The sequence below is a fragment of the Mesoplodon densirostris genome, chromosome 12, assembly GCF_025265405.1.
Source record: "Mesoplodon densirostris isolate mMesDen1 chromosome 12, mMesDen1 primary haplotype, whole genome shotgun sequence".
Taxonomy (NCBI): Eukaryota; Metazoa; Chordata; class Mammalia; order Artiodactyla; family Ziphiidae; genus Mesoplodon; species Mesoplodon densirostris.
In genome coordinates, this window is record NC_082672.1 from 69,800,636 (window position 1) to 69,855,463 (window position 54,828).

The 54,828-nt window shown below is 41.5% G+C and overlaps 2 protein-coding genes and 1 pseudogene across 3 annotated transcripts; all 3 read right to left on the reverse strand.

Moving 5' to 3' along the window:
• Positions 1 to 797: 797 nt before the first annotated feature.
• On the reverse strand, positions 798 to 45,696 carry C12H6orf163 (chromosome 12 C6orf163 homolog). The gene is made up of 7 exons (XM_060114552.1): positions 45,655 to 45,696; positions 44,779 to 44,848; positions 41,869 to 42,057; positions 21,793 to 21,887; positions 20,226 to 20,333; positions 15,508 to 15,710; positions 798 to 2,421 (listed from the first exon to the last, which is right to left on the reverse strand). The coding sequence occupies exons 1-7, from the start codon at positions 45,694 to 45,696 to the stop codon at positions 1,986 to 1,988; spliced, it is 1,143 nt and encodes a 380-aa protein (XP_059970535.1). The 3' UTR covers positions 798 to 1,985.
• LOC132500310 (density-regulated protein-like) lies at positions 25,520 to 26,630 on the reverse strand (annotated as a pseudogene).
• Positions 31,566 to 41,933, reverse strand: SMIM8 (small integral membrane protein 8). 2 transcript variants are annotated; one of them, XM_060115098.1, is made up of 4 exons: positions 41,869 to 41,933; positions 36,417 to 36,545; positions 34,733 to 34,890; positions 31,566 to 32,334 (listed from the first exon to the last, which is right to left on the reverse strand). In XM_060115098.1, the coding sequence occupies exons 3-4, from the start codon at positions 34,865 to 34,867 to the stop codon at positions 32,176 to 32,178; spliced, it is 294 nt and encodes a 97-aa protein (XP_059971081.1). In that variant the 5' UTR covers positions 34,868 to 34,890; positions 36,417 to 36,545; positions 41,869 to 41,933; the 3' UTR covers positions 31,566 to 32,175. The 2 variants fall into 2 exon arrangements, with proteins under 2 accessions (XP_059971081.1, XP_059971082.1); XM_060115099.1 differs by lacking the exon at positions 36,417 to 36,545 and having other exon boundaries at positions 41,869 to 41,929.
• Positions 45,697 to 54,828: the final 9,132 nt, after the last annotated feature.

A 54,828-nucleotide genomic window follows, 5' to 3' on the forward strand; every position in this document is an offset into this window, starting at 1 on the left:
ATTTGAAAAGATACATGCATCCCAATGTTCACTGCAGCACTATTTACAATAGCCAAGACATGGAAACAACCCAAGTGCCCATCAACAGACAGTGGGTTTAAGAAGATGTGGTATATACACAATGGAATATTACTCAGCCATAAAAAGAATGAAATATTGCCATTTGCAGCAACATGGATGGACCTAGAGAATATCACACTGAGTGAAGTAAGTCAGATAGAGAAAGACAAATAGTATATGATATCACTTATATGTGGAATCTAAAAAATAATACAAATGAAGCTATATACAAAACAGAAACAGACTTACATAGAAAACAAACTTATGGTTACCAAAGGGGAAAGAGGTGGGGGGAGGGATAAATTAGGAGTATGGGATTAACATATACACACTACTGTATATAAAATAAACAATAAGGATTTACCATATAGCTCAGGGAACTATATTCAATAACTTGTAATAACCTATAATGGAAAATAATCTGAAAAAATATATATATAACTGAATCACTTTGCTGTATACCTAAAACTAACACAATATTGTAAATCAACTATACTTCAACTTAAAAAAAGTGCTTCACGGGCTTCCCTGGTGGCGCAGTGGTTGAGAGTCCACCTGCCGATGCAGGGGACACGGGTTCGTGCCCCGGTCCGGGAAGATCCCACATGCCGCAGAACGGCTGGGCCCGTGAGCCATGGCCGCTGAGCCTGCGTGTCCGGAGCCTGTGCTCCGCAACGGGAGAGGCCACAACAGTGAGAGGCCCGCGTACCACAAAAAAAAAAAAAAAAAAAAGTGCTTCACTCATGTAAATACATACATAGTAGTTTTCATGTTATCATTTGTCAAAATGGGATAACAACCACCCCGTCCTGCCTATCCCATTGACTGCTATGAGAAGAACGTGCTGGAAAAAGCAGTGTACAGTACTGTATAAATGTTCTGACTTCCAGCCCCTAGGCAATTGATTAGTATGGACCACAGTAGTCCTGCAGAATCAGGAAGCTAAACACTAGGAGAGTGCAGTCCATTATGCAGGTTGTAAACAAATCACTACTTTTATCATTAGGAAATCCCAGACTGGTCAATGTAAACAAATCCACCTAAGGCCTGCTTGACAATAGCACTTTTTAATTTACTGAAAATAGCCTTCCAGGTATTTAATTTTAAAGCCACCAATATAAGTTGGTGATTAATAATTTAAGGATGCTACATTAAAGTGGATAGATTTTTTTGGAGCAGTCTTTATGGCTTGGGTTTTCTTCCATTTTAATTCAGTAAATGTTGACACTTGTTGGTCCTGAGCATTGCAGTACAGAATGCTTTTCTGCATTTTGACCTAAAGGAGATGAGTTCCAAGCACTCCTGGGCTTGGGTATAAACATAAGGGGACTCCCCATCCCTGAGGCAAGGAATCTGACCTCTAAAGACATGTTTTTCTTTCACAAATGGCAAATATAAGAGAGTCCTTTCTGAATTATTTTATATAGGCTTCCCAGAATTTCAGTTTTATCCTATTGAATCTCAGAAACATTGCTTTTTTTTCCTACAAAGCTATTGCAGTTCACTAAATAATAATCTTTAGACTAGATTACTAGACATACTGGATTACTAGACACACCTCTCCACAACGGAAACCATCTAAGAACATGTCCCTTTACTGTTTTTTAACTGCAACAAATACTAAAATAGTTAGATGTCTGATGTAAACGTGAGTAAAGCCAGATACAGAAGTATGTTTAGACTTCTTCCAAGAAATTTTTTTCCCTCCTAGTCAGTTTTGACCCCTCTCACTGTTATCTCTCCTCTATTAGACTTAGAACCTCATCGTAGCCTGGAATGTGCTTTTGAATACTTTGGTTTTCCATCCAAATGCTCACAGCTCACTAGTCCCCTGCACATAACTGGGGATCAATAAATGGTTTTTGAGTCAATTTATTTAGTCTTTAGAACAATGTCTTTTGTAGTGCCATTTCAGATGAAGACTTCTAATCAAGAGTTGCTTGGTTCTCCTGAGTAATAAGACTGGAAGGTGTTTTCTTTCTTTCTGGCAGAATAAAATCTGCATGTCCCGGTGAGAGCTTTGGAAACGTATAATTGATGCATTTTTGAAACGCTACCCTGGTTTCCTGTAACTCCTCCTCCAGGAAATCTTTCCAATTTGTCATGATGCCCAGTTGCTTCGCCATGGACAGCAGCTCTCCCTGAGTGTTAAGCGGTTTGGCCATCACATTTCCAAGCGTGGCCTGATGTGTTTTCTCTGCTTCTTGAAGCACTTCCTGAACCTCTTCTTGCTTCTGTCTCTGAGCCACACGATAGGAGATGTTCATTTCACGTTCTTTTTCCTTTATCAGCTGGCTCACACTCTTCTTTTGATCCTTCATAACTGTGACACCAGCTCTCAAAAGTTCCTCCATAGCCTTTCTACAGAAAGGAATAAGGGTTGAATATTAATAGTTAGATGGATTAGCCACCAAAAAAAAAAAAAAAAAGATTTTGTCTTTCACCGCAGATGTAGGAGAAATGGTTTCATGGTTTAGATGAGTCACCAGTCTGAGACAGGCTGGTAGAGATGAGCTTTAATTAGATGTTAATACTAAAAAAATATTTTTCAGAGCAGGGAAGGAGCACACTGATTTCCCCACTGTGGGCTAGGGCGAGGCCACTAGTCTAGTGTCTAATGCTAACTTTAGGGACTCGAGTCCACTGTGGTCAGAAAAATATGAATGCAGAGTTCTAAAAAAAAAAAATGAAGAAATAGGCTCAGATTTCCAAACCCCTAGAGAAGGTATTTCTATATATCAACCCAGCTACTCACCTTTAGCCAGAGGGGAGGAAACTGTCTCACAGGGTGAGTTTAGCCCTATTCTTGATTCTGAGCAATACTCTAAGACAGCAGTCTCAAACTTTTTGGTCTCAGTATCACTTTTCACTCTTAAAATGACCAAGAAACCCAAAGAACTTTTGTTCATATGGGTTATATCTAGTGAGCCTGACAGTTTTAAAAGTTAAAAGTCAGACATTTAACAAACATTTATAAATTCATGTGAAGTATCGATAAATCCATTAAACATTAACATAAAACACTTACCTCATAGGAAAAATACTTTTTCTAAATCAAAAAACTTTTGGTGAGAAAAGTGGCATTATTTTACATTTGTGGAAAAACTCTTTACTGTCTGGCTTAATAGAAAAAAAAGCTAGATTTTTGTTTCTTTTCAATCTGTTGAGATATCACACATCATAAAACCCTGGAAAACACCACTACATACTCATGAGATAGAGTGAAAAGGCAAATCACATCTTAGTATTATTAAGAAAATAGCTTTGACCTTGGGGACCTGCTGAAAGGGTCTGGGACCATACTTTGAGAACCACTGCTGAATGAATTCATAGGCCTCTGGTTATAATGTATATAATTATATAGAATTTATAGCAGCCAACTATAAACTCAATAGTAACTGAATGATTAATATATTAACTCAATGATTACTCAAACAAGTCTATGAGGCAGTTCAGTCTATGAGTCCTATTTTATAGATGAGGAACTGTGGCTCAGAGAGGTCAAGCAACTTGCCCAGTTTCACTTAATTAGAAAAAGTGGCAAAACAAGTGCTACAACCCAGGCGGCCTGGGCTCAGGGCAAATCTCTTAGCCACTGAGATAAACTTCTGGTGGATATCTCCTGATTCCTAGTTGGAATAGAACCTCTAAAGATTTGAGGATTAAAAAACCTACAAATGTTGAATTCGAGTATTTATGGTTGTTAATAAAAACCCTCCCCTCTCTGCCTCCTAGTCTAGTACAGTCCTTCCAAGACTTACCCCAGCTTCTACCCTCCAAGATGCAGTTCTCTCATTGTCTATGATGCTTTCAACTTGACTTTCAAACCTGACAGACTTTCCCAGTCTGGAGGTAAACATCATGTGTCCTGAGCCTCTCCAGCTGCTATGCTATTTTTCTCATTCCCTCTCCCACCAACTAGGCTATATCCATTATTAATAACAAGGGTCACCACTTATTGAGTACTTACTGTGTCCCAGGGACTGTGCTAAGCAATTTACATGCACTATATCTCATTTAATTTTCACCCACTGAAGCCGGTTCTATTTGGATTTATTACCTCTTATTATTCCCGCGTAACAGGTAAAGAAAGTGAGGCTTGGGGAAACAGTTATTGTTCAATGTCACACAATGGAGCAAATCAGAGAGTTCCTGCCCTTCGGCAGAAAACATTGCCTGCTTCAGTAGCATAAGAGATCACTATACATTTCTTATCAGGAGGGCAACACACTGAAAATAACCTTTTAGAATTGCTATTCTGATAATATCAAGTAAACTGAATCTGAGTTGGGTGAAGTAGAGAGACCACTTCGTACTAGTCTGTAACAATCTCAGTGTACAATGATCTAAATTAATGATGAAAGAGAAAGGGATAGGAAGAGGGAGAGAAAGGGGGAAATCCAAGAAATATTACAAAGTCACACGGGCCAGAATTCGTTATTGCTAGGATTTAGGGGCTACAGAAAGAAGAGGAATCAAAACCAACTTCCTGGGCTTCCCTGGTGGTGCAGTGGTTGGGAGTCCGCCTGTCAATGCAGGGGACGCGGGTTCGGGCCCTGGTCCAGGAAGATCCCACATGCCGCAGAACAACTGGGCCCATGCGCCACAGCTACTGAGCCTGCACTCTAGAGCCCGCGAGCCACAACTACTGAGCCCGCGTGCCACAGCTATTGAAGCCCACGCGCCTGGAGCCCGTGCTCCGCAACAAGAGAGGCTACTGCACTGAGAGGCCTGCGTACCGCAACAGAGAGTGGCCCCCGCTCGCCGCAGCTAGAGAAAGCCTGCGCGCAGCAACAAACACCCAACGCAGCCAAAATAAATTAAAAAAAAAAAAAAAAACCAACTTCTGGATTCTCAGCCCAGGTCACAGGACAATACAGGCAAAGATCTTGTTCAGAAGGTGCGTCTACACACAACCTTAGGATTCAGGCTGACGATTTATAAAATCTTTAGGATGTTGGTGAGATTGTGGAGATGATGATCAGAGCCCATGGGGCTTAGGTCAGAAGGAACTGGAAGGCATTTCCTTGAGCCAGCCCCAAATCCCCAAGGAGGAAGTTACACCCCTTCTCCAGAACCACGGTTCCATCACAAGCAGGTATGAGCTTCCTACTAGGTCAGCCTGGCTTTCTCTGGACCCACACAGAGGAGGTGTCCATCTAAGGGGCTGACTATAAAGCTCCACCAGAGCTGGTCTCAGGTACATCTGCTCAAAGTGTACCTTAGATGACACCAGCTCCCACCCTCCATGACAGCCCCCTTTAAACTCCTTACTACCAAAATCTGTTCTCGCTTAAAAGGATCTGATATTTTTTTGAAATGTCCTTTCCAACTTTCGCCAGTTATTTTCCCAGTGTTGGTACAGTAAAAACCAACACTTCATTTCTCCATAGGCAATTCCTAAGTTATGCAGGGATCTGTTTCCAAAATTCATTTGTGCATCCAATGTTTGGAGAAACACTGAATGTAGCAGATCATTTGCCAGGTGAGCCCACAATGAGCTATTTCACTTGAACTACAGGGCTCTTAGCACTATTTTAATTAGCTATAACCAATGTGCTTATAAGGAAAATATATTCTGATGTTCCACCTGAGACGCTGGGAACCTATTGCACCTGGTCTGCGGGAGGATTAGTGATACCTAAGCTGGGGCGGTAGACATCAGGTGGGGCGGGGAGGAGAGGAGGCATCTCCAGAGTCCAACCTTCAGCAGCGCGTTTATATCTCTGGGGTATTAATGCTCCCACTTCCCTTGGCTCTGCCTCATTAAACTCCCCACCTTCCCCTCCATGTGTTTGCTCATGCTGTCCCCACTCTTTTCAGTCCTTCACACATGGGACCTCCTCTCTTCTCTCTAGGGCCCAAACCAAGACTAACTTCCTCCAAGAAACCCACCTCACCACACAGCCCACACACTCTTTGCTTGATCTTTCCAGGACCGAGAACTCCTCCAGCACCCATGTGTTCTTTGCACAAGTCCCTCCAGCCTTGCTCAAAGGGGACAGCTATGCTTTAGCTACTTCACATAATGTTGTGGCAAGAGCCTTATTCCTCAGTGCCCAAGCTCAGAACCACATCCCCAGAAGGCACTTGATGAACTCTGGTGAAGTGAGCAGGGTGGCGTAAGGGAAGGTCACAAGCTTTGGTATCATACCCACCAGGGTTTGTATCTTCTCCAGGTGACCTTGGGCAGTTGCTTAGTCTCTCTCTGAGACTCAGCATGTTCATCTGAAGATACGAAGGATGACTGAATCCCCCAGGAAGGGATATGAGGATTCAGTGAGAAGCATACAAAGGGCCCTGCATGTTCTAGTGTGGAAGAATAAAGGGTAGCTGTCACCAGGAATTACAGCCATGACCACACACATTCCTGAGCAGTCACTTCAGTCACGCCTTTGCCTTGGGGGGGAAAATACTCAGAACCTTTCCAAGCAAGATGTTTATTTCTTTTTTTTTTTTTTTACCTTTAAGAGAAAGAGTACAGTGTCTCCTAGATAATCTGTTTAGAACTCAATCACCTCAACCCACAAAGAAAGTTTTCTGAGCATTTAACAAATTTGTCACAATATGAAAGTATTCTGAATCCTGAAGTCTTGAGTGAAGGTTTATAGCCAAGTAAGAGATCCACAGTGGAATTCTCAACAGTGGCCCTTCTCCATATATGAATTTCTGCAAATGCTCTAAAGAACGCTGGAAGCGACTTCCGGGTAAGATGGCGGAAGAGTAAGACGCGGAGATCACCTTCCTCCCCACGGATACACCAGAAATACAGCTACACGTGGAACAACTCCTACAGAACACCTACTGAACGCTGGCAGAAGACCCCAGACCTCCCAAAAGGCAAGAAACTCCCCACGTACCTGGGTAGGGCAAAGCGGAGAGATTCCCGCACAGAGGAGCGGTGCCGAGCGGCACTCACCAGCCCGAGAGGCTTGTCTGCTCCCCCGCCAGGGCGGGCGGCGCTGGAGCTGAGGCTCGGGCTTCGGTCAGAGCGCAGGGAGAGGACTGGGGCTGGCGGCGAGAACTCAGCCTGAAGGGGGCTAATGTGCCACAGCTAGCCGGGAGGGAGTCCGGGAAAACTCTGGAGCTGCCAAAGAGGCAGGAGACTTTTTCTTCCCTCTTGGTTTCCTGGCGCGCGTGGAGAGGGGATTAAGAGCGCCGCGTAAAGGAGCTCCAGAGACGGGCGCGAGTCGCGGCTGAAAGCACGGAGCCCATAGACGGGCGTGGGACGCTGGGGCTGCTGCTGCCGCCGCCAAGAAGCCTGTGTGCGAGCGCAGGTCACTGTCCACACCACCCTTCCGGGAGCCTGTGCAGCCTGCCACTGCCGGGGTCCCGGGATCCAGGGGCGGCTTCCCTGGGAGAACGCATGGTGCGCCTCGGGCTGGTGCAACGTCACGCCGACCTCTGCCGCTGCAGGCTCGCCCCGCACTCCGTGCCACTCCCTCCTGCCCGGCCTGAGTGAGCCAGAGTCCCCGAAGAGGCTGCTCCTTTAACCCTGTCCTGTCTGAGCGAAGAACAGACGCCCTCCGGCGACCTACATGCAGAGGCGGGGCCAAATCCAAAGCTGAGACCCAGGAGCTGTGAGAACAAAGAAGAGAAAGGGAAACCTCTCCCAGCAGCCTCAGAGGCAGCGGATTAAAGCTCCACAATCAACTTGATGTACCCTGCATCTGTGGAATACATGAATAGACAACACATCATCCCAAATCGAGGAGCCAGGAGTCAGTGCTGTGCCTCTGAGGTGGGAGAGCCAACTTCAGGACACTGGTCCACAAGAGACCTCCCAGCTCCACATAATATCAAACGGCGAAAATCTTCCAGAGATCTCCATCTCAACACCAGCACTCAGCTTCACTCAACGACCAGCAAGCTACAGTGCTGGACACCCTATGCCAAACAACTAGCAAGACAGGAACACAACGCCACCCATTAGCAGAGAGGTGGCCTAAAATCATAAAAAGTCCGCAGACACCCCAAAACACACCACCAGACGTGGACCTGCCCACCAGAAAGACAAGATCCAGCCTCATCCACCAGAACACAGGCAGTAGTCCCCTCCACCAAGAAGCCTACACAACCCACTAAACCAACCTTAGCCACTGGGGACAGACACCAAAAACAACGGGAACTACGAACCTGCAGCCTGCAAAAAGGAGACCCCAAACACAGTAACATAAGCAAAATGAGAAGACAGAAAAACACACAGCAGAAGGAGCAAGATAAAAACCCACCAGACCTAACAAATGAAGAGGTAATAGGCAGTCTACCTGAAAAACAATTCAGAATAATGATGGTAAAGATGATCCAAAATCTTGGAAATAGAATAGACAAAATGCAAGAAACAGTTAACAAGGACCTAGAAGAACTAAAGATGAATCAAGCATCGATTAAAAACACAATAAATGAAATAAAAAATACTCTAGATGGGATCAATAGCAGAATAACTGAGGCAGAAGAACGGATAAGTGAGGTGGAAGATAAAATAGTGGAAATAACTGCTGCAGAGCAAAATAAAGAAAAAAGAATGAAAAGAACAGAGGACAGTCTCAGAGACCTCTGGGACAACATTAAACGCACCAACATTCGAATTATAGGGGTTCCAGAAGAAGAAGAGAAAAAGAAAGGGACTGAGAAAATATTTGAAGAGATTATAGTTGAAAACTTCCCTAATATGGGAAAGGAAATAGTTAATCAAGTCCAGGAGGCACAGAGAGTCCCATACAGAATAAATCCAAGGAGAAATACACCAAGACACATATTAATCAAACTGTCAAAAATTAAACACAAAGAAATCATATTAAAAGCAGCAAGGCAAAAACAACAAATAACACACAAGGGAATCCCCATCAGGATAACAGCTGATCTCTCAGCAGAAACTCTACAAGCCAGAAGGGAGTGGCAGGACATAATTAAAGTGATGAAGGAGAAAAACCTGCAACCAAGATTATTCTACCCAGCAAGGCTCTCATTCAGATTGGATGGAGAAATTAAAACGTTTACAGAGAAGCAAAAGCTGAGAGAGTTCAGCACCACCAAACCAGCTTTACAACAAATGCTAAAGGAACTTCTCTAGGCAAGAAACACAACAGAAGGAAAAGAACTACAATAACGAACCCAAAACAATTAAGAAAATGGGAATAGGAACATACATATCAATAATTACCTTAAATGTAAATGGACTAAATGCTCCCACCAAAAGACACAGACTGGCTGAATGGATACAAAAACAAGACCCATATATATGCTGTCTACAAGAGACCCACTTCAGACCTAGAGACACATACAGACTGAAAGTAAGGGGATGGAAAAAGATATTCCATGCACATGGAAACCAAAAGAAAGCTGGAGTAGCAATTCTCATATCAGACAAAATACACTTTAAAATAAAGACTACTAGAAGAGACAAAGAAGGACACTACATAATGATCAAGGGATCAATCCAAGAAGAAGATATAACAATTGTAAATATTTATGCACCAAACATAGGAGCACCTCAATACATAAGGGAAATATTAACAGCCATAAAAGGAGAAATCGACAGTAACACAATCATAGTAGGGGACTTTAACACCCCACTTTCACCAATGGACAGGTCATCCAAAATGAAAATAAATAAGGAAACACAAGCTTTAAATGATACATTAAACAAGATGGACTTAATTGATATTTATATGACATTCCATCCAAAAACAACAGAATACACATTTTTCTCAAGTGCTCATGGAACATTCTCCAGGATAGATCATATCTTGGGTCAAAAATCAAGCCTTGGTAAATTTAAGAAAATTGAAATTGTATCAAGTATCTTTTCTGACCACAATGCTATGAGACTAGATATCAATTACAGGAAAAGAGCTGTAAAACATACAAACACATGGAGGCTAAACAATACACTACTTAATAATGAAGTGATCACTGAAGAAATCAAAGAGGAAATAAAAAAATACCTAGAAATAAATGACAATGGAGACACGACGACCCAAAACCTATGGGATGCAGCAAAAGCAGTTCTAAGAGGGAAGTTTATGGCAATACAATCCCACCTTAAGAAACAGGAAACATCTCGAATAAACAACCTAACCTTGCACCTAAAGCAATTAGAGAAAGAAGAACAAAAACATCCCAAAGTTAGCAGAAGGAAAGAAATCATAAAAATCAGATCAGAAATAAATGAAAAAGAAATGAAGGCAACGATAGCAAAGATCAGTAAAACTAAAAGCTGGTTCTTTGAGAAGATAAACAAAATTGACAAACCATTAGCCAGACTCATCAAGAAAAAAAGGGAGAAGACTCAAATCAATAGAATTAGAAATGAAAAAGGAGAAGTAACAACTGACACTGCAGAAATACAAAAGATCATGAGAGATTACTATAAGCAACTCTATGCCAATAAAATGGACAACCTGGAAGAAATGGACAAATTCTTAGAAATGCACAACCTGCCAAGACTGAATCAGGAAGAAATAGAAAATATGAACAGACCAATCACAAGCACTGAAATTGAAACTGTGATAAAAAATCTTCCAACAAACAAAAGCCCAGGACCAGATGGCTTCACAGGCGAATTCTATCAAGCATTTAGAGAAGAGCTAACACCTATCCTTCTCAAACTCTTCCAAAATATAGCAGAGGGAGGAACACTCCCAAACTCATTCTACGAGGCCACCATCACCTTGATACCAAAACCAGACAAGGATGTCACAAAGAAAGAAAACTACAGGCCAATATCACTGATGAACATAGATGCAAAAATCCTCAACAAAATACTAGCAAACAGAATCCAACAGCACATTAAAAGGATCATACACCATGATCAAGTGGGGTTTATTCCAGGAATGCAAGGATTCTTCAATATACGCAAATCAATCAACGTGATACACCATATTAACAAACTGAAGGAGAAAAACCATATGATCATCTCAATAGATGCAGAGAAAGCTTTCGACAAAATTCAACACCCATTTATGATAAAAACCCTGCAGAAAGTAGGCATAGAGGGAACTTTCCTCAACATAATAAAGGCCATATATGACAAACCCACAGCCAGCATCGTCCTCAATGGTGAAAAACTGAAACCATTTCCACTAAGATCAGGAACAAGACAAGGTTGCCCACTCTCACCACTCTTATTCAACATAGTTTTGGAAGTTTTAGCCACAGCCATCAGAGAAGAAAAGGAAATAAAAGGAATCCAAATGGGAAAAGAAGAAGTAAAGCTGTCACTGTTTGCAGATGACATGATACTATACATAGAGAATCCTAAAGATGCTACCAGAAAACTACTAGAGCTAATCAATGAATTTGGTAAAGTTGCAGGATACAAAATTAATGCACAGAAATCTCTGGCATTCCTATATACTAATGATGAAAAATCTGAAAGTGAAATCAAGGAAACACTCCCATTTACCACTGCAACAAAAAGAATAAAATATCTAGGAATAAACCTACCTAAGGAGACAAAAGACCTGTATGCAGAAAATTATAAGACACTGATGAAAGAAATTAAAGATGATACAAATAGATGGAGAGATGTACCATGTTCTTGGATTGGAAGAATCAACATTGTGAAAATGACTCTACTACCCAAAGCAATCTACAGATTCAATGCAATCCCTATCAAACTACCACTGGCATTTTTCACAGAACTAGAACAAAAAATTTCACAATTTGTATGGAAACACAAAAGACCCCGAATAGCCAAAGCAATCTTGAGAACGAAAAATGGAGCTGGAGGAATCAGGCTCCCTGACTTCAGACTATACTACAAAGCTACAGTAATCAAGACAGTACGGTACTGGCACAAAAACAGAAAGATAGATCAATGGAACAGGATAGAAAGCCCAGAGTTAAACCCACGGACATATGGTCACCTTATCTTTGATAAAGGAGGCAGGAATGTACAGTGGAGAAAGGACAGTCTCTTCAATAAGTGGTGCTGGGAAAACTGGACAGGGACATGTAAAAGTATGAGATTAGATCACTCCCTAACACCATACACAAAAATAAGCTCAAAATGGATTAAAGACCTAAATGTAAGGCCAGACACTATCAGACTCTTAGAGGAAAACATAGGCAGAACACTCTATGACATAAATCACAGCAAGATCCTTTTTGACCCACCTCCTAGAGAAATGGAAATAAAGACAAAAATAAACACATGGGACCTAATGAAACTTAAAAGCTTTTGCACAGCAAAGGAAACCATAAACAAGACCAAAAGACAACCCTCAGAATGGGAGAAAATATTTGCAAATGAAGCAACTGACAAAGGATTAATCTCCAAAATTTATAAGCAGCTCATGCAGCTCAATAGCAAAAAAACAAACAACCCAATCCAAAAATGGGCAGAAGACCTAAATAGACATTTCTCCACAGAAGATATACAGACTGCCAACAAACACATGAAAGGATGCTCAACATCTTTACTCATTAGAGAAATGCAAATCAAAACTATAATGAGATATCATCTCACACCAGTCAGAATGGCCATCATCAAAAAATCTAGAAACAATAAATGCTGGAGAGGGTGTGGAAAAAAGGGAACACTCTTGCACTGCTGGTGGGAATGTGAATTGGTACAGCCACTATGGAGAACGGTATGGAGGTTCCTTAAAAAACTACAAATAGAACTACCATATGACCCAGCAATCCCACTACTGGGCATATACCCTGAGAAAACCATAATTCAAAAAGAGACATGGGGCCTCCCTGGTGGCGCAGTGGTTGAGAGTCTGCCTGCCGATGCAGGGGATACGGGTTCGTGCCCCGATCTGGGAGGATCCCATATGCCGCGGAGCGGCTGGGCCCATGAGCCATGGCCGCTGCGCCTGCGCATCCGGAGCCTGTGCTCCGCAACGGGAGAGGCCACGACAGTGAGAGGCCCGCATACCGCAAAAAGAAAAAAAAAAAAAAAAAAAAAAGAGACATGTACCAAAATGTTCATAGCAGCCCTATTTACAATAGCCCGGAGATGGAAACAACCTAAGTGTCCATCATCGGATGAATGGGTAAAGAAGATGTGGCACATATATACAATGGAATATTACTCAGCCATAAAAAGAAATGAAATTGAGCTATTTGTAATGAGGTGGATGGACCTAGAGTCTGTCATACAGAGTGAAGTAAGTCAGAAAGAGAAAAAGTACTGTATGCTGACGCATATATATGGAATTTAAGAAAAAAAAATGTCATCAAGAACATAGGGGTAAGACAGGAATAAAGACACAGACCTACTAGAGCATGGACTTGAGGATATGGGGAGGGGGAAGGGTAAGCTGTGACAAAGTGAAAGAGCGGCATGGACATATATACACTACCAAACGTAAGGTAGATAGCTAGTGGGAAGCAGCCGCATAGCAGAGGGAGATCAGCTCGGTTCTTTGTGACCGCCTGGAGGGGTGGGATAGGGAGGGTGGGAGGGAGACACAAAAGGGAGGGGATATGGGAACATATGTATATGTATAACTGATTAAATTTGTAAAATTAAAAAAAAAAAGGAAAAAAAAAAAAAAAAAAAGAACGCTGGAAGCTAGCAATGTCTCGAAATAAGACCTGGTGTGCTGCAAAGTGGGTTCAGCTGACTGCAACAAGCTTGAACCTTTGATAAGTATTTAAAGAACACCCATGCGCAAGGTTCTCCACCAGGTACTTGGAACACATCAATAACAAAATGGACACTCTAGATGGATATACTTAAATAACAGGCATGGCAGTTCCCTAATCTTAGTCAACTGGCTTAATGAAAGGTGGCTGTGAACCTCACAGAGGAAAGGGCCAAAGAGGGACAAAAAAAAGCGGAAGAGCGAAGGAGGAAGCAGGAGGCTGCCGGTGTGTGTGAGGAGAGGACCCAGAGGCTTCTTCAGGATGGACACAGCTCCTGCAGATGGAGGGTGGGAAGCAGAGGGAGACGAGAGCCACCTTCCACTGCTTTGGACCACAACTCACTCAGGAGTTACCGCCTTCTCCAACTTTCTCCTGAAAGCCTCTTTCCTCTTCTTCCTCTGCCTCCCAGTGACTCACAGCCTGTGCAAGAAGGGGGGACCACCAAAGTAGCCACGGCTGCAGCCTTCATTCCTATTTATCTGCACTCCCTACAGAATTTTACCTTTGGCCCTATTCTAAACAGTTCTAACAAGGACGACTTTACCCATTAATTATATACAAATAGATTTGTTCACTCAAGCAGCAAAGCAAGAGACAAGTCCTAGTCCAGGAGATGGAATACAAAGGTTTTCAGTTTGGGTCCTGCTGCTTCAGCTACATGAGCTTGGTCAGGTCGCTGAACACCCGGAAACCGAGGTTCTCTCTTGGCCACTAGGGCTCCTGACTGCTGTCCTGTTAAAACTGGCCAATTCCATCAAATGTTCATTACATATTATAAAATGGTTCCTTTGGTATTTTTCACACATATATATATGATCCAATTTATGTAAAAATTATTTCAGATTATGCACATATATAAGGCTGTAAATACATCAAAAGGGCACAGAAGGATACAGACCCCATTCTTTAATATGATTGTCTCTGGGAGACAGGGACAGGGTAGGAAGCAGTGAGTTGGGACTTCGCAATTTTTGCTCTCTGTTTCCATAAGGTCAACTTCATTTACAGCATTATGACTTGTGTAATAAGAAAAAGACCAAAAGTAACCCATCCACAGTAGTGTATGGTATGCGCTAGAGAATGTGAAGACTGACTTATATGTGTCTGTGGAAAAGTATTTCTTGATTCCTCTCCTCCCCTAAAACTGGAGATACAGAATGAAAAACAATTTTTAGAACAGTAGTTATCTCGCGAGACGGGGGAAAGGAAGGAAATGTGGTTGAGGAAGAACATGGGACTTTTTAATCCCTTCAGATGGCTGGTAGGCCCTTGAGTATTCGTGTTATTTTTCTTTAAACCACACACACACGCACACATACACACACACACACATATTCTACAATACACTATACATTGTTCTCTATGTTTGATATATTCCATAATAAAAATGTAAAAACAGGGCTTCCTTGGTGGTGCAGTGGTTAAGAATCCGCCTGACAACGCAGGGGACACGGGTTCGATCCCTGGCCTGGGAACAGCCCACATGCCGCGGAGCAACTAAGCCCGTGAGCCACAACTACTGAGCCTGCACTCTAGAGTCCGTGAACCACAACAACTGAAGCCCATGCACCTAGAGCCTGTGCTCCACAAGAGAAGCCACTGCAATGAGAAGCCCACGTGCCGCATTAAAGAGTAGCTCCTGCTCACCGCAACCAGAGAAAGCCCGTGCACAGCAACAGAGACCTAATGCAGCCAAAAATAAAAATAAAAAATAAGTAAATTTTTAAAAAATGTAAAAACACAAAAGCCGGGAAATATCCACCTATGTGCTTCAACCTTATCCCTTTCTCCAAGTTGATTCTGACAGAGTAAGACACTGATTTGCAGGGGTGCCCCCTGGAGTACCTTCTCTGGGCCTGGATCTCCTCCTGGACTATGTGCCTCTCTTGGGCCTGGGCTTCCTCCACAGCCTGGACTTTCTCCCGGTGGCACTCCATCATGATCCTCTGGATCCTGTGGACCATGCGTTGCTCGGCAGCCAGGTGTTCTCGCTGCAGTTCTTCTAAAATGTTTTGATGCAACTCGATCTTGGTCTTATATACCATTTCCTTAAGCAACAGAAAAACTAGGTTTAGGTGTTACAGCTTTGATGTTTAAAAACGTTATTCAGGGCTTCCCTGGTGGTGCAGTGGTTGAGAGTCCGCCTGCCGATGCAGGGGACACGGGTTCGTGTCCTGGTCCGGGAAGATCCCACATGCCGCGGAGCGGCTGGGCCCATGAGCCATGGCCGCTGGGCCTGCGCGTCTGGAGCCTGTGCTCCGCAACAGGAGAGGCCACAACAGTGAGAGGCCCGCGTACCGCAAAAAAAAAAAAAAAAAAAATATATATATATATATATATATATTTTTTTTTTTTTTTAAATAGTAAAGGAATACAGAAAAAAATGGAAAAAGAAAAGAACTGGAATGGTATATCCATACCATGGAATATTACATGGCTCTTAAAAGGAAAAAATAAAGAAAAGTGTATACTATATGGAAAAGTTTCATTTATAATGATGTTAAGTAAAATCAGAAATGCACAAACTATTTAGCATAAAATACATATATAGATAATATTGGAAAGGAATTGCGAAAAGAAAAGTAGTTGGGTCACAGGTATTTTTTCTTGATTGTCCAAATATTCTATAGTGTCCTATTACCTTTATCCATGATTAGAAATACAGAATATGATACTGTTTTAGGAAGTCAGTCCTGGAAAATGGCAGAAATAATGACTATGAGAGTCTCCCGGGCAGGAGGACACCTGAGGCCCAGGCAGCAAGCACCGCACACGACCGCAGTCACAGGAAGCTGCCTGCCAGTCCCCACTGTCGTTCTGGAGCGTTCCAGCTCATTCGAGTTGAGGGGCTCTTCCTCGTTCACAAAGGGGATGGGAGCAAGGGCTCCACTGCGCCAAGGTAGAAGGACCCGTGGAGCCTTCAGCCGAGTAAAAAGAGGCACTTGCCAAACCAGGACCTGAGGGAAACAGGCTCCCAAGGAAAACCCTGTATCCCTAGAAATGTCCACTGACAGCACAGTGTGACAGGCACAGTGCTAGGGGCCGATGCTACAGACAGAAGGAGGGTGGAATCCTCCTCGGGACTCGCTGCCTAGCAGAGGAGACCCAGACCCCATCCTGCACCCAGTGGTTTAACAGAAACACATGCCAGAAAGGAGGGGCAATTTATTCCATCCAGGAGTTTCAAAACTTTCATTTAAAGGTCAGTTTGTATCTGTTTCAGGGATAAGAGAGAACATAAAGAAACAAAGGTGCTCAATATTCTGTGATAACCTAAATGGGAAAAGGATTTGATAAAGTATAGAAACATGTATATGTATAACTGAATCACTTTGTATAGAAACATGTATATATATAACTGAATCACTTTGTTGTACACCTGAAACTAACACAACATTGTCAATCAACTCTGCTCCAATATTAAACAAAATTTTTTTTAAAAAAAAGAATAAAAACAAAAGAAACTAAGTTATTTCACAGAGTGAGTCAGTGGAAGAACTAGGAACAAAAGCAGATTCTCGCCCACCAGCTTCTCGCTTCATTGTTGGCTGTGATGCTGGGGTCTTTCCAGAGATTCAACAGTTTATTTTCCTTCCAGAAACGCCGTCCAGGCTTATAAGACAGTGAGGTTCCTCCCTCCCTCCTCCTCCCTGTCTCCCAGAGACAATCACTGAGCAGGGAATGGAAGGTTCTGCTACAGGTAATAAGCCTGAGTCTCTATCTTGTAGTCAGAGGCCATTGTTTAACGTCTTAGGGGCTATTTTAACTTCTTAGGGATTATTTCTGGGTTTTCAAGTACATTTTCAGTAACTGAGATTGCTGAATGGTTGAGCCTTAGATAGATGAAGTATTATCATAATACGTTTCTATTTGAATCATAGAATTTAAAAATGACACACCAGCCCTTTCTTTTGACCGGGTTCTGAACAAGGATTCAGAGAATTGAACCCTGTCCCTCTTTTATGTAATGGTTTAGTAAAACCAAAATCATTTTACTGCCTCACACAGCATGTCCAATACCTACTTAAAGCTACGAAAAAAGAATTCAATGACCTACTGTTTGGCGGTGTTCTTACTCAATGGAAAGCCTTCCAGTTAAATGACTTTTACTGAAATGCATTTTGAGTGAATCAGCCTCTATCTGGAGATAAGAGACAGCCTCATGAAATCCATCCTCTTTACTGTGCAGATGTTTAACAGACCTTCCTTTATTACACAATGCCTCCCTCATGAGAAGTTTCTCTCAGGTATCACATGGAGGAAGATCTGGGCCATCTGAGTACCGGATTTGTTTTTACCTCATGGACATGGTGATTCATAGCACTTTCCTCTGTGCACTGACTGTCAGAAAACTCAAGGGCCAGCTATGACAGGACCTGCACAGGACCTCGTGGCATACAGACATTTCTGCGTTTCGGATTCACACCTGACTTCATTCTATTTCCTACTCTCATTTTCCCTTAGCTTCCATTTTATTATTTACTTTTTAATATTATTGTATTTGAATAAGATAATATGAGCACCTTTTCAAAATCCTATCTGTCCATTGGACAAGACCTGGAAATTTTATTTAACAGCAAGCATCTGACACCCAAATTCTTAACATCACAGAAGAGCAATACCTGGTGATTTCTACGTCTCAGAGTGTAATGCTGTTTGGTTCTAGAAGAACTTGGTTTTCTGCTCTCTATACGGGTAATCTCAAACTTTAATATGAGAGAATACGTGTGACTTTATATGTGTTTATATCAAACTTTAATATACGTGAGAATCACATGGGCTGCTGGTTAAATAGGCTGCCAATGACTCTGTAGGTCAGGTGGAGCCCAGGAATCTGCAGGTAAGTAGGCTCTAAGGAGGTGGTTCAGAGACACCCCCGGGGAGCAACAGCGATGTCTGTCTGGGAACCCTACAGCTGAAACAACCCTCTACATCCCTCTTAGACAAATCACTCATTCCTAATAATAATAATAATAAAAAGTCCCTGAGACTTTTTTAGAATACTTTGGAAAGGTCAACCTCCCTCTTTAAACTTTCTTAGGACTTCTTCTGTTTTAACACTAAGTGCATCAACTCAACCCAAAGACTATATGGGGTACCATCAAATTACCTAGAGCAAGACTAGGAGGCAAGCTCCTTGAAACAGGCATTACATCTAAGCTATCCTTGCATCATCACAACCTGTTAGGGGCCCGGGGAGTGGGGATTTATCAATTCATAGAGGAGTATTTCACTCTTCAAGAACCAGTGTGGCCGTTCCGGTCCCAGCTAGCTGAGCAGCAGGCCTATCTGGACATGCTATAAACGCTCCTCCCGTTTCGAAGTGAAACAGGGATGGCCATTGGAGTCAAACAGGGAGGGTCAACCGTCCCTTAGGAGCCCTGGGGTGGAGCTCCCTTTCATGCCAGGAAGTTTTCTGAGGACAGTCTATTTAATCTCACCTGGTACAGAGCTGATACACGGCAGGTGCTCACGGCCAAAACGAGAGACAAAAGGGCCCACGGTCCCCGAACTGTTTATTCGTTATGTTCTAATTGAATTAGGCCAAACCTGGGCCCACACTTCTGCCACTTTCCCTCCACCCTCTGCCCAGGAATCATCACACCTGCATCGTGCCCTGTCCTGTCCCTCCCGTGACCCACGTGTGAAAATAGTTCTGTCTGTTTTTTCCTTTGAGCAGAGTTTGGGACTGAACTGTGTAAGGAACCCCTGGGTCTCTGCCTGCACAGTTTACTAACTACCCAGGGTCGTGTACTGGAACAAGTTACAGGCTGGAAAGAGTCCCCCTCATTGTGTGACCTCTGGCCCTGCAGGAAATACCTGAGAAGCAGAGGGCCCTCTTGGCATCGCGGTAAATGCAAACTTAGGAAAAAGGACGCAATCAGAGAGCTCAGGAGAAGGGAGAGAAGCGCCTGCTTCCTCTGTTCAGCCCGTTTTCACACTTGGAGTCAAGGCACTGTGCTGGCACCAGGACAAGGGTGGTAGCGAGGCGGACACACCCTTATGAAGGCTGCAGGCAGATGGCGATCAGATATTCAACAAGTAATCAATCCTCCAATCTATTTACTTACACCAGTGCTAGGTGGTGATGCCGTTAAAGAGGGCGGGGTGACAAGGACAGTGTATGGGTAGCAGGACAGAGCTGATCAGGTAAGGTCTCCCTTGACCAGTGATGTCTGATGTCTGATGAAGTGCAGGAAGAACATTCTGGCAAAGTCCCCAAGGTGGGAAAGAGTGTGGTGCATACAGGCTTGAGGGTCCAGAGGAAGGGCACCGAGAGGAGGAAAGGGAGCCAGTGGCAAGGGAGGTGGGGTCCGGCAGGCAGGGGTGCCTCCTTCATACCTCAACCCCATAAAGGTTTGGGTTCATTATATCAAAGGCCATTCATTATGCTTCATTATGTCAAAGGGATTCTCTTGCACCCATGCATCACTGTTGCCATGGAGTCCAGCATATCTTCTGTGAAAATCCTGGGCCTCCCAACCAACCTCCACGGAACACGCCACCCAGAGCTTTTTACTAAAGTACCGCTAAAAAGACAACAAACAAGCCACTATAAAAACCTGTAAACCTTTTTCATGTTCCTCTTTCAGAATCTGGATTTTCATTTTGTGCATGTCATTTGCTTCTTCAAGGGCTTTCTTCACTGCTTCTCTTTGGCGTTCATCAGCCTTTGAAAGAGTTCATTTATTTATTAATATATATCAGGTTTTCATGTTTAATGAAAACTAGCAACCACCCTGGGGCCCCTGACTGCTGGCTCTGTTCCCATCTCAAACCTCCCATAGCAAACTAGGCCTCAGCCAGAGATGCCCTAACATGTCCTAACAGAGATGCCCTAACACAGAGAGGCCCAAACTATGGCTAAAATCACTGTTTCAGGAATTGCTAAGGAGAGCTTTACTGCAGGCTGCTGGGCTGTCTTTTTTCTTTGGCACTTTATTTCTTGCTTGATTGACTATCAAAGTCATGTATGCTCATCGCAGAAAATCTGGAAAATACAGAGAAGTGGAAAAATGCACAAAGCCTGAAATTACTGAGAAGGGAGGCTGAGTACCATCCCAGATCCCCTGCATCAGGGTCTTCAGGAAGAGGTTTCATTATTTTATTTCAAGAGAATGCCCAGAACATTAGTTATATTTAAATTGTATATTGTTATATTTAAATTGTACATTATTCACAAAAGCATTCTCTTGTGTTAGGGTAGTTAATTAATGGCTCACAATCAATTTAAATTTTATTATTGATAAGGATACATGTCTAGTAAGATTTTTATTTCTATTACCCTTTGCACTGGAGCATTTTATACTTTCGAAGTACTTTAATACCAAGCTTTTGTTGGGACTAATGCTGGGCAATCCCAACAGTCTTTGCTATGATGTTTACTTTATAGAGAAACCGAGAAACAATGTCCTAGCACTGTGGGTTGTCCTGCTCTCAAGAAGCGCTAATTTTCTTTAGGAAGTCACGTATGGCATTTTCTCTCTAACTGGAAGAGTGGGAGCTGGAGGATTGAGATTCTGCTTCGCTGAAGTGTCTGGGACCTGACCGTGAGCCCCAAGACCCTCAAAGTGCCTCCACGGCCCTCGGCAGTCACACGGACAAGGTGTCCAGGACTTTGGAGCGAAGGGGCGCTGGGAGAGGGGGTGAAAAGGAGAGTCAGCTGTGACGCAGCATTTGGAAAAAACAGGCACTTAGGGGCATTACACACTGCACAAACGAATGGTCTACTGTATATTAAATATTAAGCAATAATAAACAAGTACAACAAGAATGTCTTTTTAAAAAGCTTTTAATCCCATGAGAATAAAGGGAGCAGGCAGGAGTCCTCCACACAGAGGGGCAATTTAGACAGAAGGAAGCTCCTGATGATTTCTACTTCTTACTTAGCACCTACTGTGTGCCGGGCACGCTATTTCATTGAACTCTCTCAATAATCCTACAGAGTGAGTATTACTGTTCCTCTCTTACATTGGAAGACGCCAAGACTATGGAGTTGAAGAACTTGCTACCCTGGTCCCACAGACGCCAGCATTCAAGTCAGTTCTGCCTGACTCCACTCTTTCATACAAATCCAAAACGTGAAAGAACCACAAAGATGCATTCAGGTTGATTTCCAACCTCTTTTACCTCAGCCCATACGTCAGCCTCTACTCTGGCAATACGTCCTTTGAGTACAGCTTCTTGAAACTGCTCTTCTTTATTCAGAATATGTGTTCCAATATCTGTGTTTTAAGAGAAAAAAAATCACAAATATCCACAGACTGTTTCTTGGCTTTCCTTTTCACTGTTATCGAGTTATTTATTAGAGTTATCTAAGAAATATATCCTTGCAGGAAATGTCAGTCTTTAAAGATACCCATGAAAGGGGTAACTTCTTCCCTAACTGATTAAGAAGGAACTCACAGCACCGTGCATCAGACCCGGTCCACAAGGAGGCAACCGGGGAAGGAAAATAGCAGGAGGAACACATTCTGCAGCTCAGAGTTGAACGGTGAGTGAATATTCAAGAGACATTAGCACACTGTCCAGCTCCTCTCTGGGTGCTGGTGTTAGTTACCTCCACTGGGAAAGTGGTAGCAGAATGCTTTCTTTAATACGCCATAGGCCCTTGTAACATGTCGGTCCTCATGGGTTTAGCTGCTTTAGCTGTGGGCAGGAGTTTAGCACTTCTCTGTCAATGACCTTATTTCCAAATAACAATATTCCCATAATACTTCCCTCTCCACCCAGACAGGAGGGTTCGAGGACCACACAATATCAGAGAGCTGGGGACAGAGCTCTGAGTGCACGGAGCTGGGCCGAGGGATTTCTCCATCTTCTCCTGCCGGAGTGGGTTGTCAGAGGTGACTCACAGCCTGCAGGAGGATGCTGAAACCACAACACACACACACACACACACACACACACACACACACACACTCTTTCTCTCCAATTTAAACTATTACAGTACTTATTTATTCCATTTATTGCTCACATCTTAGATGTGTCAAATTATTAACCATTCTGGCGATTAGGTCTTGATCGGCTCCCTAAAATTACAAGGCGCATCTCAAACTGCAGTGTATCTCTCGTGGTGCCTTGCTGGCCGTAAATACAGATAAGACATTGGGGACATATGTTTTGTCTGACCAACACCTCTTTTCTCCCTCTGGTAACAGGACCCATTTTGCTCAAGAACTTACCCCTCTCACCTGTTCTGGGACTGCCAATCACAGCAGCCAACCTGCTTGGCCCATCACATGATCCCCATTAACTGGCCCCATTAATGGGCCTGGGATTGGACACATGCTCAAGTCTAGCCAGTCACATTCTTCTCCAGGATTTTATATAAAGCTGTAAGGAGCACAGAGCTCTTTTTCCTCTAAGGTTTTTAAACCGGAGGTGTTTGGTGATTAGGAGGCATTAAGAGGTAACATGAGGGGGACTTCCCTGGTGGCACAGTGGTTTAGACTCTGTGCTCCCAATGCAGGGGGCCTGGGTTCGATCCCTGGTCAGGGAACTAGATCCCACATGCATGCAGCAACTAAGAGTTCGCATGCCGCAACTAAGGAGCCCGACTGCCACAACTAAGACCTGGCGCAACCAAATAAATAAATAAATATTTTTTTAAAAAAGAAGCCAATTTCAACAAGTAAATTTTTTAAAAAAAGAGGTAACATGAGGGAGTTTCTTTGTGGTGAAGAAACATTTCTATGTTCTAATTGTGGTGATAGTTACACGATAACCATCATGTGATAACATCAATAAAACTACACACCAAAGAAAAAAAGTGCATGTAAGGTCTGCATCTGAATTAACAGTATTGATCCAACACCAATTTCCTGGTTTTGACAGTGTAGCAGCATTATGTAAGGCATTAATGAGAGACGCTGGATGGGAACTCTCTGTTCTATTTTTTAAACTTATCAGTCTTCAACTATTTCCAAATAAAAAACTATTAAAATATGTAAAAAATATTTTAAAACTTAAAAGAAAACCCCACAAGCTGAGGGCCAATTCTGAAGGTTCTAATTTACTGGGTCCGTGTTGGATTAGTATTGTAATAGGGAAGAACAAATCTAACTCCATATTAGATCTGTTTCTTTTACTTTAACCTTTGTATTCTATTGCTTTTGCTTAGAGTTAAGAATGTTGCCTATAGCCTGAAATCTACAGGATAGCCCATTCTCAAGGTTCTGACCTTTAAAGGTGTTAACACTTCCCCATTCATATAGAGATAAAAAGTTGCAGAACAGAGAATAAAATCTGTCTTGTTGGAAGTTACAGTAACATCATGACCTGACCTACCCAGACAGCTGCAAGAACAAAGGATTCCTGCACCAAGAAGTCTGCAACAACCAGCCCCCACCCCCCGCCCCTTTTAATATAAGAGAAACCTGATTTCTGAATGGGGTACCATGGTTCTCTAGGACATTAGTCTGCAATCTTCTGGGTCTGCTGGCTTTCCAAATAAAGTTGTTATTCCTTGCCCTGACAACCCGTCTCCTGATTTACTGGCCTGTTGTATGGTGAGCAGAACAGGTTTGGGCTCGGTAACAGTATTTTTTTTTTTAATGGGTAAATTTACTTTATCAGATAATTTTATTTAGCTAAATTCACAGTTAATGCAGAATTTCATTTTCTTAATTTACATCTTTATTATACATTCTTTCAATTATTTAAAAACCCACTAATTCATTTAATATTGCAATTTGCATGGCAATAAACAATGGGTTCTAACTTTCTTAAAGGTGTCTATAGCAATTTAAAATACCATGAGTCTTCTTTTCAGTTTGTAGCACCTGACTTAAGACCTTTACAAAAACAGATTTTAAATTCATTTAATGTACTCATTAAGATTCATTGTCACTGTTTCTCTTGTAAGGAAAACAAATTTCAATTGCTATTTCCCAGACTATATTGAGCAATGGTGTATATTATTTTCAAATGGTTAGCAGAATTTTACTCACATAAATTTATAGCCAGAAAAAGAACTCCGCCTCTCTGAATGCCTATCCACTCAAAACAATGATGAAAATAATGTATAAAATGGATTTGAGGGTCTGACCTCCTACTTAACATTATCAAACACTTTCCAAGTATTCCTAGAAAATATTTTAAAACATATGCAAATATTCTACCATATGACAAACCATCATTTCTTTAACCATTTCCCAATTGTTCATCTTTATCATTTGTAATTTTTTTACATCATGAGTAGCACTTTGAAGAACACCCTCAACCGTAGTTTTAAGCCAGACATTATATCTTTAGGATAATGTCAAGAAGTGGGTCAAACAGTGCAGATAGTTTTAAGGCTGTTAATATACTTCACCAAATAATCTCCAGAACAGCTTGAACAACTATTACCAACAATATGTTAATAGGCCCACAGTGAACTTGGCTAGTGACAGTGAAGCAAATTCAACTACAGATCCATGAGATGCTCAAGCATCTCAAAACTATCATACCAAAGGAGCAAGGAGACAGTTATTACTGGTGATGAAGCCAAATTCACATTCTTCAAAATACCACTCAGCTTAACAACAACAACAACAAAATCATGATTTGATTAAATCATGATTATTTAAAAATAATCAACAGAAAAGCTTTCCACAGAAAGTCTAGTTTTTCCAAAAATAAGAAGTTAAAAAGTCAGTACCAAATGACCAAAATATTTTATTTGACTAAATTCTATTTCATGCATGAGCATGACACCCTCTCCTGTTTATTAGACTTCGGCAATAAAAAAAAAAAAAAAAAACCCAAGCAGCCTTGTACAGAACAGTGAAAATGCCAGGGGTGAGGGTAGGCTACAGTTTTACTGTAGGATAAATATATATATATATATATATTTTTAAAAGACCTCTCTCCCTTTGGCCATATCAACAATCAGTTCAGATCATTAAATACAGACAAATTTTCAAAATCGCTTCTTCACTTCTCCAAGATCTTCAATGCTATTATCATCCACTTCTGGCCATTCTTCCTGAATGACATCACTTGTGTCACCTGTAAAGTCTCCTTGAATGATGATTTCATCCTCCCCTATTACTGAGGCACCCAGGAGAATTTCTGAGCAAAAACCCTTTGTGCTTCTTCAAGATCGATTTCAAAAGTTGCAAGGTCACACACTCGTTACGTATTTCTTCTTTGCCCTGGGAATTTTGGCTATCGTAACCTTTTGTGGTACAGTTTTCTTTTTTTGTTTTGACCCCTTCCACCTTTTGTTTTTTCTTCTCTTCCTCTTCCCCTGCTGTTCCTTGACCCTCACTTCTTCTTCTTTTTTTAAAAATTATTTTATTTCATTTATTTTTGGCTGCGTTGGGTCTTCGTTGCTGTGCGCAGGCTTTCTCTAGTTGTGGCGAGTGGGGGCTACTCTTCGTTGTGGTGTGCAGGCTTCTCATTGCAGTGGCTTCTCTTGTTGTGGAGCACAGGCTCTAGGCGCACGGGCTTCAGTAGTTGTGGCACATGGGCTCAGTAGTTGTGGCTCACGGGCTCTAGAGCGCAGGCTCAGTAGTTGTGGCACACGGGTTTAGTTGCTCTGCAGCATGTGGGATCTTCCCAGACCAGGGCTTGAACCCGTGTCCCCTGCATTGGCAGGCAGATTCTTAACCACTGCGGCCACCAGGGAAGTCCGTCCCTCACTTCTTGTTCCAGCTTCTTGTTCGGGTGAATTTTCTACAGCAAGGTTTGCAAACTCGTTTGGAAAATTCTTCATTGTTGACATTTAGCAACATCAGACATATATTCACAGTACTCTGTTGGTAATGAATACACTCCACAGTAAAGGACTCAAGTGGGTAATCTGCATCTAATTTGGTATTGCTCCTTGGGTCTCCTTTGCAATCATGCCCACCGGATTCAGAAATGTCAGCAGCCATTTCAAAACCCGGGTGGTCGCACAGTCTCCACCATCTCCGCGCCCGCCACTACCGCCAGCTGAAGTGACACAGGAGACTCCTCTTCCCCAGCCAGAGCCGCCCAAGAGCTCGGTAACAGTATTAAATCCAATGAGTCTGTGTTTGGATTTAAAAGTTCTGTAGGACACTGCCAGGGTTGAGAACTACCCTATGCAATACTCATTAGCATTTATACAGACATTTCAACATGCTTTAATTTATTCACTTAATGTTTGGATTCAGATATCCTAGGAGGCATAAGGAATCAACCAATAAAAGCGTATTTAGAATAGATATCCACGGTTCTGGGTGTAAAAGGTCAAAGCATTATAGAGATAATAATTAATAAGTCATACTAAACAGTTATTAAAAGTTAAAATCAGTTATCAGTTTTGGTATTGATATTTTTAGAGGATGATCCCAATTTGATCTCCCGCTACACTTTAGCTTTTTCAAAACACCCTCCATTCTCTAGCTTCTTACATTTTCAAAGATCAGGAGTGAAATTTAATCACTACTAATTTAACATATTAAGGAAGAGAGGATATGAGAAGTATTTTGAGAGTTCTTAGGAAAACACTTTTAAGGCTTAAAGTCAGACTGAAAAATCTGACGGAGATGAGGAGAGAAGGAAACCTGTAATTACAACTTGATTTGCTTACTAAAAGTGTATATATGGGGGGGAGGGATAAATTGGGAATTTGGGATTAACAGATACACACTACTATATATAAAATAGACAAACAGGGCTTCCCTGGTGGCGCAGTGGTTGAGAGTCCACCTGCCGATGCAGGGGACGCAGGTTCGTGCCCCAGTCCGGGAAGATCCCACATGCCGCAGAGCAGCTGGGCCCGTGAGCCATGGCCGCTGAGCCTGGGCGTCCAGAGCCTGTGCTCCACAACGGGAGAGGCCACAGCAGTGAGAGGCCCGCGCACCGCAAAAAAAAAAAAAAAAAAAAGATAGACAACAAGGACCTACTGTATAGCACAAGGAATGATACTCAATATCTTGTAATAACCTATGATGGAAAACAATCTGAAAAAGAACGTATATTTTATATAAAAGAATATATATTTTATATAATATATTTATATAAAATTCTAAATATTTATATAAATTTTTATATTTATATATATATAATGAATCACTTTGCTATATACCTGAAACATGGTAAATCAACTATATTTCAATAAAAATTTTTTAAAAATACAAAAGGATTTAAAAGAGGAAGAAAAAGAAGTGTATATATAGTACATATTCTCATGTTACCCAGATCTACCTACTTTTATGTCACCAGCTACTAATAAAGAATATAGTTTTACCATATGCTAACGCATATATATGGAATCTAAAAAAAAAATGGTACTGATGAACCTAGTGGCAGACATACAGAATGGACTTGAGGGCGGGGGCGGGAAGGCGGAAGGGTAAGCTGGGACGAAGTGAGAGAGTGGCATGGACATAAATACATTACCAAATGTAACACCGATAGCTAGTGGGAAGCAGCCACATAGAACAGGGAGATCAGCTCAGTGTTCTGTGACCACCTAGAGGGGTGGGATAGGGAGGGTGGGAGGGAGACGCAAGAGGGAGGGGATAAGGGGATATATGTATATGTATAGCTGATTCACCTTGTTATAAAGCAGAAACTAACCATTGTGAAGCATTATACTCCAATAAAGATGTTAAAAAAAAAAAGAATATAGTTTCTTTCACCCATGTATTAAGGTATTACTTAGAGATATTTCCTCTCCTATGTGTATGGAAGGTGCCCAAGTACGAGGAAGGGCAAAAAGAACTCTCAGTTACTATTATGTGCCAGGCTTTAGAATAGGTACAAATATTTCATTAAAGTCTCAAGACAAATCTGCAAGGTAAGTATTAACATACCTATTTACATATAAGGAGACAGACTGAGAGGCTAAGCATACTGTCAAGGCACACAACTGGGAAGTGGAGAACTGGATTTCAACCCACATTCTTCTCATGCCAAACAGACACCCCTGCAGGACAAGCAACTTTGATCAGGAGTCTACACATCAGGAAGAATGTCATATAATGCTATGAAACATTAGAACAAAGGAAAACAGCAAAGTCACTTACCCAGTATATCTTTGTGAGTGTAAAAGCGTGTCTTAAATGGCTTGTACTCATGGATCCGTTTGAAGATTTCCCCAAAGGGGGCTGGTGGAATTATTTTATTACACACAGCACAGCAAACAAAGTTTGTGTAATTCGGATTTCTGATCATAATTAAATTTGTCTTTTACTACGTGCACTTAAAACACTCTTAGGATCAGAAAAAGTAATTTTAAGAAAAGCTAGACGTTTGAGAAAGCTGGAAGAGGTTCAAGGTTTGAAGACAATGCTAGAGGCTTGCAAGGATTAAATGATTTGCCATGATTAGGTAGTGGTTATGTGCCTAATGGTAAAGAACGGTACTGAGGGCTTCCCTGGTGGCGCAGTGGTTGAGAATCTGCCTGCCGATGCAGAGGACACGGGTTCGTGCCCCGGTCCAGGAAGATCCCACATGCCGTGGAGCGGCTGGGCCCGTGAGCCATGGCTGCTAAGCCTGCGCGTCCGGAGCCTGTGCTCCGCAACGGGAGAGGCCACAACAGTGAGAGGCCCACGTACCGCAAAAAAAAAAAAAAAAAAAAAAAGAACGGTACTGAAAGCCTCTGCCATATAAGGTCTGGGCACTGGATTTGGGAAGATTTAAGCAGTTGTTCCCTCCTAGACTCTAGATTAAATTGTTAACTTACTTAGCAACTGTTGCTAGGTAAGACAAGCTTTGCTCATAAAAGCGACTAGAAATAATGACTAAAGGGAACGTGGTAAAGCTGTTCATTTCCCAGATACCTTCTGTATTAGTTTCCTTCTGGGGATGTAACAAATTACCACATATTTAGTAGCTTAAAACAACACAAATTCATTCTCTTGCACTTCCGGAGGTCAGAAGTCCAAAATGAGTCTTATGGGGCTAAAATTAAGATGTTAGCAGCACTGGTCCTTCTGGAGGCTTTAGGGGAAAATCTGTTTCCTTGCCTTTTCCAGCTTCCAGAGGCCACCCTCATTCCTTGGCCCATGGACTCACATCAATATAGCCTTTTCTCTTCCTGTTTGCAGGGTGACATTGCTTCTTCCTCTGATCATCTGCCTCCCTCTTATAAGGACTTCTGTGATTCTATCAAGCCCAGCCAGATAATAAAGGATAATTTCCCCATCTCAAAATCCTGAACTTAATCACATCTGTCAAGACCCTTCTGCCATATAATGGAACATATTCACAGGTTCTAGGGATTAGGATCCAAACATCTCTGGGGTGGTTGGGGGAAAAGGAATATTATTCAGCCTGCTATACTTTCTGTTAAATGGTTTGTTTTAAAGAATTGATTTTTTAGGCCAGAAAAGGAGGGAACTCAATTTTTTTCAGGTTATCTATAAATATGTTTTTGTGCCATGACAGTAAAACTGGGAAATATCACAAGTATCTTAAAGGAAAATTTACTTTCATTAAGCAAGCACTCAAAATTACTAAGCTTGGTTTCAAAAATCAGAGTTAACTAATTTGTTGTCCTTGTTTTAAAATGGAAAGTCCTACATCTCAAGAACCCCCTCGGTGCCTGGCAAACTGGGAAAGATTGGTCACCCGATAAGGATATAAAATAATAAGTAACTTCACTGTTTACGTCAGGAAATTCTTATCAACTTGTCAGTTGAACTGCTTGCTCCTCTGGGCAAATAGCTCTTCTATCAGAAGAGATTGCTTCCCTGGGCAAAGAGGTCGCTTACACCTTATCAATGGTTCACTTACCAAGACTTGCTTCCAGACTGAATCTCTTATGTTACTGAGTTTGCCTAATCTCAACCAGATTCCTGCATTGGAAAACATTCCTCCTACCACTTGAACCCAGACTACAAAAGGCTGTAAGGCCCTCTCTAGACAACTGACTCTGTCAAAGTGGCATTTTCCTTTAGAGAAGGAATGAAAACATCAACACACAGCCAGGCAGCCTCTGACACTGCACACAGAAAGGCTGTGCTACAGAACTTGTAACCACCCTGTAAACAGTATCACAGTTAGGTTACTTGCTCCTAAAATTCAATGGGATTCTTCCCTTGCACTACTTCTCACAGCTGTGTGCCTTGCGGAATCTACTGCTACCCTGGTTCGTTCACACACGTCACATGGCTTAAGGCTGCCCTCTGCCCAGTTCCTGATGCCCTTCTTTGCTGCACTATCTCCTGATAGCTCACGTAACTAATACCTCCCTCACCAAGTAGCAACTTATTTTGTTGACTACCAGAAGAACTCTAAAGACAATGATGTGACATTAAATGTGTCAGTTGAAAACAGAAGAACTCTAGTTCTTTAATAACCAACAGCAGAATACTTTAAATTAAAAGGCATTTTATACCTCCTAAGTGCATTTTAAACTATTTGAAGTATACTATACAGAGACACCTAGCAAAGAAATATTTAGGGCTCAGTAGTAAAGATTTAATTTAGTTGCATGTAGATAACTAGCTAAGCTCTTTAATATTTACAAATCAGATAGTTACATTTTCATGTATCTTGCAAAACCACAATAAAGCACTGGAAAATAAATATTACATTATGATGATAAACTCTGCCTGTGCAATTATTTTACTTGTTAATAATAAATGAAACAAAATTTCAGAGATGAGATTTATTACTGAGCTCCAATTCCAATGATTTGGAGAATGAGGTAAATATCTAGAAAAGAAACAGGTCTAAACACTCATCAGAAAGGTATATATATATATATGGTAAACCCATGATCTTATGGTTATTTTAAAACTAGACCTTCTTTTCTTACCTATTGAGTAGTTCTAGTTTTTAAATAACTGTAAGAACATTTGGTCTACATTTATAATATCACTGTAACATTAATTTACAAAAACCAAAACAGATAACGTTGTAGTCAAATAAAAACATCATACTCAGTATAACATACTTTCTTTTTAAAAAAAGAAAAACTCCAATTACTTTGGGCTATTCTCTCATTTAATCGTTATTTTAGTAGTTGAATGGGAGTATCTTTTCAATTATAATAAAATTCTGAACCAAAATTAGCTGAAATGGAAAATCAAAATATAAGACCCATCTGTGACTCCGTAAAAACTATTTGTTTTTAACTGCAGGCTTTACGATAATTTACAATTATTTTTTTCTTCACAAATATAGGTTCTATGCCAGGTAGAAAATGAACACTGTCCTTGCAAACAGCAAAACAAACTAAACACCCACAACAGTTGTAAATGCACAATCCCCCTTAAAATGTTAAAAATACCATGTAAATTTAAGAGCCTCAGTACTTTTTATTATATAGAACTTAATTCACAAAAGTGACTTCCATTCTCATCGCACTTTTACAAGAGGATTTAGTCAAGAAAAAATATTGAGCAGCTCTTTCTGTGGAAAAAGAGTGCGATGATGGCTACAGTTTTGAAAGGACAACATTCACGATAGTGGCCTGGCTGCAACCGCCATCCTTCTTCCTCAGTAGCATCTTCTAGAACAAGAAACAGGATACTGTGTGGTGCTAATCTTCACCTGAAGACTTCAGAGTCCCCAGTAAAGCTCCATCTGCAGTAACCAGCACTGTTAATCCCACTTAGATGTTTTCCTCCTCATATAACTGTGTCCCTCACTATCAATAGCTTCATAGAGGTCCTTCTTATTCTCCTGTGTCGCATGTAGATAACCGATATAAGCCACACAAAGTGAAAGGGTTATCAATCCGAAAGCCATTACAGGTTTGTTCTGTCAAAGGAAAAAAATTATAAGACCTCATTAAGACTCATCATTTGAGGAGACTCAAGTATCTCTTGCACTTTCCTCTTGACATGCCAAGGCTTTAGTACCACACCAGCATTCCTATGGTATTAATTTCATTTATAAAAATTTACCCAGTTCTTTATTCAATTAACTCAACTCCTGATAATTTAGAGACTACAGAAGACTCTTGCTTCTTCTCTCCACGGCTGGGACATCTCTAACCTTCACCTTTCGGAAGGTGAGGCTGGAAGAGGTGTGAGGGAAACGAGAGGCATGAAAACTGGTCCAGTGCTCAGAGTTTTCAGTGTTATCTGTGTGATGTGGAAAAGTTGCTTAACTTCTCTGGGACCAAGCTTCCCACTTGCAAACCTTAAATTAGTTAATTTTATTAGGAAGTGAGGAATGAAGTGTACATGCTATTCTTCTCACCTGAGTTCATGGATAACTGTCAGAAACCCTTTCATGTCATACACCAGGTACAGCAAAATATACACGCTCTTCTCTGGGAACTTATTCTATTACCTCAAGAAATTTAGTGATTGGAAGAGAAATGCTATTGTAATAACCTTGATTTGCTGCTGTAAAATCCAAGACCCTAAGAGGCAAAGTGATGCAGCTTTGAAATTTTTTTTTAAAAGCTTTTTAAATTTGTATTTTCTGCTTCTGTCACCATACCTGTTGTATTACTATTATTTCAAATCTTAATCATCAAAGAAATAAAGGTCAAACCTCAGAGCAGTTTAAATTTACAATTCTTTTTAAAATATTTCTTATTTTATTTATTTACTTATTTATTCATTCATTCATTTATGGCTGCATTGGGTCTTCGTTGCTGCGCACAGGCTTTCTCTAGTTGTGGTGAGGGCTACTCTTCGTTGCGATGTGTGGGCTTCTCATTGCGGTGGCTTCTCTTGTTGTGGAGCATGGGCTCCAGGTGCGTGGGCTTCAGTAGTTGTGGCACACGAGCTCAGCAGTTGTGGCTCAAGGGCTCTAGAGCACAGGCTCAGTAGCCCTAAATTTACAATTCTTGAAATGTATTTGGCAATTAAAAGAATACATTAGGGACTTCCCTGGTGGCACAGTGGTTAAGAATCCACCTGCCAATACAGAGGACACGGGTTCGAGCCCTGGTCTGGGAAGATCCCACATGCTGCGGAGCAACTGAGCCCGTGCGCCATTAGTACTAAGCCTGCACTCTAGAGCCTGCGAACCACAACTACTGAGCCTGTGCTCTAGAGCCTGTGAGCCACAATTACTGAGCCTGCATGCCACAACTACTGAAGCCCGTGAATCTAGAGCCTGTGCTCCACAACAAGAGAAGCCACTGCAATGAGAAGCCCAGGCACGGCAACGAAGAGTAGCCCACGAACCGCATTGAAGAGCAGCCCCCGCTCGCTGCAACTAGAGGAAGCCCATGTGCAGCAACGAAGACCCAACGCAGCCAATAAATAAATAAATAAATATATATATATATATATATATATATATATATATATATAAAAGAATACACTAGTGCAACGTTTTTAAAACATTCTACCATGATTTAATGATTTGATTGTTAAATTGACCTATTTAACTTTCAAACAGCTTACACTGGCAACTATGTTATTAAAATTCTAATCACATTCAATACATTTAAGTACATTGTATGATTTCATTTGAGTTTTTAAAAAAGTAAAATTTATCATATCAAATATATTCAATAACTTGCTACAAAAATATGAATGATTAGCTAACTCCCTAACAGTGTACAAATGCGTGTTTTGAAATTTTTCAAGATATGTTTGCAGTATCCCCCTAGGTTAAAATATTAATAAAGCCTGGAATTGTAGACTATAAGAATGATCAGATTTTCAGTCTGTTTTTTGTTTCAATGGAAGATCTTATTTACTTAATAATACGTGATCAAACAATAAAAATTTCCTTAAAATTAACGCAGATATTAGAATAAAATTTTAAACGGGAATTTGAAAAGTCAATCCATTAAAATCCAACCATTTTCCATTAAAATTCCCCAAATGTGCTCAAAATAATTAGTTTTATATGTGTACTAAGTGAAACAGCATTGAAGATCTTCCTTCCACCTGCTTTTTATTCACAGAGAGGTCTTCCATGATAAAATCAAATAATAAAAACTTTCTTTTTCCGACAGCCTAGTTAAGCTGAACATAAAGTCTTATCCTGGGAACTTCCCTGGTGGTCTAGTGGCTGGGACTCCGCACTCCCAGTGCAGGGGGCCTGCTTCGATCCCTGGTCGGGGAGCTGAATCCCACATGCAGCAACTAAAGGTCCCACATGCTGCAACTGGGACCCAGCACAGCCAAATAAATAAATAAATATCTTAAAAAAAAAAAAAAAGTCTTATCCTGGATGTATTTCTTACAGGTTTAATGAAGAGCTCTGGATTCACAGCTCGAAATAAGGTTGTGGAGCGGACCCCTCTGAGCCCTGGGTTTCCCAGGTCTTTTTCCTTGGGTGGCTCCTTTTTAACGGCTGGAGGCTCAGGTGCTGAAGACATCTTGAGGAATGATGATTTAGTACCTAAAAATAAAATAAGAGACTTTTTTTCCCTTCCAGATTATGTTCTTTTGATAATGCTCTTCAAGAAACTGATCCCGTATTCATTCCTTTTTGAATTCCAGTCCACTTTTCCACCAAAAGTGATGGTCCATTATTTTCTTCCTTTGTGTAACACATACTTTGTAAATGGAACTTCAGGTTTTGCTTGGTAAAACGGCTATTTTTTTTTCATCTCTTAGACCAAACTAGTGAGGTATGCAAAAATCGTCTTCCTACGTTTCCAGGAGGCCAGATAATTTGTTTGTTGGTCTGAGTCACACTGTATCTTGTTATATGAAGGGGGCGCTAAGGGTGGAAGTGGCCGGTGGGTTATCCACCCCTTCTTAATTTCCTTGCATTTTCACTCTTCCTCACCTTCCAGCAGCCCTTTCGGGACAGGAGCATTCCGTTGCTCCATTGCTCCCACGCCCTCTGCCTTCCTCCACCGGCCACCCCAGCACCAGCACCAGACAGAAGGGTGGGCAGCTGTCAGTGCTCACTCCCGCTCTGCCCATCAGCCACTCTCTGCAAACAACCACTGTGCTACCTCCGTAATCTGAATACCCTTTTTCTCTTAATTACTCAGGATTTATCCTATTAGATCCGAGTATGTCTTTTGGCTTCTGGTTCTCCCAGCTGGAATGCCATCATTTCGTGAATATTTTTCTCTTCTAGATACTATTAGGCAAAAGCTTCTTCCTACCATTCCTGCCACCGAATGCTTGGGGGCGGGGGCAGAGTTCCAAGGGAGAAGGTAGGGAAAGACACCTTCCAAAGAAAGGCTGAACTTGATAACAACATAATACAATTCTTCAGGGGAAATGCTGAACCCTCTCATATAGTAAATGTTCTGAAATGAGTCAAACACTCACATTTAACTCATTGGGGCTTTGTTTATTCAAGTATTCTTTAAGTCTTCCATTTTATAGTCTTTATAAAAGCAGTATTTTTGCAACTTTATTACTTATGGAGAAAGTTAGGAAGTTTTTCAAAGCATACTGATTATTCAATGAGAAAGCTCAACACATGTGTGATCCAAACACAGGAGTGTGCTATAGGCACAGCAGGTGGCCATTAGCAAGAGGATCTTGAGTTTCACTCCTTCCATCCCCTTGCTAACCCTTCTCAGCCATTCATTAAATAAACCTCCCTTACTTTGGGCATGTATATTGGTTTCATAATCACTGGGGAGCAAATAAACATTTCTGAAGCCCTGGGGGTTAGCTGACTCGCCAATGACAAGTGGTCTCATCTCTTCCGACCACGATGCATTACAGCAGAATAGAGCAATCATCAAACTCTGTTTACCTCTTCTGCGAAGTCTACCTTGGACACAAAGTATATGAGGTAACAACTCGTAAAACACTTATTTCATCAGCATTTAAAACATCATTCAAGCTGTAACAAGCAATTTTTTTTTAATTTCGACTGCATTCAAGTAACTAGTTTTCTCTACTGAACAGTGTTTTTTTCACTACAGACAACTTCTGAATCATTCCATAACACACCTGCAATTTGTTCAGCCAGCACACACTTGCTTGAAACTCATCATGCCCAAGGTTGGCAAAAAAATCCAACGTTTTCTGCAGAACCAGGGGTCCACTCATATGCCCGACTCTTACGTGAATTTCTTGAAACTGTCGAGTCAAGAAAAACGCACAAACTACAAGTTGCAAGTTAAGTTTTATTTGGGGAACTTACTGAGGACTATAGCCCGGAAGACAGCCTCTCAAGCCTCTCAGATATATTAATATTTATACATATACACATGCAAGATTCTTTGGTCTCCTCTTTCCTTGGCCGAACCTACATTTGCTTTGTGACGAATCAAATAAGCAATCAAGGTAGTATTTATTATACTGCAACCTCTAGACATCCACATTCTGTTTATGTTAAACCGTTTATGTTAAACTCTTTGCCAGAAATGACAATTAAAGAACACCTGGGCTAGAAACCACTGCAAATGTTTACTGAAAGGGCCTTTTACAACTTAAAGAACTACCTACTACACTATATGTAAAAAGATTTAATATGCCACAATTTCCATTGTTTGTGATACTTTGGGGAACGTATGAAAATAATATTTTTCATTATATATCATTCTTTTACTAGGCCTGGAATAAGACAGCTCAGTTCTACTGCTGCTTCTCCTTTAATGAGCCACAGTCACTGAAGATGTTACAATAGTTCTCCCCAAACTCCATGAACTTGTTTATGCCGCTGATCAAACTAATAAAGAATTTTAACAACCTTCTGTACTTTAAGTAAAAAGAAAGAGATTACTGAGGCCAAAAAGGGCCTTAGTAGGTAAGAATTTGTGATATATAAGAACAGAACAAAGCAGAACATTTTTTTCACGTAAGAGAAGGTTCTTCTGCATCTCCTCACATGCCCGGCACACAGAGCTGTAGGAGTATGACTGGGGCAGAAATTCAAGATGTGGTGGTTGAATAAATAAAGTATGTAAGATGCAAAACTTTAGCTGTTTCTTCACAGATGTGCTAATTGTCAGTGCTTTTTGGGAAAACAAGTCTCTATTTCAAAAGCAAACTTTTAATCTAGTAGTAAAAGCTACTTTCAAGTGCAGAGCTAATATAATTCCATTTTAAAAAGCTGCAGCACCGTAAGTTCAAAGCACAGCAACAACTTATTCCAACATTACCACTCGAATCAGCAGTACCTAAGACAACAGTTAACATCTAGCACACGTCCATCAGAACTTCCTAAGTCTCCCCATCACTTTCTCCCACTTCTTCCCTTACTCTTTTTTTCCCACTGCAGGTAACTAGCACTTTCTTGTTTGTATATGATATTGACCAATCTCTAGATACACTTGCTTTCAAGGTATGTTTATTTGTAAGCTAGGACCCTCATTTATTGCATTACAAGGGGAATCTCCAGACTTCCCTGGTGGTTCAGCTGTTAAGAGTCCACGCTTCCAATGCAAGGGGCCTGGGTTCGATCCCTGGTCAGGGAACTAGATTCCGCATGCCACAACTAAGACCCAGTGCAGCCAAATAAATAAACATTACACACACACACACACACACACACACACACACACACACGCGCGCGAGGATGATGGGAACCTGGCACTGAACTGCTTCTGGCTAAGTAATTTGGTGATTAGTTTCTGTGTGGGTCCACCTGTAAAAAACTCAATAAATCAGGAAACCCAGGGCCACCACCTGGCTTTGCAATCCATCCAGGTGCCCCCGTTCTTATTTCTTCTTCATTTTTCCATCACCCATTTGTTGTTCCCTTATCAACTCAGGAAAAGAAACTGTTGTATATAATTTTTTTTAAATAGAAGAGAGGAGAATTTTTCATACCTGTCTGTAAAAAAAAGATCTAAACTAAACTGTATTTACTTCGTATGTCCCTCCTGGAGAAAAGACAGTCTCTTCAATAAGTAGTGCTGGGAAAACTGGACAGCTACATGGAAAAGAATGAAATCAGAACATTCTCTAACAACATACACAAAAATAAACTCAAAAGGGATTAAAGACCTAAATGTAAGTCTGGATACTATAAAACTCTTAGAGGAAAACACAGGCAAAACACTCTTTGACATAAATCACAGCAATATCTTTTTGAATCCAAAAGGGTCAACCTCCTAGAGTAATGAAAATAAAAATAAAAATAAACAAATGGGACCTAATTAAACTTAGCTTTTGCACAGCAAAGGAAACCATAAACAAAATGAAAAGACAACCTACAGAATGGGAGAAAATATTTGCAAATGATGCAATGGACAAGAGATTAATCTCCAAAATATACAAACAGCTCATGCAGCTCAATATCAAAAAAACAAACAAACCACTCAAAAAATGGGTGGAAGACCTAAATAGACATTTCTCCAAAAAAGACATACACATGGCCCATAGGCACATGAAAAGATGTTCAACATAGCTAATCATCAGAGAAATGCAAATCAAAGCTACAATGAGGTATCTGCCCATCATCAAAAAGTCTACAAACAATAAATACTTGAGAGGGTGTGGAGAAAAGGGAACCTTCCTACACTGCTGGTGGGAATGTAAATTGGTACAGCCACTATGGAGAACGGTATGGAGTTTCCTTAAAAAACTAAAAATAGGGGCTTCCCTGGAGGCACAGTGGTTGAGACTCTGCCTGCCGATGCAGGGGACACCAGTTCATGCCCCGGTCCGGGAAGATCCCACATGCCGCAGAGCAGCTGGGCCCGTGAGCCATGGCCGTTGAGCTGCGCGTCCAGAGCCTGTGCTCCTCCACAATGGGAGGGCCACAACAGTGAGAGGCCCGCATACAGAAAAAAAAAAAAAAAAAAACTAGAAATAGAGCTACCATATGATCCAGCAATCCCACTCCTGGGCATATATCTGGAGAAAACAATAATTTGAAAAGATACATGCACCCCAGTGTTCACTGCAGCACTATTTACAATAGCCAAGACATGGAAGCAACCAAAATGTCCATCAACAGGTGAATGGATAAAGATGATGTGGTATATATACACAATGGAATATTACTCAGCCATAAAAAAGAATGAAATAATGCCAATTGCAGTAACATGGATGCACCTAGAGCTTATCATACTAAGCAAAGTAAGTCAGAAAGAGAAAGACAAATACCAGATGATATCACTTATAAGTGGAATCTAAAAAAATGATACAAAATCAACTTACTTACAAAACAGAAACAGACTCACAGACATATAAAACGAACTTAGGGTTACCAAAGGGGAAAGGTGGGAGTGTGGATAAATTAGGAGTTTGGGATTAAGATACACACAATACTATATATAAAATAGATAATCAACCAGGATCTACTATATAGCACAGGGAACTCTACTCAATGTTCTGTAATAACTTATAAGGGAAAAGAATCTGAAAAAGAATGGATATATGTATTTGTGTAACCAAATGACTTTGCTGTACGCCTGAAACTAACACAACATTGTAAATCAACTATACTCCAATATAAAATAAAAATTAAAAAAAAAAAAAGATCTAAACTAAGCTGCGTTTACTTCCTATGTCCCTCCTGGTAAAAAGGTCTTTACCTTTCTCTTCTGCCCACCCTCTGTTGAAGGCAATATGAGATAGGAAAAGGAAGCAGCAGAGGTCAAGGACTGACTCTTTGCACCAATGCCACAAGGGTCATTCACACCCTCAAGTGTGAGTGAGAATGGTGCTCCCCTGGAATGAATAATGCACACTGTGCGAGGATATACAAAGACGTTCCTAAGCCAAGTCAGGATCAGTCATTTCTGAATGATTTTCTCTCCTTTAGCAAAATTCTTACTCTGCAGGATGATCCAGAATATATTTGGCAACTGACATTAAACAATTCAGTGAAATCAAATTGGCATGACATGAAAATTAGACCAAGATATAAAGAATCTGAGTTACTTTGGGGGAAAACCTTTATCTTCAGATATTCATTTTTGAAATAAGCATCTCAGTAGAAGATAAATTTAGAAAATTATCAGAATCATAGAACATTAGTGAAAGGCATGTCAGCAATAATCAAAGCCTTGTTTTTAAGACTTACGGAATTATAAAATGGACAAAATACTTTAATGAGATATAAATGTACTTGTTATTTTAGTTCCACGTACCACACTATTTTAATATTTAAGAAAATCACTTGCAGTCTGGGGCAGGGCACCTTAAAAATAATTTGAGGGGCTTCCCTGGTGGCGCAGTGGTTCAGAGTCCGCCTGCCGATGCAGGGGACACGGGTTCGTGCCCCGGTCCGGGAAGATCCCACATACCGCGGAGCAGCTAGGGCCGGTAAGCGGCTAGGCCCGGGGAGCGGCTAGGCCCAGCGAGCAGCCCGCGTACCGAAAATAAAACACAAAAGAATAAGCAAGTTTGGGACAGAATCAGAGGACTTCTGTCTTGAGGGAGTGTAGAATAGCCTCAAATTCCAACTTTGCTACGGATCAGGTGTATGTTTTTGAGTGACAACCTCTCTAAGCCTCAGTCTGCACCTTTATAAAAGGGATAATATTATCTAATGCATAGAATTACTATCTGGACTAAATGAGGTAACTTTTTTAAAGGACAAAACAGATGTTCAACAACTGGTAGCTACCGTCACCTTCACCATCGAATCCAATCCCCTTTTTTTAAACAAAGAAATCTAAACCCACAGAGACTGCCTTTGCCCAAGGGACAGGGAGATAATCCAGGTCTCTCAATTTCCAGCCCACCCCTAGTCCACCACTTCACCCCACCTTACTCCTAAATTGATAAGACTCTGCATTTAGAAGTTATTTATTACAAGATTTAAGAAACATAAAATTATAATCACTTAAATTTTAAAGATGAATTCTGTATTTGCTGTTTTAAGGTAAAAAAAGCTATTAAAAAATCTCTTTCCATCTCTTGAAATTTACTGTACCTAGAAAAAGGAGAAAGATTTTGACAACGGTTGTTGCCTACAATCTGAGAGGTGTAAAGTACTACCAGGGTCCGCTGCCCTCCCCATAGTGTGGTACCCGCACTACATCTGGCCCTACTCAAAGACTGACACCTTTGAAGCCTCCAGAAAAAAACAAAACAACTGCATTCAGTTAAGTTCCAGACATTGTCTTGCAGGGGGAACACACGACTTAACACAGTTAAAAAGGAAAGAGGCACCTCATGTGAAAACAGTTACAAAACCACTTTCCCCTAATTGGGAAGTTTGGTGAGCTGGGATACCAAGAAACTGTCCAGGAAATGGGACGGACACGCGCCCGGTGGGGTCAGAGATCTACAAGACCCGGCTCAGGGCACCCACCGAGTGGCGAGGATTCGGGGGGCTTGAGAGAACGCCGCCGAGTCCACGCACCTGGGAGCGAGGCCCGCATGGCGGCCGGGCCCTCTAAGGCCAGGGTCTAGTGCGCTGTAGGGCGGCCGCCCTGTCCCAACCCGCCGGCCCTCCGCCGCGCCACCCCGGCCGCGCCACCCCGGCCGCGCCACTGCTTACCTGCTGCTGAGTCACCTCCTCTCCGCGCCCGCCGCGCTCCGCCTCTCCTCCTGCGCCTCGTCTCCTCCTGCAGGAGAGAGCGGCCCAGCGCGCTCGGCAATCTCGGCGCCGCAGCGACCCCTACAGCCCGGAGGCTGCGGCGCAGGGGCGCGGGAGCGGAGGGGTACCAGTCTAGCGCCTCTCCTCCACCTCCCAAGCCCGTCCGCGGGATGGAGTTTGCAAAGGGCGTTTTTGGTTTTTTCCTTTTTTACCTTAAGTTTTCAGCCTACTGGGTTCAAATAACTTTCCAGTTTCGCGTGTGTATTTTGTATAAATGAAAGGAGACATCACCTAGAATTACATAAATTTATTAACGGAAGGGGAAAGCTTTCTGATTTGGGAAAGAAGGCTCGGATCTGGTCTCCTCCTAGCCCCATTTCAGGGGCACAGTCATTTAAATGTACGGTTAATCCTCTGACATTCTGTTAGTGCCTTGAGATTCTAAGATGCAAGATACGTGTGGCTATGGTTGTGATAAGAATAGATATGGATGCCGGTTTGCACATACTTTGCTGATGTTGAACTTTGTTGGGATAAATGCTGTGTTAAAACAAACAAACTAGAATATCAGGTGCCCAGATTTTGGCATGGATTTATGTAAAGTTTTGGCAAATGGATTTTGAATTTAATTAAAACGTTCTCTCAAGCCAAATTGACTTTCATTTGAGGTTTAATTTTTTAAAGTTCACTGACATCTGGTATTAGTAGGCAATCTTCTTAAAAATAAGTTAAATTTTAATTAAAAAGCTGTTTGTAACATGAAAAGGTGCTCAACATCACTCATCAGTAGGGAAATGCAAAACCACAGTGAGAGATCGCCTCACACCTGTTAGAAGGCCTATCGTCAAAAAGACAAGAGGGACTTCCCCACTGGCACAGTGCTTAAGAATCCACCTGCCAACTCAGGGGACACGGGTTTGAGCCCTGGTCCGGGAAGATCCCACATGCCGCGAAGCAACTAAGCCCATGTGCCACAACTACTGAGCTTGTGCTCTAGAGCCCGCCAGCCACAGCCCACATGCTTAGAGCCCGTGCTCCGCAACAAGAGAAGCCACCGCAATGAGAAGCCCACGCAACGCATTAAAGATAGCCCCTGCTCACCGCAACTAGAGAAAGCCCGTGCTCAGCAACAAAGACCAACGCAGCCAAACATAAAAAAAATTAATTAATTAATTAATTTTAAAAAATAATAAGATAGCACCATCAATATTTAATAATATTTAACAGGACATCTGGTATTTGCTAGGATTAGGAGCTTTTCTATTTCATGGGATTGGCTGCATAAAACAAAGTTTCATCTGTGTGAAAATGCATTCAGATTTATGAAAGACAACTATTTTAATCACAACTTCCCAAAGTCTGCTCTAGGGACAATACTGGTGGTCTGTGAGCCTTCTCAAGGGAAGAGTAGTTTTTTTTTTCACACAAGAATTAATAGAATTAATCTTTGCACGGGCTCTAGGCATGCGGGCTTCAGTAGTCGAGGAACACGAGTTTAGTTGCTCTGCAGCATGTGGGATCTTCTCAGACCAGGGCTCGACCTGTGTCCCCTGCATTGGCAGGCAAATTCTTCACCACGTTGTTGCAGTAATTTTTACAAAATCAATGCTGGATTCTTTTCCCTACCATCATGCCAAGTCAAAGTAGGTGACGTAATTAATGTGGGGTCAGCATACAACTGTTATTTCAGCTGCAAATAACTGAAAGTAACTTGAGTGCAAAAGGATCTGTATTACCTCATGTAATTAAGTACAGGGAGGGGACTGGTTTGGGGAACAGTGAGATGTGGGACATCCCTTGTCTCATTTCTCTATGCGCTTCTCAAGTACACTCACTGCATGTCTTGGGTACATCCCTGCTGGCAGTTCCAGCCTCCTACCACGTTAAGGTACATCCAAGTGGAAAGGGAGCTTTCCTAATCATCCATATATCACATCTCATAAAAGAATTGTGATTGGCTTTCATGACCTCTGGGTCATGTACCCTTTTTCAGGACAAATTGTTGTGGACAGGAGGAAGGGATAGCACGGCTGGTCCAGCCTGGGTCAAGGTCATGTTATCCCAGTTGTGGAGGAGACATACTCTGGGGGTTGCGATGGGATAGAGGTGCTAGGAAGGCAAAACAAGCAGACGTCCACCCCACAGGCAGACCTGCTTCCTGAGAAGTTACACAGAAGCCCTGAGAAGCAGCAGCCGGCAGGGACCACGGAATAGAGCTTTTCCACCGAGGGGTGCCGCTGCCCCACGCTCACATGGTGGTGAAGGGATGCCTTCTACTCACGGTGGGTGACTAAATGAGGTGTCCAGAGTGGAGGAAATGGGTGGGCCTGCTGCTGAATGCACAGGAGAGACCCCTGAGGGACTTGAAAAAATAGTGTCGTTACCTGCCATCATATAATTTATTTATTTACTGTCTTTCTTCTCCTTTAGCATGTAAGTTCCATGAAGGCATGACTATGCCATGAAAGCTCCATGGAGCTTCATGTAAGCTGCATGAAGGCTCTATGTTTTGCTCGTAGCTATATTTCCAGACACATGAAGAGCTCCAGAAATATTCCTAGAAGGGATGTTGAGTGGACAAGTGATATGCTAAGGAGGTACCATGATAAAGAGCAGTCAACCAATGCATGGGCCTCTGAACCATGACAGACACTTTCCCAGAATGGGGTGAAAGTGAGATATTGTGAAAGGGGTCCTAGTGCAGGAGGGTAGAGCTGCCATGATGGGCCTGCAGGCCCTGCTTGTGAAAGGAAAATCAAAATGGAGTTGATGTTGCTAAGAGAGCTCTCTCACATGGAACCTGGAGGCCATCGAGAAAGTGTGACTTACGCATGTCTCGGCTTGGATGGAACCTGACCTTTGATCACTTACCATCTAAAGCAGGCATCCAGAACATCTGCCCAGTGCTCCAGAAACTCAAGATATTTCTTGGACGCTTACCCTAAAATAACGAGTGACAGCCTATCCCTTAAGGACAAATATTGCCTTTCCTGCATGAGAGTCAGTCATAATTCTTGAACAATCCTGTGGCTTTTGCTTTTATAAGCCCCTGACTCTTTCTCTTCCCCAGAACAGGCTTTTAGTTTTACCTGATTCTGTGTCTCCCAAATTGCAATTTTTTAAGACCCCCCCAAAAAGTTCTTTGTTCTTTGCAGCCTCGATACCGATTATTGTTGGACATCAATTCTGTAACTGCCTCTGACGGCACCCAGGGCTGCAGAAACAACTTCTCTCAGCTGAGGCACAGATCTTTTATTCCTTTATCAACTTGTTCCTCTCATTGGATAAAAACACACAAAAAAACCCAAGCCCACCCTTTTCCTTACTCTTCCACATTTGCCCAAACCCAATTTCCAGAGAGGAAGGGAGTCCTCTGAGGTAGAGGGGGCCCAAGCAAGGCTTTGTGGCCAGCCCTTTGTCAATAGCCACGCCCTTGGGTGTGGAGGGCATAGGCCCTGAGGTTTGCCTGTAGGCGAATAAGTCAGTGAAATGTCAGTATCAATGTTCAAGTGACCTTATTTTTACCCAGATGCTAGAGAAAGTTGGGGAATTTGGGTGGTATGATTGAATAGAAACTGCTGTTCACTGTACTTACCTTTGAAGTACAACAATTTTAATGTAGATGTAAAATGCAGTGTATTACAAAATTTACAAACGTTTAGAGAGAAGTCCCAGAGACTAACAGATGAACTCACAAGATGGCTTAGTGTTTCTGAAGCCTTGCCAGTTGGTCTGACATTCACATACCCTCAGCATTATCCTACATCGAGGGTTGGCAAACTTGAGCATGCGTCAGACTCACCTTTGTTAAAACACCAGTTACAGGACCCCAACTCCAGCGTATTTCAGAAAGGAGGTCTGGGGTGGGGCCTGAGAAATTCTATTGCAAGTTCCCAGGTGCTGCCACTGCTGCTCCTTGGACCTCACCTTGAGAACCACTGACATTCATGATGGGTCACTTTCCTTCTTCATTTGCCAGATAAGACGTAACTGCTTCTTATTATATGGTTTCTACCCTGGGGAGAGACATGTGTCACATTTTAACTCATCTTAAGAAATTCCTCTGAAGATTTAAATGTCTGACCCAATGAAGCCTCCAGCAAATCAGACAAAACAATCATTTCAGACGGTGGAGACTTAAATACACTTAGTGTTGATCATAGGTCTGCATGGATTGAGATCAGTGCAAATCTAATCAAGTGAGTGGGACAATTTTATTTGGAGGCAATGACATTTATCCTGAGAAGGTGCTTCCTAAGTTTCAAAAAATGCAAAGATTTGGACCTACTGCATAGTACCGGGAACTATACTCAATATTTTGTAATAACCTATAAGGGCAATGAATCTGGAAAAAAAATATATATGTATGCATAGCTGAATCACTTTGCTGTACACCTGAAACTAACACAACATTGTAAATCAACTATAATCCAATATAAATAAATAAATAAATAGAGATTTTTAGAAAGATTAGAAACTCTAATTATTTTTAATGCCTTCCTTTGAGGGCATAAAACAAATAACTGAGTTACTTAGATGCATAAAATGTAATAAAGTCCTTTATTGTAATGGTCCTAAAAGAATGTTGTGTCATGGCTTAAAAAAAATGAAAAGTCTCTTTAAGTTCAAATAAGAAAGATTCCCTTGTCTTCTATTTTCTTTCATTTCTTTCTTTTTTCTTCTCCTTTCTTTAGTTTGAAAAAACTTGGAGCTTTTCCTCAGGTCATGTGGAAATTGTTCTACAGCAGATGACATGCAGGGCAGATTATTTGTGGATTACAGTAAGTATTTTTATTCTCAGGAAAGCTGTGAATGTGCTAAATTAAGGTTACCTGGTGACAAGCTAAGTGCTTTTCCGGATTAATGAGAACAGTTGTAAAAATCTACAGTGAAAAGGCAAATCTCCAGAAGAGGACAGCCTCCGTGTGAACAGGCGTCAGGGTTTTCTAATCTGAGCCAGAGGCTCGCTCTATTTCTCTTTTAGACCAGTCAGCCTCCACCTCTCACTCCAAGCAACCAAGAGTGTCTGTCTCTCTTCCAGCCATGCAGATGTAAAATGCAGCCTTATTATAAAACTTACAAACATTTAGGGAGAGACCCCAGAGTCTAACAGAACATCATGAACAGCATATTGTACAGTTTGTTTGTTTGCAGAAAGGGTGTAGAGCTTTGATCAATACAGTTGGATGGGCGGACAGGGAAAGCAGGCTCTGCCATTAGGCCCTGGAGGCCTGATGGAGTAAAGCATAGTGACACAGGCACAGAATAATGGAAAGCAGGTGAATCAAGGCAAACAGGGTAACAGGTTTGTGTAATTATGAGGAATTATTTTCTTTTGTTCAGATTTTCTTTAATATTGTTGTTGTACTTATTTTCAATACCAATTATTTAATATAAACTGGTGCTAGAATTTAAGTAAATCACCTCTATTTTTTAAGTAATCTTTTTGTTCAACTGAAGCATTTGTTTCATTGAAGGAAAGTATACAAATTCTAAGTGAACAGCTTGATGGATACTCACAAAGTGTACACACTCAAGTGACCGCCACCCAGAAGAGGAGCTAGAATATCCCAGAAGAGCATCCCAGAACCACATCACACCTCCTCTCCGTCACTATCCAACCCCTTCCCTGGCAACCACTATTTCAAATTCTATCACCATATATTAATCTTTTAACTATTATGTTTTAAAATTCATTCATACTGATGCATTTATCAGTCTGTGGTTCATTTCCATTGCTATATAGTATTGCATTGTCCTGAGAAGTGAGATTTCCTGCCTCAGCATGAACTTAACGGATGGGACTGAGAGCTGAGATTAGCCAGATTAGGAAGATTACAATAGCAGATCAATAAAGAAATTTACTGTTTGCATCAGGAAATTTTTGCCAACCGATTTCTATAAGCAAACAGTTTTCCAATCTGGGTAAACAACTCACTTATCAGGACAATTGTTTTCTCTTCATAAAACTCATCTGTAGAATGTTGCTTTGCTATGAACACCAATCCTAAAATATAGTGTCATGAACTTGACCTAGTCCCAACCAGTTTCCTACCTTGAAAGACCTGGCATAAACCTTGTGAGCCCAGAATCCCAAACCCTACAAATACTCTTCCCTAATTTCCCCACTTAGAGACACTACCAAGACTGTAAGCTGTGCTTGATCAACAGTTTTTCCTGGCAGTCTGTGAGGGGGTTGACAATATGAACACATCATAATTTATGTACCCATTCTTATGTTGGTGGGCATTTGGGTGTTTCCAGTTTGAGACTATTATGAATAATGCTGTTACGAATATTAGTGTATTTTGATGCATATATGTATACACTTGGGTTTGGAATTGCTGAGTCATCAGTGGGTGTATGTTCAATTTTATTACATTTAACAGTTTCCAAAGTGATTGCACCAATTTATACTCTCACCAGCAGTATATGCACATTCCTACCAAAACTTAATATTGTCTGTCTTTTTAATTTTAGTCATTTTGGCGGGGGTGTAGTGATACTCCCCCAACAATCTTTCTTCTCTCTCTCAAATGCCTAACAGAGGTCATTACACATGCTGGGTTTCCTTTTCAGATTTTCCGATAGGCTAGAGATGCTGAACAGTCCCTGGGGTTCAGACTGTGGCTGTGAAGCATTGGCTCTGGGTGCCATAGTCTTACTTCTATGTACAGCCATATGCAGGCTGTGTGTAAAATTAACTGTGTTTATTATACTGCAAGGAGCACAAGCTAAGCATATGTAGGCGTCAAAACTTAGAACGGTTGTCTGTCTTATGTCCATGTTTACTTTACACAACACCATCTGCTGAGATGTTATGGCAACACATGGAGTGGTCAATCCACAGACCTTAAGCCCTGAATGGAATTTAAAGTGTGTACTTCTCTGAGCCACAAAAAATTTGTCCAAGGTACTTTTTTATCTGCGTTGGGTTTTGTTGTGATTTTTTTTTTTAAGTTTAGTCAAGCACTGGAGGAAGTATTTGACCTAATTATTTCATCTTCTATAGTTATGTATGTTTGTCTTAATATTTTTACCCATCTATTCAATTGAAATAACCAACAGCTCCTACTTTTAACCTACTGAGATCCCCTTTCATGTGGGAATCTCAAATTGTTTCATCAACTATTATTCATTACTTGCCGTTTCAACCCTAAATTTAACTAACATTTATCAAACGCCTATTACATGTCAGACACTGTTACCTAATACTTGCACACTGCTGCCAGATAATCGAGCTAACAATTCCAAGCACATAATGAAGTTACCGTTGCAATGAGTATTCCAGCCACCATGGAGTGGGAGATCCTTACTCATGTATGTATTTATTTCTATTTCATATTATTAACCTCTGAGATTAATCTTTGAGATTAAATCTCTAATAACTGAGAATTGCCATGTTAGAAAGAGATGAGTAGGGACTTCCCTGGTGGTCCAGTGGTTAAGACTCTGCGCTTCCACTGCAGGGGGCGCAGGTTCAATCCCTGGTCAGGGAACTAACATCCCACATTATAAGAATGAAATTAGAGGTGACTGTCTCCCTGAGTCGGCCCGTGTGTCTCTCTACATGTACCCCCTTTTCCTCCTAATAAGCACTTGATTTAAAAAAGGAACGAAATTAGAACACTCCCTAACACCATACACAAAAATAAACTCAAAGTGGATTAAAGACCTAAATGTAAATCCAGATACTATCAAACTCTTACAGGAAAACATAGGCAGAACACTCTCTGACATAAATCGCAGCAAGATCCTTTTTGACCCACCTCCTAAAGTAATGAAAATAGAAACAAAAATAAACAAATGGGACCTAATTAAACTCAAATGCTTTTACCCAGCAAAGGAAACCATAAACAAAATGAAAAGACATCCAACAGAATGGGAGAAAATATTTGCAAACAAAGTGACTGACAGGGGATTAATTTCCAAACTGTACAAGCAGCTCATTCAGCTCAATAACAAAAAAAGCGAACAACCCAATCAAAAAATGGGCAGAAGACCTAAATAAACATTTCTCCAAAGAAGAAATACAAATGGCCAAAAAGCACATGAAAAGATGTTCAATATTACTAATTATTAGAGAAATGCAAATCAAAAATACAGTGAGGTATCACCTCACACCGGTCAGAACGGCCATCATCAAAAAATCTACAAACAGGGCTTCCCTGGTGTCACAATGGTTGAGAGTCCACCTGCTGATGCAGGGGAAATGGGTTCGTGCCCCGGTCTGGTGCGGGGAGGGCACAGCAGAGAGAGGCCCGCGTACTGCCAAAGAAAAAAAAATCTACGAAAAATAAATGCTGGAGAGGGTGTGGAGAAAAGGGAACCCTCTTGCATTGTTGGTGGGAATGTAAATTGATACAGTCACTATGGAGAACAGTATGGAGGTTCCTTAAAAAACTAAAAATAGAACTACCATACGACCCAGCAATCTCACTACTGGGCATATACCCTGAGAAAACCATAATGTGTCAAAAAGACACATGTACCACAGTGTTCGCTGCAGCACTATTTACCATAGCCAGGACATGGAGGCAACCCAAATGTCCATCAACAGAGGAATGGATAAAGAAGATATGGTACATATATACAATGGGATATTAGCCATGAAAAAGAACAGAATACTGCCATTTGCAACATGGATGGACCTAGATATTGTCATACTGAGTGAAGTAAGTCAGTGAAGGACAAATATCGTATGATATCACTTATATGTGGAATCTAAAAAAATGGTACAAATGAACTTATTTACAAAACAGAAATAGAGTTACAGATGTAGAAAACAATCTTATGGTTACCAGTGGGGGAAGAGGGGAGGGATAAATTGGGAACTGGGACTGACATATACCCACCATTATATATAAAAGAGATAACTAATAAGGACCTACTGTAGAGCACAAGGAACTCTACTCAATACTCTGTAATGACCTATATGGGAAAAGAATCTAAAAAAGACTGGATATATGTATATGTATAACAGACTCACTTTGCTGTACAGCAGAAACTAACACAACATTGTAAGTCAACTACACTCCAACAAAAATTTTGAAAAAGGAAAAAAAAGGGATGGGTACTACTTCTTCATGTAAGTGTCTTGTGTTCACAAGTTGTACTGGAAAGCAATTGTTCTGAGATGCAGAGGCAGTTCTCCCCATATGTGCTTTGCTGCCAAGTGCAAAAGGTAATTTTTTTGTTTTTCGAATCTATGCATACTTCTCTCATTTCTGGTCCCATTTTGTTTTTACAGGAAATCTCACAACCCAAAGTCAGTGTTGCTTTCAGTGGACAAAGATAACAACAGCTACTATTTATTGAGCAGTTATTATTTCATTTAAGCATTATAAGAAAACCAAAAAAGGGAATGCCTTCCCCATTTTGCAGACAAGGAAACTGAGGCTCAGAAAACTCAAGCATCTTGAGCAAGTTCATGAAGTTAAGTAAAAAACAGGTCCGGGATTCCAACCCCCGTTTGTCTGAACTCCGGTCTATGGGATCTGTACTGTTGCAAAAAAACATTTTAATAGAGAATTGACACAAATTCTGATAAGTAACTCCCTTGAACCTTGCCTCTCCAGGCTAAATACGTCCAATCCATATTTTCAAGACTCATTTAGAGACACCCTCTCCACCCTGGTCACTGTCTTCTAGACCTACTTGAGCTTGTCAAAGGTCTTACGGAGGCCAGAAAAAAAACGCAGTGCTCCAGCTCTGTCTAAAGTGAGGAGAAAAGACTCCTGACCTCCCTTGGAAGAGGCATTATGCTAAGAAACAATAAAGGTCAAGTTCAGAACACAGTACTCTGTGCGTGAGTGTTCCCAATGCACAGGAGGGCTTATACGTCCATCACTGCCGCCAGCTGTGATGTTAACACTTAGACCTTGGTCGTGTTCTTCTCATATGGCTCTGCTTTCGACACACCTCTGTTGTCTTTATTAACACAGCGATCCTCAAGCAGGTTTTCCTTCAGCCTCCACCGCTGTGTGGTTCATCCAGGGGGCCACGCTGGACATTTGAACGCTCTGACTTATACTGCCTCCATGTTCTGGGCTCTGCTCATGCTGACGTCCTGCAGGGACACATTCTCACAGTGAAGAGAAAGCGGAGGAGAACAAGGTGAACAGACAGCATTCATTCCATTCTCTTTCCAGCTCTGGCTTCTCTTACCTCTCCCCACCCTTAGCTTTCTGACTTCAAGATGGTGTTATTTCTACTGCAACACGTCACTCCTTTTATGCAGTCCTTATTATGTTTGCTTCTTCCAAACAAAAAATGGAGTGGGGAGAATGAAATCTCTTTGTCAAAAACACTGAAAGCATCGTGAGCATAACAGAGAAGGTGTCAGGTTCATCGGAGGCACTGTGTCCAGGACACACCCATGTTCTTGCCTCTTGCTCCACAAAGATAGAACCCATACCCTCTTCTTCTATAGAACCTCTCCTGATAGCCCCCTAAGCCCAGCAATCTCTCCCTCCCCTAGCTTGTGTGCAAGATGCTACATGATCCTTGAGGACAGGGACCTTCGTCTAGAAAACTACACCTCTGCCATACTGGGTCATCGTATGCTACCTTTGTTTGGGTTAGTGCTAACGTTATTGGAAGGCTGGGATCTTCTGAATCATTAGTGCTTGGGGATTCAGTAAGGCCATCCTGCAGGTTTCCCTAACAACAAACCACCTCAGACCAACTATTCCTGGCAGAAGTTGTCTCAGTACAATCAGGTAACGTTTTAAGGTCATGGATGAAGTTTGATAAGTGCTAAACAAAGGAATGGAAACTAAAAGGGATGATCAATTCCAGAGATAAGGCTTTGGGATCTTATCATGGTATCAACTCTTTGGAAACTGGGTCAGTATTCTAGGATCCTGGGATCTCTCTGTTAAAACAAAACCAAATCAAACAAGATTTGCTTTATTGGGTACAGAAGAGTTTTATCCAGTAATTATCCAGTAATATAATTAATAATGTAGATCAATGTTTTTTCAAAATCAACTGCAGTCCTCTTTGGATTTTGGATTAAATATATGAATATAGGGAATAATTATAAAGGTCACAAATGTTAAGAGCAGTAAGAGAGAACCGAAATCCACGTGGTCTGTGGAGGTGGCTGTGATAGTGCAAAAGTCTGGGACTTGGGTTTCCTGCCCAGCTCTTTCCTATGCTTCATATACTGGCTCTGGGACCTGCAACAGGCTGCTCTCAGTGGTTCTGTTTTCTCATCTCTAAAATGAAGGCATTCCGTTTCATGACATCTAGTATCATTTCCAACTGTAAAATTCTGTTTCTAAGTTATTCTTATTCCAAGAGAAAAAGGATTTCATTTTCATTTCTGCACGTCTTTAATTTTAGCTAAACTCATGCCTAGAAATGGCTCCATAAAAAGATAAAGTACTTTTTCTTTCTCTCTGTTTGTTATATACATAGAAAATGTCTGTTATCAATGCTTCCTGGGTTTAGAAAAGTGATTTTTACTATGCCTTTTACTTTCTGGATTTCTAAGATTATGACCCATGAAGTGAAGTTAAAATAAGCTCATCAAAGATACATTGACTTCAATTGTTCTTTTGCCTGTTTTTGCCCCATAGATGGCTTTTGATAAACAACCTGGGAAATCGTTTAAAGAGATGAGACACCCTCCCTCATTGTCCCAGCTTCTTTGCTTAGATGATGACAAGCTTTTATAAAAAGGCATACGTTCAATGAACTGCGTGTACGTCAGTGGCTTTGAATTGGTTTTTCAGTTTCAGTTCTCTTTTAACATATATTTTAAACAGCAGAGACATAAGAAGTCGCATCAAAGTTATGAGCCAAAACAAATGATCAGGTTACACCTGTTCTGCTTACACTACCTTGGAAACCACTGGACTCCATTTTCCTCAGCTTAAAACACCAGCTCCCTCTCAGGGAAATGCTATAATCAACCCGTCGTTGTTTAAATGGAACGAGCAGAGGACTGGATTTCTGTTTAATCTTCACGTCTGTGTCAAGAGGTAAGTGAAGCTTATTTCTCGTATGGTAGGATTTGTTTATTTAATGGGGAAATGCCATTTCTTGTAATTGGGTAGTCATTACCTCTTTCCCAAAAGGTTCCCTCGGGGAAGGAATCCTAGTTATGACAAACTTAGACATACTGCTCTTCAGTTTTGTGCCGCATCACAGATGCCCTTTCTGGATGAGCTGCCGCTAAGTAAAGTTGCCATTTGGAACGTGTGGATGACAAGGGCTTCGGGAGCCTGTGACCAGAGCAGAAGCCTGGCCTGAGCACAGGGTGTGGACTGATGTAAGTGAGGTGATGGGAGCACCGAGGCACAGCCTAGGACCTTTCAGTGGCCTTTTCTGTGTGGTCTGAGGACAACCCTTGCACTATTCCTAAGAGGGGGTCCTCGGAAAATGGCAACGCCTTTACTCACACAGGAAGATGAAATACCAGGCAGGTGGTGCATATGGACACGTGTCAGCCCGGGTGGGTACTGTTCTACTCAGCACTGCTTGTGGACCCTCGGTATTGACAAGTCAAGTTTCAGTATACTGTTATTGATACGTATAAAACATTAAGTTGGATGTAAAATAATTTTACGTCTACAGGCTAACCTTTAGACTTATGGCTTTAATGGGGCTATATTTACAAAAGAAAAACCAAACGTTGCGAAACCAATAAATTAAATGTAAACCAATTAAAGTTTAGCAGACAAAAGATGTCGTTTTGCTGAAATGAAATTGCTACTCATGGCGAGAATGAGATTCTGACTGCAGAGCCCTTGGGATGGGCCTGCTTGACGCACCGGGCTGGTCCTGGCTGCTTTTTCCACCACGGGTCCCAGTTCCAGCCACCAGCACCTTGGCTCCCGCGGCTCTCCCTGTGGCTTCATGTGGCTTTTTCCTGAGCACAACCCATCCTGTGCTGTTGCTCACAGGCCTAGG

What these genes read in the sequence shown, in the direction of transcription:
- SMIM8 (XM_060115098.1), bottom strand. Translation starts at nt 34,867, where the DNA reads ATGTCTTCAGCACCTGAGCCTCCAGCCGTTAAAAAGGAGCCACCCAAG. An exon ending in CAGAGCTCTTCATTAAACCT is followed by an intron (nt 32,335 to 34,732) that starts GTAAGAAATACA and finishes TTCCTTTGACAG; the next exon opens with AACAAACCTGTAATGGCTTT.
- C12H6orf163 (XM_060114552.1), bottom strand. Translation starts at nt 45,696, where the DNA reads ATGCTCAAGTTTGCCAACCCTCGATGTAGGATAATGCTGAGG. An exon ending in GATGTAGGATAATGCTGAGG is followed by an intron (nt 44,849 to 45,654) that starts GTATGTGAATGT and finishes TCGTTATTTTAG; the next exon opens with GGTAAGCGTCCAAGAAATAT. An exon ending in AGGCTGACGTATGGGCTGAG is followed by an intron (nt 20,334 to 21,792) that starts GTAAAAGAGGTT and finishes ACTCTTTCAAAG; the next exon opens with GCTGATGAACGCCAAAGAGA.